Genomic DNA, 60948 nt, shown 5'->3' with positions numbered 1-60948 from the left:
TCCATACTAAAATTAATTCATCCTACTTATCAAAATTCCTAGTATAAGAGTGAAAATACTCAGATGCTTATAAATAGGTATTCGAAAGTTTCTCTTGGTCAACATTCTTTGGTGTTCATAAAACTGCATATATTATGATGTATCTATTTATCATATAGTCTTTTCAGACTATACATTCAGTTTAAATTGGAAATGAAAAAATATAGATATTACTATAGAAAGTAGTTATAGAGTAAGTATTGTGATTTCATAGTGCCCAAGGGTTTATGAACAAGATTTACTTACTAAACTTTAAAATAACCACCTAATTCTTTGATATTTCTTCTATATCTACATGTTCCAGAAATTAAAAAAAAAGAAAAAGTTACATCTATAGGCAGAAAATTAACTCTGAGTTGACAATTATTTATGACTCTCTCCACTGGCTGTTCCACAACATATGAAAAGATGAAAAGCCTAGCACTGCTTGGATACCAGCTTAATAAGCAACTTGGAATGCCAGATGCATAACAAGAAATGGAATATTCTACTTTAGAGGAAGAAGACAGAGTGAATAACATGAACACAACTTAGTCTAAGTTCTTTACCCTAATAAAGTAATTATGCATTTGCAAATATTACCAAAAGTAAAAAAATTTATTTTACAGAGTGGTTGGCTTTTGTAATACATCAAAAACTGTCATGTTATCCTTCACTATTCTCACTGCTGCCTCATATCAGTGGTTGAAGTTTCTCCCAAATAATTTAGTTTAAAGTGGCAATACAGGTTTTACTTAATGGATTTAGGTTATAATTAGAAACCAGTTTTATATACAGAAAATCCATAAATATAGAACTTTTATTCCTATTTTATCCTAGGGCTATGCAAAAAATTGACTAAAAATTTTTCATTTGGGTCTTTGTAATAAACATGTAAATACATTATTTACAATGGAGATGCTTTCTTACAGAAAGTAAACACACAGAAGTTATTTTGGTCTTCACTAGAATCCATCATTATATGTTCACTTTTGAAGATGATATGATACATCATGTTCACTTAAATTTTAAGTTTCCTGTTTTACACATAATTTAAACAATTATTTTACTTGTATAATTAACGCTTCATTCTGTATTTAAATTTCCTTTAAGAAAGATTCCTTGATCCAGCTGTAGGGAGCTTTAAAATTTTTTTCAAATACCACAAAATTTTTCTGTACAATTATGTGCAATTTTCTTCCTTCTGGCGATATTATAAATACCCGGTCATTTCATCTTCATTGTTCATACCCCAGGGGTAATTCCCAAGTTATCTCACATGATGTAAGTACCATCTTTGTAGTATTTCATGGACTCCATTTGTTTTGTCATAGCCAGAACATCATGAAATCCAGTACTTAGGCCAGACATATGTTGAAAGTATGCTTCTTTTTCCACTTGAATTGTTAAATTGTTTACTCCAGCATCTTTAAGTATTCCTGTAACCTGTTATAAAAAATCCAAACATTTAAAAGCATTTACATTAATGCATTTAGTGCACTTGGATTAAATAATAGATATCACATTTTTTTAAATAGCCACAGATAGTCAATGATAAGTCCTTAAAGTAATGTTTATTATTTAGCTGGTCAAATATTACATAGGATCTTTTAGAAGGCCAGTAAATCACTGACCTGACATTCAAAGTAGAAAAGGAAAAAGCTACTGTTTCCAATTCGGTAGGTCTAGAATAGGGATACAGGAACTGTTTTGATCCTTATCTCCAACCATGACACATACCTGCCAACTTTATTATTATTATTATTATTATTAACTTAGGACTATATTTATAATAACTTATTTCTGGACCATCTATTGGGAACCAAGGTGGATTACAAATGAATTTTTTTTTTACATTAACTTAAGCTTGTCCTCCACATACTAAAACTTGACTTTATTTTTTACCATTTTTGGATATAAAACAAATCTAGATGTAAAAAAATAACTTATCCTTGGACAGCTGTAAGAATGATATTTTTAAACAATTAAATGACTACTGAGCTGTATAACTTACAATGTGTGCAATTACCTCAACTGAAATTATTTTAAAAACTTAAGATTATTACCTGCTGTACTATTCTTTGTTCCAGCACATCAGATGTCACCTGTATATGAATTGTTCCTGCCACAATACTGGCAGAATGACGCCAAAAATGTGGGTCTCGGTATGATATTAATCCTTCAATTTTCTGTAGCTGTCAAATAAAAGGAGAGGTGATATAAATGGATTTGAAGGCTAATTTACTGAACACAAAGCAGTCTTTTTAGTCCAGAAACCATTATTAAGCCGATTAAAAAAAAAAGTAATAAGCAGACCCCAGAAATGAGAAAGGAATGGGAGGGACAACTAACTTCAAGTAAAGGTGTCTAAAATATTTTGACCTGGCACTGATGCCAGGGAAGGAAGTTTGGACTAGGAAGTGAACAGGGTTACACAGGTGCCTTTACACCCATTTTCACCGATATAAGATGTACTTTGTCTAGTCTAAACATTGGATACGTTCAATAAACCATGTTGTTTCCTTTATATTGATACAAACATTCCAGTATTGTTATATTTGAGATAACACATGAAAAAGATATCCTTCATGTTCAACAATGGAGGGCTAGTTAAATAAATTATAGACTATCCACACAATGTAACACTACCCTGTCATTAAAAATGTATTAGAATATTTATCAACATGACATAATTAAGTGGGGAAAAATTTACAAAGCAGTACAAAACATTTTTTTGGCCATTTTTATTTTAAAAATATTTTCATACAGAAAAATGACTCTTGAAAGTGTTTCTGGGCTTCCCTGGTGGGGCAGTGGTTAGGAATCCGCCTGCCAATGCAGGGGACATGGGTTCAAGCCCTGGTTCGGGAAGATCCCACATGCCATGGAGCAACTGGGCCTGTGCGCCACAACTACTGAGCCTGAGCTCTAGAGCCTGCAAGCCACAACTACTGAGGCCCACATGCCTAGAGCCCGTGCTCTGCAACAAGAGAAGCCACCGCAATGAGAAGCCCACGCACCGCAATGAGGAGTAGCCCCTGCTCACCACAACTAGAGAAAGCCCGTGCGCAGCAAATAAGACCCAATGCAGCCAAACAAACAAACAAAACAATAAATAAATAAATAGATAAATTAAAAAAAAAAAGTGTTTCTTTCCAGGTGGTGAAATTATATGTGATTATTATTTTTTTATTTTTTTCTACTTTGAAGCTTTCTGTAATGGATATGTATTATTTTTGAAATAAAAAACTTTCTTTTTTAGTAGGATGTATTAGTCGCCAATTATGAGAAAGTGAGAAAACTTTACTAATTTTATTTATGAAACCAGTGGGTTAAGATGCTATACCTTAAGTATTCAAGATGCCAACTGTTCATCAGCAGATCCTAATTATTTAATATGATATGTCAGGGACTTCCCTGATGGCGCAGTGGTTAAGAATACGCCTGCCAATGCAGGGGACAGAGGTTCGAGCCCTGGTCTGGGAAGATCCTACATGCTGTGGAGCAACTAAGTCTATGTGCCACAACTACTCAGCCCGCGTGCCACAACTACTGAAGCCCGTGTGCCTAGAGCCCGTGCTCTGCAACCAGAGAAGCCACCGTAATGAGAAGCCCGCGCACCGCAACGAAGAGTAGCCCCCACTCACCGCAACTAGAGAAAGCCCGCGCACAGCAACGAAGACCCAATGCAGCCAATAAATAAATAAACAAATAAACAAACAAAACAAATAAATAAATAAGATATGGCAAACCACAAGCTGAAATACATTCTATTTTGTGTTTGGTTTTTCTATGAATTGCCTGTTTATATTATCAGTCCATTTTTCTACAAGACTGTCATTTTCATTTCTTATTAGGTCAACTTATTTAATTTCAAATGCTATTTTAAAAGGAAGAAGACTAGTAAAGAAATTATACACAGTACCTTTTCTAAGGCAATATGTAGTTCTTTTTCATATTCTGGTGGCAGTCTCAGAAGGAGAACCTGACAGGCATCTTTAATCAGTGGGACAACACTGAGAAATATTAATATAGCGATAAAAAGAGAACAGAGGGGATCAGCAATGAACCATCCAAACTGCTCTATAAGAATGGTGGATACGATCACACCAATACTGCCAAGTGTGTCTGCCAAAACATGTAGAAATACACCTACAAGTAAGATATATAAAATATTAAAAATTAAAGCACATTTAATTTAGTTCTTTTATTCATTCTACAAATATTACGAGGTACCTATTATTCACCAGGTCCTCTGCTAGGGGCTGGTACTTCAAAATGACTAAACATGGTCACTTCCATCAAGGAATTCATGGCATAGTGGTGAAGTAAGGATGTGGGCAACTATTACCAGTGTGGTGAATTTTATGATGGTGTCTGAGAAAGCTTCCTAGAAATCATATACATGAGCCAAGTTTTGACATTACCTAAATTATTTCTACTGAAATATCAGAATAGGGAATTCTCTGGCGGTCCAGAGGTTAGGACTCCGCACTTTCACTGCTGAGGGTGAGGGTTCAATCCCTGGTTGGGGAACTAAGATCCCACAAGCCACGCGGCGCGGCCAAAAAAATAAATAAAAAAATAAAACATCAGAATAAATATCTCAACATAAATGATACTTCCCCATATTTTTTTTCAGTACAATAAAACTTCTCAGTTCTTTTATAGTGAAAGTGCGTAATGCACAGTTTCCCTTGCAACTAATATTTACTCAAGTGTCACTATGAAAAAGACTCTATAATTACAATAATTTATTTTAAAAAATTGACATTTATGAACAGTTGTGAGCATTTTCTGTAACAGATGACTTTAGATCTCTTTTTAGTTACAGGTTGGTTTTTTAAAATAAAATTGTACCAAGAACCCAATACTAAATACAAATAAACAATGACAATTCAGAACACAGTTGAAAGGTAGGACAGTATCTGGCAAGGACTCACCCCTCATGTTAGCATTCATGCCTCTGCCTGCAGATCCGTGGCTGTGACCGTGCCCATGGTCACTGTGTCCATGCACATGGTGTGAATGGCTGTGATCAGATGAGTGACAGCTTCCTTGAGAAGCTCCATGGGTATGGTTATGGGCATGGCTAAAGGCACAGATACCAATAAGGTTTACTATCAGCCCTCCAACTGAGACTGGCTAGCAAAAAAGAAAAAAGAAAACCTTTAAATTTGTAATTAAAAAAATAAACTTGTTATTTAAAAGTTATTATGTAGCTATATATGTTTTTTGGTTTACAGTTTTGAAAATATTCATAGTAAAACCTCATTAAATTCAATAAGAAAATTTTAAAAGTGTGAATTTTAGAATATTTTAGAAGAAGCATTTAACTTTCAAATACCAAAGTGTTGACAAGTAAAAGGATTTAGATTTGCTTTAACTAAATGATTAAGAATAAAAATGTACTTGATTCAGGGTTTATGAATAAATAAATGATGCTAAAGTTTTGTTTTGTTTATTTAAATAAAGAGTTTGAAAGTACTGCTTACTAGAGCAAGTATACACTGTACCTGAAATCTCATTTATATTACTAGGTAAATATCAATACTTTAAAAGGCAATGATAGTAATTTACTAATAAGTGGATTCCAAATAAACACACTCTTACTGTTTCTTAACTACAGTAAAATTTCCCAAAGTAAAAAAAGTACAGCGGAAAAGCATTTTTTAAAAAACAAAGTAAATGAGATTATCTTGATTTAATGGTGCCACAATAACACCCCAAAGGATCCTTACCCTTGATTATCCCCTCTTACAAAATGATTTTGAATAGTAGCTCTAGTTCAGGGCACTACTTAATTTACATACATCTACAATTTCTCCTTTAGAGAAATCCATTTGTTTTATTTTTAATTTTTTTTAATTAAAAAAAATTTTTAACATCTTTACTGGAGTATAATTGCTTTACAATGGTGTGTTTGTTTCTGTTTTATAACAAAGTGAATCAGCTATACGTATACATATATCCCCATATCTCCTCCCTCTTGCGTCTACCTCCCACCCTCCCTATCCCACCCCTCTAGGTGGTCACAAAGCACCAAGCTCATCTCCCTGTGGTCTGTGGCTGCTTCCCACTAGCTAGCTATTTTACATTTGGTAGTATATATGTGTCCATGCTACTCTCTCACTTCGTCCCAGCTTACCCTTCCCCCTCCCCACGTCCTCAAGTCCATTCTCTACGTCTGCGTCTTTATTCCTGTCCTGCCCCTAGGTTCATCGGAACCATTTTTTTTGTTTGTTTGTTTTTAAGATTCCATATATATGTGTTAGCATACGGTATTTGTTTTTCTCTTTCTGACTTACTTCACTCTGTATGACAGACTCTAGGTCCATCCACCTCACTACAAATAACTCAGTTTCGTTTCTTTTATGGCTGAGTAATATTCCACTGTATATATGTACCACATCTTTATCCATTCATCTGTTGATGGACACTTAGGTGGCTTCCATGTCCTGGCTATTGTAAATAGAGCTGCAATGAACATTGTGGTACATGAGTCTTTTTGAATTATGGTTTTCTCAGGGTATATGCCCAGTAGTGGGATTGCTGGGTCATATGGTAGTTCTATTTTTAGTTTTTTAAGGAACCTCCATACTGTTCTCCATAGTGGCTGTATCAATTTACATTCCCACCAACAGTGCAAGAGGGTTCCCTTTTCTCCACACCCACTCCAGCATTTATTGTTTGTAGATTTTTGGATGATGGCCATTCTGACCCGTGTGAGGTGATACCTCATTGCAGTTCTGATCTGCATTTCTCTAATGATTAGTGATGTTGAGCATCCTTTCATGTGTTTGTTGGCAATCTGTATGTCTTCTTTGGAGAAATGTCTATTTAGGTCTTCTGCCCATTTTTGGATCGGGTTGTTTGTGTTTTTGATATTGAGCGACACACATCTTAATTGTGGAAGAATGACAAACTAAACAACAGTTATAAGTCAATGTTGCTAAAAGAAGGTTGCACAAGATACAATGGGAATATTCAGAAAGGGAAATCTAACACACTTTAAGGTGGGAAGAGAGGGACTAAGGGAAAGTATCCCACCAAAGGCAACTTAAAAGCAAAGCCTAAAAGGGCAGAAGTGAGGGAAGGGCGTGAGAACTATAAGAAACATCACATGTAAAGATCTGGAGGTACAGGGAAAACATTTAAAGTTGCCATAGCAGTAATTTAACCTAGAGTAAAGCCTTTGAACATTTCCTCAGGTATTCAAAAACACATCTTCAAACAAAAACGCTTAATTAGGCAGAAAAAAAACTGTTCTAGAATGTTATCTAATATTTGACTAATAGCGTGTTAGAGAAAAGTGTATTAATTAATTTTGAAGAGTCAGCAGTGTACATGTAAATAGCAAGATAGGAAGTTATGTTGATTTAAATTAAAAAAAAATAAATAAAACCTTCCTAGGTCAATAACTACAAGTAGTTAAACTTTAGCAGGGAAAAAGCTGTATGAGTTTGAGTAGAAATTCAAATAGGAAAATGAAAAGACTTACTGTTAACATGTGTGTGTCTAATTCCGGAGGATCAATTAATCTAGCCACTGATTCCATAAACACAAAAAAAGCTATTACCACTAGAAAAAGCCCATTAATAAATCCAGAGAGAATTTCTATTCGGCCATACCTAAAAATGTAGAATATATTTTTAGAAAAGGGAAATGACAAATATTTTTAAAGTATAAACATTATTACGTTACAAATGAGGAAATGATTTTCAATGACAGATTTTCAATTACACAAATAGTAAGACTAGAAAATTACCAAGATTTTAAATATCATACTAATGCTGGAAGGTTCTTTCCATACATATATGTTTGTTGAAATTTTATATATTTATCAAAGTCCTTCTTCAACGTCCCTTCTTACACAAAGCCTGTCCTAATTTCTTAGCAAGAAGTTATTTCTCTCTCCTTTAAGCCTTTGGCGTTCTCTGTATCTCCGTCACAGCACATAGATTCGGCTTTGTATCAAAAGTTTTTGTAATTTTGGCTCATCCATCTTTCAAAATATAAACAGCTGAAAGTAAGAGCTGAATTTATTAACCTATTTACAATAGTTCTTATCAAAATATCTTGCACAAATCAGAGATTCTAATATTCGCTGAACTGAATGATGACTTGGTGAAAGGATACTGCATGCAGAGCCACTTCAAATTTTGAATTCTCTTTCTAACTGCAAAGATGTGAATGCCCATGAACATTCCATTACCTCAAAGAAACACTGTTGGCCAAATAGCTCACTATTTAACTGATTTTTTGCTATCTACCTATGAGAGGGATTTGTCAGGGAGTATATAGTCTTAAGCTTACTGCCATTCAGTATTTATCAAATGCTTGGTTTAGTTTCTCTTATCTACTTTAAATTAAAGAAAAATGAAGCTCTGAAAAATTAAATTTGTATTAAAAGTAGTAAAACTTTATTCTATAAGATGGAATTTGCTACAAGCCTTGACAGTTAGTGTACCTACCCATAGGAGAAAATCCGAGTTGCTTTCCACCTACTCATCAGGGCTGCAAAAAGTCCCATGACCAAAGCAGAGCAGTCAAAGAGCATGTGAAATCCATCTGAGATCAGACCCAGACTATTGGTCAACACGCCATAGAATAATTCCACAAAGGTAAAAAGCTAAAACACGTTTAAAAAAAAATAGGAGTATGTTGGGAAATACTGTTTCAAGAGAGATTTATCAGAATTTAATCATAAGGATTTTAACCCTTAGTTACCCAAACCTTACTTGAAGATATTATACACTTGTCTCTTTCGTTATTTAACTGGTTCTCATACAAGAAACCTCATTTCATATAAACTATAAGAAATCAAGCTAAATCAGATATGTCTATCTTATAAACTATTTAAAAGGAGATAGTTTTATTTATATGTCTGTAGAACTAAATAAACTAGACTATAAAATGTTAGCAATCTGGTGGGTAGTGAGATCTTATAAGGAGTAGATAAAAATCTTTTTTTCTTTTTGGCTGTGCCGTGTGGCTTGTGGGATCTTAGTTCCCCGACCAGGGATTGAACCTGGGCCCCTGGCAGCGAGAGCAAGAAGTTCTAACCACTGGACTGCCAGGGAATTCCTGATAAAAATCTTTATAAACTACTATATCTACTACTTTGAAATAGCACACTAAACCAACGTTTCTAAAATACTTCAAAAAATTGTTTAAGTAGTGTGAATATGATCCTGTAATCTTTCTAATACTTAGAGAAAATATAATTTTAGCCCATATCTAATTACTAAAATTATTTGGGAATTATAAAATTATACCAGAACTGTCAAAATTAAAAGATTAAGCTTTTAAGATATGCCACTAATATTTAAAACTCTTACCAGATTCAAGCACAAGAAGTAAAAGATCTGCCTAGAGTCATTCTCCTCAAGAATTTGTTTTAGTGATTCCTTAATAAACCTAGGGATTGACTGGGAGCTATGCTGAAAAGCGTCACCCATGAAGTTATAAAGAGGTGTTCCTTCAGGAGAATATCCAATTAGGGTACCTTTCTGTCCTCTCTTAGAAGGAGATGATAAGATGTTGGCAGCTAAAAATGGAAGGAAAAAAAAAAAGGAATATTACAAAAGTTAAAAAAATTTAAGCCAGCAAAACCTAGCACAGTATCTATCAGCATTAAATGTATGAAGCATTGAACAAATTCCCAAGTTCAGTAAATGACTGAACATCAGAATCCATAAGATGAAATTTGCCAAGGGGAAAAATGCTTACACAAAATGAAGAATATAGCGCTCACTACCACTCCTCCAGAAAGGACGTGTTCTGTGCTCTCCTGGTGTGCTGCTTTGTTCATGGCCCGAAGCTGGTCTGTTATTGGATGCGTCCAAAAATTTCCAAAAAGTAGAGCACTAATAAAAATGGGAAAGGATCCATATCGGGCACATTTGGAAACTTCCATTTTGACTGAACAAATGGAATCGACATAGAAATCCAGGATCATGACAAAAAAAATAACCGTTGTGAAAGGCATAATGAGAGAAAACCAAGACTCGACTTTACTCTAGAAATTAAAAAAAAAAATTTGTTAATACCGTATGGGTATAAAGTTCACATCTTATATTTCAGTTAATCGCTTTATGTATAAACAAATATTCCCATGATTCAATATGATTTGTAAAATGCCAAAATATAAGAGTTATAAGATATTGGCACATTTTCCTAGTACTCCCCAAAGTATTCAACAAAGAAGCATTATTGTTTAATAATTTTATAAATACTTGGCGATACACAATCCTTGGGTTTGTGGGTAGGTATTAAATTATTATTAATATTATTATTAGTATTTAACTGATTCCTATGGGCCACAGGAATGGGAGGGATATATAAATGTAATAGTACTTGATAATTTAAAGCCACTTGCAACATCAAATTGAAATAAAATACAATGTACTGAACTAAAATCTATAAATAACAGCAACTTATTTTACTTATTACCAGTAAATTCCTGCTCTTACCTCAGTTGTCACAGAAAGAACAATGACCCATGGGCATAAGAGAAGCACAGAAACAAGATGGGATAAAGCTTGAAGACGTTTGGTTCCACCAACATCTATAGAGAGTTTTCTGGAAGCTGTATGAAAACCAACTTTACAACACAAAGCCAGTACTAGCAATAATACTCCACCCTATGAGTAAAAGTAGATAAGTCTCATTAGAAACACACAGTTTAACACTCAAGCCTTAAATACATAATATTTAAAGAAACGGAGCTAGCATGTTTTTTCCATAACCCAAATTACTGAACTACTTAAATGGCTGGCAGTACTGTAAATTACTGATAACTTATTTTAAATGTACTTTTAAAGTTACAGTTGCTGTAACTTTTCAGAATCTCTTGATCACCTTAGGAACAAAGAAAAGAACATACCTTGTGATCTGCCACACCTAAGAAGGCAATGGCTGTGTAAAGCATGTGAGTTAGAGCACTGTCATGATGTCCTTCAGCTAAGTGAGTTGGAGTGAAGGAAAAAAAATTCCAAATATTAACTCTTTGAATCCTGAAGTCCTCCTGGAATTTTAGCTACATTATTTTGGGTTGACTATACACTAATCTGAGGGCAAACCTGACTATCCTCAACAATATGTTTCCCTTAAAAACAAAAGAAAATAATTAAAAATTTAATTTTGGGACATGATTTATAAATTAGAATGGCCTATATATATATTTCTTTTGTTGTCTCCAAAACAATTATAATAGTGCTTAAGGCACAGTTGTTAAATTTTAGTGCTTAACCTCCAAAAGACATATGCATGCATACTCTAAAGAGGACAAAGGGACAAGAGCAAGGAACCTCCTTAGATCACTCCTATCCAATGGAATTGGATATGACATGTAAAAATCAGTCCTAAATCTGTTTCTAAGCCATTGACCACATAAGCCTCAGCAAAGCAAGCAGCAAGCAAAAGAGGGTACAGTGGGCAACAACTGTCTAACAATCAACCTGGAGTTTTGCAAAGTCATGCTGTCCTCTTTCACTGTAACAAAGTAAACTGACATTAGTTAACTAATAGGTTTTACAGCAGTATCAGTAACCAGAAGAATCAAAACTGGTGTTCTGAGTCCTGCTAAATGGAGTGGGCAACGGTATGTAGATAGGAAAGAACAGTGCATGACTGCAGAGGAAAATGAGTAGATATATTTGATTGGAAAGTTGGGTTTATATAAGAGACGAGTGGGGGCTGAGTTGGAAATAATAATTTAGAGCAAGAGAGCGAATACCAGGTTAAGGAATTTGAACTTCTTCTTTCAGGCAAGATGCCAAAGGTTTTTCATTTAATCTCAAAAAAGTTTATATTTAATAATTGCCACTGACTTCTAAAAGGAGCATTTAAATTGTTAAATTACAAGAGAGCAAATAGATTGATTTTGTTGAGTGGTAAATCACCTATTTTTTTTTAATAGCATCAGGACATTCTAAAATATTCTTTCATTGTCCCTAAATTTCTGAAAACTTAGGGTGCTGTAAAAGATATTGAGATGCTATAAAATATTTAATTTAGAATGAATTTATTCGTTATTTGAATACTGATTTAGAATACCTACATCAATCTATGAAAGTTTCATTCATGATTGATCAGTATAATTCAGTCACTCCTTCATTTCCCATTGTGCCAGACTAAAAAACTCCGATCTTTTGCAAAAGGATACGGTGTTCAGCCATTTTAGCCATGAGATCATCATTGTCGAAAAGCAATAGGCAGATCACAGCAATAATGAAAAAAGCAGCCCCTCTTGTCTGAAAATGAAGAGAATAACAGCAAGAATAGCTTTCTCAAGTGTTGATTTTTAAGACCATGACTATACAAATGCTAAAGAAAATATTTTTCAGATAAATATTTAAAGAAAAAATAACATCTGACATTAAAGTCCTTATACTGTACAATATAAATTTACAGTATTAACAATGAGATACAAAAGTAAAGAGCTCCAACAAATTCTGTAGGATATTTTTAGGGCACTTGACAATTTGACAACTTCAATTGTCTCCTTGCTAGTACCGATAGGCATGTTACCATGCACAAACCATTAAATGTTCACAGAACTAATCTTCCTAAATGTTACTTTGCTTCTGTTTGAAAAGCCCAAGTAACTAAGAAATAATTAGTAGTGACCTAATTTATTCTACAACATGCAAGTAATAGAGAAGACAGCTGATTTACAATAATGTCAGTAACCTAGTTACCACTCTTCTAGGGAAAAAGAACTAAGAGGGCGTGTTAAGAAAATTAGCAAAGTCATCTCTAATAGGTAGGAAAGGTATTAAAAGCTGAATACACTTCTTATGTTCTCATTCCAGGGAAAGGATTTTGACAAGAGAAAACTGTAGAAAGGACATACTATCCAGGTTTATGCAAATACTTCAGAATTTTTGGTAAAGAAGCAATCTAAATAGCATTATTATACATTCTCTATTTACAAATTTACAGGTGTAATACCAGATACTTCGATAAAATAAAAATTTTAAATGAAAAATGAGGATCCTATTTTATTCATTATACGACTACCACTACATTTGATAAATTCTCTATTAGTGTGGTAGGTATTTTGACAAAAGTTAGTATACATAAACCACACAATTTAAAATTTCATAATTTTCATTGAATCAGAACGTGGTAACATTAACAATACCCAAATATGGAGAATATAACTTAATCTTTTCTTAGCAAAGAGGGCAACTGAGAATTTTGTTATGCTTCAGAGTCAGACTAAGAAAAAAAAATCACAGTCCTGGTGAGATACCCAGATTCATTATTGACACTAACGACAGGATATGTAAGATCCATACTCTCATTTCTGATTAGTGCAGTAAAATGTTTAATGTTTTAAAGTCATTTGTATTTCTTTTGTGAGTTGTCTTTTCCTCTCCTTTGCTCATTTCTATTGAGGATCTTCAGCATTTTTTAAAACTATTTGAGTGATTATATTTAAAAAAAAAAAAGTAAAACTTCTATCTGTGGCAATTTGTTATTGTTGTTAGTTTGTTGTTTGCACAATGATTTCTGTTACAACACAGATGCTTGTAATCGTTATGCAGTCAAACGTACTTGGTTTGCCCTTTGTGATTTTTTTCTACTGGTTTTATGCTCAGAAAGTTCTTCTCTGTCCATAGATTAATTATCCATCTATATTTTATTCTATGCTTTTACAAATATCTTTTTTTTTTAACCACAAAAATCTTCAATCCACTTGACATTTATTTTGGAGTACTCTGTGAGTGAGGGGAAAAGATTAAATAGTGGCATATACTTTAATACCCAAGGATCCAATTTGAAATCTACAGGCTGGGTAGACTCTGCTCTACTTGGCATGTTACTTTGTTCACTTTATTTTACTCATCTGCCTCCATTATTTAGCCTGAAAGCCAGAACAGAAACTATTAAACCTTATTTCCCTTTATTTCTCCTTTCCTCTGTAACGGGCACAATGCGTCATGCATAGGAAGCATTTAATTTGGTAAATAAAAGTATTGTAGCTGTAAGTTATAATTGCACATTGGTGATGTATTTACTAAAAAGAGATTAATACTTAAATTATGGAAGATGAATAGGGTCGCCTAATTGGCAAAACATTCATCAGACTTTAAATATAACAAGTTCTTAGGGACGTATTTTCCAAAAATGATGTATAGGAGTTAAGAATGAGATAGGGGAGGGATCAGGTATAGCATGAAGGAGATGTCTGTGGTGATCAATCAGTCCTGCATCTTGACTGTGGTGATGGTTACACAGATCTACACACACACACATATACACACGAGTGTATGTAAAACTGGTGAAATCTGAATAAGGTCTATGGATTGTACCAATGTCAATTTCCTGGTTTTGATAGTATAAGAGCTGGGTAAGAAGTTACTATTGAAACTGAGTGAAGGGCACAAGCACCTCTCTGTACTATATGTGCAGCTTCCTAGGAATATATAATGATTTCAAAATAAAAAGTAAAAAACAAAATGTTTGTGAGAAAAATTTATAATTAGCAGAAAAAGCCTCTGCATTCTTTTAAATGGTAAAGGATACTATTTTACTGCCTTAGATAGTATTTTACATGTACACTTTCAATTTTCAAGTAACGAATAATGGAAAATTCTACCTTTGCTGGTCCTCCTCCAGAACTAGTGAACAAAACACTGAGCAGTGAGATGACAACAATATCACTGTGCTCGAAAAGCAGCAAAGTCCTACAAAAATAAAACATTATCATTCATGAAATATATCTGATCTTTATCAGGAAGCATGAATTCCACTAGAGTAAGGGAGAAGAAAATAAATCTTTCCCCTTGATTTTCGTAAAACATTATGGGAAAAATAAATATGTACAGCTGTTTTGGAAAATATTCTGGCATTATCTGCCTTAGGAAGGTTGAAGCTACAAATATCTAATAATACCATTTGTAGGATTATATCATACAGGTTTCTTGTATATACGTACCAGGAAACACTTATAAGACACCAGCATTGTTTGCAATAGCCCCAAACTAGAAACAACCTAAATACCCACTGATGAGAGAATGGATAATACAATTTAGAGTATATCCATTCAAAGGACTATTATACAGTGGTAAAAATGAATGAAATTCTATGACTATATTAAGAAATACAGAATTGTATACTTTAAAAATGCTACAAACTGAATGTATGTGTCTCCTTCTCTCCCCCATTCATACGTTAAACTCAATCACCAACGTGTCGATATTAGGAGGTAAAGAACACCTTTGAGAGGTGCTTAGGTTATGAGGGTGAAACCCTCATGAATGGGATTATTGCCTTTATAAAAGAGACCACAGAGAGCTCCCTCGCCCTTCTGCTATGTGAGGTTACAGTGAAGAGACAAGACGGCTGTCTATGAACCAGGAAGCAGTCTCTCACCACACACTGAATCTGCTTTGCCTTGATCTTGGCCTTCCTAGCCTCCAGAACCATGAGAAACAAATTTGTATTTTTTAAAAGTCACCCAGCCCATGGTATTTTTATTATAGCAGTCCCAATGGACTAAGACAAAAAGAGTGAATTTTATGGTATGTGAATTACATTTCAAAAAACTAAAACAAAAGTGAATGAACTATATATATATGTGTGTGTATATATATATATATATATATATACACACACACACACTCACACACACACATACATACATACACACACATAGCTCTACATGCATCAAAATGGGCAAATCTCAAACATAACACTGAATGGAAAAAGTATGCTGCACAAAAATACATGCAATGTAATTCTATTCATATAAAGTAAAAAACTTGCAAAAAAGAAATGTGTACATATATGGTAAAACTATAAAGAAAACCAAGAGAATGAAAATCAAAATTTAAGATGCTGGTTACATCCAATGGTAGGGGGAGAGGGGGATACACAGGGCAACAAAGGAACTGGTAAGGTTTTATTTGGGAGATACATGAATGTTCATATTTATTTATGTTTATTCTTTTATATGTATGAATATTAAAAAAATTAAAAACATTATTGCCAGCTAAAGGGAGCTTATAGGATCTACATGGGAACAGATTTTCAGCTGCTCATTAGAAAAATTTTCATTTTTCCTCCTTATTCAAAAATCTGTAATGAGAACACAGCAAGTGATTATTTTAGTTCTGTTAATATTTGGGAGATTACAATTAAAAAAATATATATCAGCAGAATGATACTAACTTAAAATAAGACAGGCTATGAAACACCAAAGGAGTCTTTCTAATCAAGAAACTGAATGACAATTTTAGTAAAAGAATGAGAGGGGCAGTGTTGGCAGAGGAGCTGGTGGTAGTGAGTGGTTGTAAGGGCAGAAGTAGATGACTAAATAAGGAGCCAAGGAAGAATTTAACAACTTTCCCCCTTCCTTCCCTAGCCTAACACACAGGGACAGTGATTTAGTAACAAACAGACCAAAAGATCACTTCATGAATAAGAAATTACCACTCAATCATATTCAAGCATAAACTGAAAAGGTTTTCCCCAAGCTGAGAAATCCCAGCCAGCTTTCCCACCACGCCAGGAAGCTGCTGCTGTCACGGACAGGGATATGACACTGGAATTATATACACCCCTCCTTTGACAAAGCACAGGGTAAACAAGCCAAAGGGAGCCAAACCCAGAGCTATTCCATTGTCTGGGAGAGGAGAAAAGACTTTTCACAAAGCATTTCCCACTGATCACTTTCTACTGTCCACTCCATCATCCTCAGTGAGATTCTTCAGAACACCCTTCATCTTATTCCTTACTTCTTGTCCCATATTCCACACCCCCATCAATGGCAAGGCACTTTTGCTTATAATTTTGAGATAGAGAAATATTAAAGGAAGACTTATGCATGGTTGCACCTGTTATAATTCCTATTAAATTAAGTGGCCCTAAAGAATTCCGCCCCCCCCGAACCGACCAATTTACATAAAAAGATCTATAGAGACTTAAGGGAATATGAAATGAGAGTTAAACTTATCTTTAATGATTGGCACACTATTCCCAAGACATCTGTTTATAACCATATCTTTCAAGCATCTTCTGTGGGTAGTAGAGAACTTTCAGAGTTGGGGGGAGGGGGAAGCATTTTTTAAAGATTTTGCTTTCCTCCTTATTGGTTGATTTTATTTACCATTTCAGACTTTTCGTTTCTAAAACCAGCTGCTAAAAGGGATCACCAATGAATAAAAAGTCATGTATGCTAAAAGTTTTCTGAAACTGTTTGGACTCTAACTAGTAAAATATCTATGACAGATCATGAACAATACGTTAATGGCATCCACCAAAGAACGAGTCCACCAACTAAACAGGTCCTCAATATATATATACTCAGTGAGCTGTACCCAATGTTATAGAAGAAGTGAAAGAAGCATTTGTACATAACTGACAAACATCTGACATAAAACATAATGGCACAAAACTAATATTCAAAATGAAGAAACATAAACATTCAAAATATGCATTTCTATTTACCTTAGTGGTCCACAAAGAGTGAGGCCAAAAAACCACAAAAGTGAAATGATACACCCAGCAACTGCATGTTTAAATATTTTGACCCACTAAAAATGGAAACAAAAAATTAAAAATTTCAGTCATATGTTTTGCCAAATATCTCAAAATCTTAAAAACACATAGGGAAAGATAATGGTAACACAAATATTTTAAAGGCCAAATAGTTACATATTTTAAAATTAAATAGAAATTATTAAGATCCCTTGACTAAATCTAGATTTGCAAGATAGTATTCTGTTTTTCATTTTCCATATTCTTGTCTGTTGCTAGATCCTGAAATCTTTTTCTATAGCGTACAATTTTTTCTGTTTTTTACACTAGTTCTCACTAGTTTGCTGGGAACACTTAATGTTTTAGTTTTTAAATTCTTCTCCAGCAGGGATATTCAGCCCTTCAATTATTTGAAAAGAGAGGGAAAAAAGTTAAGATGGGGTTTAAAATATTAATCCTGTTTTAAAAAATGTTCTTGGTCTCTAAAACAGAGGTACTTAAATTCGTCTAATAAAAAATCATGGCACAGGTTTCTAAGTTGTGGCATAATGCAAATATGCAGTAGGGTGTAACTACTGTCCAAAGAGGTGATAATATGAGATGATGCAGAATGAAGGACATTTCTGGTATGCATCCTGAACCTCAGATGCTTAAAGGCAATAATAACGATGAAGAGGGTGACAGCTGATATGTACTGCATACTCACTATAGGCCACGCACTATTTTAAGAACTTCACATGTATTAATTCATTTATTCCTTATAGCTCCATTAGGAAGGCATTATTATCTCCATTTTACAGGTCAGAAAATGAAGGTAGAGAAATTAAGTAACTTGCTTAAAGTAAGGTTTGTAATTACAACAGCCATGAATTTGTCTGACTCCAGAGGCCTTGTTCGTAACCCCTATGCTTTATCTGCTTCCCAGTGACATTTATTCTAGGCTTCTGGGCATGTCTACATTGTCTGATTTGTAAATCTTTTCAGCATATGGATCCTGTATTAAAAAAATAATTATATGCATGCTTGAAACATTTTCTACCCTTGTCCACATTTTTAAACACTTCATTATCTTAGCACTTTAGCATTTACTCTTGAAGCCTCAGTTCTGAAATGATAAGTCAAGGGCAAGTTAACTCTGGAAATGTTCTGCTGAGCACTTAAAATCATTCAGTAAGTAACCCTGATCAAGGAAAGAACACTGCCTCCTGGTCCACTGCTAGGACAAAAGGATTCTGCAAAAGACTTACCTGGCGTTTGGTAATACTTTTCCCAGAAGAAAAAGGCTTTTGAAACAAAACCATAAAAAATGCAGTCCTGTGAATATTGAAACAGTAATATATTAGTATTAATTAATCTTATATACAAGGTGTGGTTTTAAGTAAAGACACTTAAACAAATATACTAGAATTTGAAGGGTATGTTAACCTCTAAAGAAAATATACTAGAGAACAATACTTATTTTAATAAGGCTTCCACTACAATATTTTGGGAACTCTTCTTTCTTCTGTATCTGCCTTCAGAACCAGTTTACAAGCCACCAAAGAAGTCTCAATATTTTTTTATACTTTACCAAAGAAAATAATTCCTATCTTCTCTAAAATTTAGTAATAACAAATCTTGAAATAGAAATGAAGAAAGTACTCATCATATATCCCTACCTTTCATATTCCCAAAATAGTTATATAAAAATATATTCAAGTGGTGCTAAAAATTTCCTAGTCAAGAATCACTTTCCATAATTACTAAAATTGCCAGGAGTCTAACAGATTCTTTTCTTTTTTTTTTTTGTCTGAGTTGGATCTTTGTTGCTGTGCGTGGGCTTTCTCTAGCTGCGGCGAGTGGGGGCTACTCTTCATTGCGGTGCACGGGTTCTCATTGCGGTGGCTTCTCTTGTTGCATCAAGTGGGCTTCAGCAGTTGTAGCGTGCAGGCTCTAGAGCGCAGGCTCAGTAGTTGTGGTGCACGGGCTTAGTTGCTCGCAGCATGTGGGATCTTCCATGGACCAGGGATCGAACCCGTGTCCCCTGCATTGGCAGGCGGATTCTTAACCACTGCGCCACCAGGGAAGTCCCTAACAGATACTTTAAACATTTAAACAAACGTTTAAAAAAATTATTTAAAAAATATTTATTTATTTTTATTTGGTTGCGCTGGGTCTTAGTTGTGGCTCATGGGCTCCTTAGTTGTGGCATGCATGTGAGATCTAGTTCCCTGACCAGGGATCAAACCCGGGCACCCTGCATTGGGAGCGCGGAGTCTTAACCACTGTACCACTGAGAAGTCCTGAGGTCAAACTATTTTTACAGAAGTATTAGGATATTATTTGCCCTTTTCACTCTTATTCTCAGGGGTGTATATTAGAGCTTTTCAGAGGCTAGTTCATGTGAGATACTGCAACAGACTGAATACTGACTCAGATATGGGGATCCAGCTGGATTCTATTAAGCCAGACATTAAATTTGCAAAAACCTCATTAACACAAGCTAAAGCAAAAGCTGATGTCTTGGCAAGCTAATAGAGTATGACAATCCTTTTTATTTTTAAATCCAGTCTCTTGGTACCTCTAACCTTAGGTATTCTATCTTTAAAAAACAATTATCAAGTACTTGTCAGGAGGAATAAAATGCACAAAATATTCTATGTAAAATATCCTAAAGATACTTAGTTAAAAAAGGATTTTCAAAGAAATTAAAACACATTAAGGAAAAAAAGAACCAGACACACTCACCCAAGTTTTAACATAAAAATAAACTGAACAATGTGAACCACTTTTAGGAGGTCATATGATTCAAAAAGCCCCACAGCCTTCAAAAATTTAGTGACACATAGTAATACGATATATTTCGTTAACCTGAAAAATAAAAACAGAAACAAGTTTCAGTATCATTGAAATCACAAGGAACTCTGTAATCCTTTTTTTTCTTATTATACAAGTAATAGGGGTCATTATGAAAACCATAAATATAAACAAAAAATGAAACAAACAAAAACTCAACTCACCCCTCCACGTGATAACTACTATTAACACTTTAGTATATATACTTTCAGATTTTTTGCAATATACGTGGACGTATTATGCATAGATACAGTCTATTAAAGAAAAAAAGGCCAAACTAAAAATAAAAATGTTCTTGATTGAGTTGCCTCAACTATTTTCTAATGTGCTTTTTAAACAATTACTCCAAACAAAGAGAATAAAAACAGAAACCAAACTATCTGTCATGAAACGAGACCATAATATAGGAAGGGAGGGGGGAATGGTGAATGCCTTAGGTTTACCTCTCCTCTGCTTTGCTAAGTGACTGCAGTTGAGTCATAGTTGAAGTGACCTGACCTACAGAGTCCTGAGAAGGCTCAGGACTCTGAAGCACCTCAGAAGGGGTGTGGAGAGCTGCAAAGAGGAGGATCATTAGGAAGTCTGCCAGGTAGTTAGGTCCCCAGAATCCCACCCAGCACAGCCAGGCAACCATCCCTCCTAAATCATGACAGGACAAGAGCTTAGCCTTTGGAGAGGTCTAGACATAAGGCAAAGGGGAAAGGAGGGATGAAGTGTTGGACTAAAATCATGGAGGTTAAAAGGAAGTTTCCCTTCTTAACCCCACCCCACCTGCCTTCCCTCATTTAACTCTAACATCCTAACTGCCAGGCTTCAATCTCCCAGCAGGAGAGCCCTTCTTTGGAGAAGCCCACCAGGGGACAAGGCCCATACAGGTCTTCTAACTAGCTTTTTAGGCCTCACTCAAATAAGAATGGCCAAATATGGATAATCAATCCTTTACTATAAGCCTATAATGAGAGACCAAACAAATTAAAACAGCAAAGAAATTTAAAAGATACAGAGATCATAGGGAATAGCAGAAAACACCAAAGAACTATAAATAATATTCTTGGATAAGAAACAAAAGTTCATACATGAAAAAATGAGCCTGCCATAAAAAGAAACGAAAAAGAAGCTCCTGAAAGAGCAATCAGAAAACAGTGAAGAAATTATCTCAGTTTTCTAGCTTAGTAGTCTTCTTTGGTCATATACCTCTAATAGTAAAAAAAATTTTGCACCTGAAACCGATTATTTGTACATTACAAACATGTACTACTCTCCTGATATTATGTTATAAAACATACACAAATTAGAAATGAAAAAGAATGAGATAAAAAGGTGAGAAAAAAAAAAAAAAAAGGTGAGAACTTCTAATATCCCCCCACAACAGATCATCTTTGCAAGTCATTCAGGAGACTACTTTCTAAGTTTATATCTAACAGCTGTTAATACATTAAAAAGGAGATATAAGGGATGTCCAAAGCCAGCACACCAGCAGGAATGAGAAGTCTCTATGGGAGAAAAATACAAAAAAGCAAACACAGAAGTTTAAGGGAAACCTAAGTCATTCAAATAGCAGAGTTAAAACAATTTGATATGCAATGATATCAATGTATGTACGATGGTATAAAAATCAATGAGTGTGAATCATTAAGTCCCATGGCACTGAATCAACAAACAGCAATCTGCTTAAGAAGGCATGAAAATATATATTTTTGGAAGATTTTGATGCAACTATGAAAATAAATTTCAGTCCTTGAAAGAATGAATCTCAGCAATTCCAACATCTTCACTGTCCGATGGCTCATTTTCTGTTTTAGTCCAAATAATATCATAGTATATTAAAGAAAATCAGATTTGGAACAAAGTGGTTTTTCTTTTCATGAACATAATCTGGGGGGCTTTTTAATAGTGCAATCTGGGAGTTTTAACAATGTGACAATTAATCACCAAGAAGCTAATAAAAATGTTATTGTGAAATAAAGTAAGTCAAATCCTAAAGCACAGAAGTTCCTACTTACTCTACCTGTAGAATAGTATAAACACTGAAACTTCTGTTTAAAAGATCAAGCAGATTTTCTGGGGTGATAAAAAGCATCCTATAGCTTGATTATGCTGAAAGTAACATGGGTATGCATTTGTGAAAAATGAAAACTGGTACCTTTAAAATCTATGCATTTTACGGTAGGTAATTTTTTTTTTTTTTTTAAAGAAATTCACGGTCTTTTATTTATTTATTTATTTATTTATGACTGTGTTGAGTCTTCGTTTCTGTGCGAGGGCTTTCTCTAGTTGTGGCAAGTGGGGACCACTCTTCATCGCGGTGCGTGGGCCTCTCACCATCGCGGACTCTCTTGTTGCGGAGCACAGGCTCCAGACACGCAGGCTCAGTAATTGTGGCTCACAGGCCCAGTTGCTCCGCGGCATGTGGGATCCTCCCAGACCAGGGCTCGAACCCGTGTCCCCTGCATTGGCAGGCAGATTCTCAACCACTGCGCCACCAGGGAAGCCATACGGTAGGTAATTTTATCTCAATGAAAAAAGGAGTATTGGAAAAAATAAATAAAATTAAAATTATGGCTATGATAAAAAAAAATCGAGTGTATTTTGTTTCTGGGTTGTTTGTAGACAGGCTGAAAACACACAGTACAACACGAAAAATCTACCAAATTTCTAGTAATTGTCTAGGTATTTACTAGAAAGTAAATGTATATATGCTAGAAGAAACAGAACACTAATATTTAAAAGCTGAAAAACACCTTAGAGGTTCCCTAGTCCAATTCCTCTCATGTCACAGATTGGGAAGTTGAAGTCCACAGAGTTAGCTAGGGTCAAGTCCACGTCTCTTAAGTATGCTCTTTTAATATGTCACACAGAAAACCAAAGTTCATCCAAAAGGCTTTGAGGATTCCCATCTTCTAAACTGTTCCCAATTATACATTCACAGTGGCCCACATATAGGGTAAAATCATCTTTAAATATGAAAAACAAAATGCATATTAAGACCTAAGATTAATGTCGATTTTGGCCCATTTAAGCTAGAGAAAAAAGTCAGATAAACTTAAGTAAATTAACTATATTAATGTTAATTAGATACTCCAGTCATGGTAGCAATTTATAATTAGCAAATAAAAATACTACTCTTGAGCTAGAAATCTTTTGTTTATTCAGTTCTTAACCCAGGGACTTGCATAATACGTGCTCAGCAAATGTTTACTAAATGAAAGAATGCGAATTCTACAATTACACTTGTGTGATACAGTAATATCTAGCACAATAATGTAGATAGTGCAGTAGTACAGTACATAACTGGCAGTCAAGCTTCTGGCAATTTAAACTATCATCAACCCAGTTATGAATTCAGAATGAAAGACATCAAGTAGAGAGAGGAAAGCTCAAAACCTCAAGTGCTTCACTCCTTAAGTTCTTACTAGGTGTAAAAATAAGGCAGCAGGATAGAAGCAAGGACACAAAAAACAACACTGTCAACAAGACAGAGAGGGAGAAAACAAAGACCAGGAAAAACTGACAAAGGGACATTAAAAATCACAGCAATCTGGGAATTCCTGAGGTCAGCAAAGAGCCTTGTATACCCTCATGGGGTTATTAAGCCATTCTTCAATATTCCCTGCTCACTTACTATGTGCCAGATGTCATCTGTGGCTAATGAGACCTGTCTGTCAGGGTGGTTTCAGGTACTACAGTCTTCTCTCTTCCTGATAAAAGGGCCTGATGCAGCTGGAACTAGTTCTGCGTTCTTTCTGACTTCAAAGGAGGACTTTTATCTAAAATGTATCTTAAAAATGTTATCAACATGTTAACATTCTCTAAAAAATGTCATCCATTTTATAATAAGCCTGAATATGAGAGCCACACTTGGGACGGCAGAGAGCAAAGACCAAGAATCTGGTCCCAGATGGTACTGCTGAGGGGCTGAACAAATACCAGCAAACTCTGGTTTCTTTTATGTGAGAAGAATATATCTGTATGTGCTTAAAGCTCTCTTACTTTGGTTGCTCACAACTAAATGCATTTCTAGGTGTTATCCAAGAAACTAAATGTGTATTAGAGGCCCTGCCCTCAAGGAGTTTGAGGTCTAAGGAAGACAGGCAAGAAACAACTATTTATGTGACCCAAGTAAGTAGCAGAGATCTAAAGGAATACATGTGGAAGTAACTAATTGTAACTAGGGAAGCAAAAGTCATCTTCAGAGTCTGAGATGTCTCAGTGTATATTAAAGACTAAGTAGAAAAAACAAACAACCCAATCAAAAAACGGGCAGAAGACCTAAATAGACATTTCTCCAAAGAAGACATACAGATGGCCAAGAGGCACATGTTATCGCTAATTATCAGAGAAAGGCAAATCAAAACTACATGAGGTATCACCTCACACCAGTCAGAATGGCCATCATCAAAAACTCTACAAATAATAAATGCTGGAGAGGGTATGGTGGGGATGTAAATTGGTGCAGCCACTACGGAGAACAGTAGGGAGGTTCCTTAAAAAACTAGAGTTGCTGGGGAATTCCCTGGTGGTCCATTGGTTAAGATTCCAGGCTTTCACTGCTGGGGGACCAGGTTCGATCCCTGGTCAGGGAACTAAGATCCTGCAGGCCACACGGTGTGGCCAAGTAAATAAATAAATTAAAATGTAAAAAACAAACAAAGTTGCCATACGATCCAGCAATCCCACTCCTGGGTATATATCCAGAAAAGATGAAAACTCTAATTGAAAAGATATGTGCACCCCAATGTCCACAGCAGCACTATTTACAATAGCCAAGACAAGGAAGCAAGCTGTGTCCATCGACAGATGAATGGATAAAGAAGATGTGGTACACACACACACACACACACACACACACACACACACACACACACACAATGGAATATTACTCAGCCATAAAAAAGAATGAAGTAATGCCATTTGCAGCAACATGGATGGACCTAGAGATTATCATACTAAGTGAAGTAAGTCAGACAAAGACAAATACCATATGATATCACCTATACATGGAATCTAAAAAAAGATACAAATGAACTTATTTACAAAGCAGAAACAGACTCACAGACATAGAAAACAAACTTATGGTTACCAAAGGGGAAAGGGGGGGTGGGAGGGATAAATTAGGAGTTTGGGATTAATAGATACACGCTACTATATACAAAATAGATAATCAACAGGGACCTACTGTATAGCACAGGGAACTGTATTCAATATCTTATAATAATCTATAATGGAAAAGAATCTGAAAAGAAAATATATATATATATATACACACACATATAACTGAATCACTTTGCTGTACACCTGAAACTAACACAACATTGTAAACCAACTATACTTCAATTTAAAAAAAAGAAAAGGACTAAATAGAATTACGAAGCAAGGAAAGGGAGGGGGAATTTCAAAGTACGGAGAGCAGCATACGCAGAACGCTAGTACTGGGAAGGACCTTTGAAGAAAAGCTCAGTTCACCAGATTACGCTCATAATGATCAGAAGTCATCAAGAAAAAGGTAAACTATATTTAATATACTTGTTTTAAAAAGATGGGGCAATATGTAAAATTATTTCTAAATAATTTTTGTTCAAAGTATTAACAAAACTTAAAAATTTGGCACTTTAATGGCAAGACTCAGTCATATGGAACATTAAGTATAATACTTCTTGACAATATTACTATTATGAAATTTCTGATACTTTATTCCCTTTTTAATTTTTAAAAAACAGATTATGAAAGTAATTCCTGAGTAGTTGGTTGTTATCAAAGTTTTAAAGAAAACCATTCCCAATTTCCTCCTCATAGGTGACCAACTGGGGACATCCTTCCACACCTTTTCCTTTGCATCTCCATGTATGGACAAGCACTTATTTTAGATACACTCACGTATTCACCATTGTACATATATATTTTGAAATTGTTATGTGACTTTTCATGTAATATATAGTGAAGATCTTTTATCATTATTCATTAGGAAAATTATTTTAACATTTAGCTAAAAGGTGAATACTTTGATTTTTAAAGTGTCAATTAATGAAGTCTTCCTGTTGGGCTAAAGACAAAACACTTGCTAAGGCCAAATAACCATATACTAATAAGTACACAATCCTAGTTCATGTTGTGGAGGAAAACATACTAAGGGGGAAAGCTCAGGTGTGAGGAAGGGAGGCTCTTAAATTGGGGCAGTGGCCCCTGAGCCACTCACTGACCGTTTGGGCAACTTAGCGGGATCCAATCCAACTCCCCTTAGTACCTGAGATGGCTTATATATCATTATCTGCCATTAACTAGTCTCATCAAAAGTATCACTTGTATTTTCTGTGAAGGGTTAGAAAAATCTCTGGTTCTTTAAATCTGAAATTACTGAAGTTTGAGTTTGGGTTCAAACCTGTTTCTTGGGCTTTGCCCACTGTAGCAGCTCACAGTTCTCCAGATAAAAAAAACAAATTCAGTGTATGTAATTCAAGCTTGATACATTCAATAAATATTTAAGTGTCCACTGTGTAGAAGGCGCTATAAATGAAGTTTGAGGTAACTGACTCCCAGATTAGTTACTAGGTGTGTGACCTTGGGAAAATTACTTTCCTATGTCCCAGTTACCTGATCTGAGACAAGGATGCAACTAATGAGTTTGTAGTGCTGTTGTAAGGATTAAGTGAGATGTTGCACGCAAAGTACCTGGAACATAGGAAGTACTTAATAAATGCTGGCTGTCACCCTCTGCCCTTTCCTGCAAAGAGGACTTATTGAAGCCAACATAGAAACATTTACAACAGTTCATATTTGTGAATTCAGTAATAAAAATATCCACAATTAAAGGATCTGTTAATCAGCTTTTGTTGCAGGTTATAACCATACTTTGATTTTTAGTCTACATAAAGGAAAACTCTTGCAACCTGGAATCTATTCAAAATTCAACCAGTCCTGAGTTGAATTTGACTCTGCAATGAACTACAATAGGAGCCCAGCTCTGCTAAGCAAATAATGAAAATAAGATGGCAAAGGACGGTTGACCACATCTAAGATAATGAGCTCGAGTAAATAAAAATTTTGTATTACTTATTTAAAAATAATTTCAAGTTACAGAAAAGGTGCAAGAATAGTACTCTTTACCTAGATTTTCTAATTGTTACATACTACCTTATTTGCCTTATTATCTCTCTCTAAATACAAACTTTTTTTTATCTGAACTATTAAAGAGTAAGTTACATACATCATGCTCCTTGACCCCTAACTACTTGTATTCCTAAGCCCATTTCCTTTTATGAAATCAGTAGAGTTATCAACTACAGGAAATTTAAAATGGATATACTTTTATCTAATCTATGGTCCACATACCAGTTTTGTCAACTGACCTAGTACTATCCTTTACAGCATTTTCCTCACTATTAAATCTACACCAGAATCACCTATTGCATTTAGTTGTCATGTCTCAGTAAATAATACCTGATAGGCATTGTTTTTTACAAAATGAGTTGCTCAAAATAGCCTAGAAAATTAAACTTGTAACTACAAAAAATGCAGCTGATTTAACTTCTGTTCCAGCATTTCACACAAAAATAGTTATGTTAGAAATGCTATTTCTACAGTTCCAAAGAATTTACCGAAACAACCATGTCTCAAAGGAGGTATCCAAGAACAAAAAACACTTAACTAATCTCATTAACCTTATTAAATATAAAGGCAATGAAAACCAGTTCCAACCAAACTGTTGGGCCGTATTTTATACATCTTGCGACACTACCTCAGAAATTAGGACAGGTCATGAAGGACACAATGGAAAGTGATCACTGTAGTTACTTACCTCTTGGGGGTTCGTGGGAACATTGCGGGGAGGGGGGTAATGGGGACTGTTTCCTTTTTATTCTACGAATTTCTGTACTGTTTGAATTTTTTGACAATGAGCACACATTTCTTACTTAATAATAAAACAAAATAAGCGAAGAAAGGAAAAGAAAAACTAGATGGCGGGCTGGATTCTTGTTTTGCGGGGTTAACCTGAACATCAAAGTTCATCTGTTTGTACTTTGGTTTCTTCGCCTGAAGAGATGATGGTGACCCTTCCTCTAACTTACGCAGGCAGACATCAGAAAGGTTAAGCATCACCAAACTACTATTTCAGGGAGAAAGAGCTAACAGATAATGCTTCTCATAGGTCAGAAAAACCTCTCACGTGAACTGGCCGGCAGTTCTAAGGTTAACGGTCTGCCCTGAAAACCAGAAACTCAAGCAGAACCTTCCCGGATCTTAGAGCATTCATTCCGCAGCGGGGAACGGCGGAGCCAATGAAAGCTGTAGCGGGAGGGAGTACGGAACCGAGGAGGGCGTTCCGGGCTGTCAGCCGGACGGGAGGGACGCCGGGCCCCGCGCGCACCCGGGAGGGTCCGGGCAGCGGCCGGGGAACGTGTGTCCGGAGCGGCCGGGCAGGCGTGGGGAGAGAGCGGCTCCGGAGGCGGGAGCCCGATCGGTCCCTTACCGAGCGCTGGGTACGTCCACTGGCCCGAGGCCGCCGCTGCCGCCGCCGGGGCCGGCTAGCACGTCCCCGCCGTATTTCTCCTCCATCCCGGGGATCAGGAGCCGCCGCCGCTGCCCCCGCGGCGGGGTCTCCTCATGTCTCGCCGCTGCCGCGGAACACCGGGCGCAGGCGCGTCACTCCCCCATGCCAGCGGTCCCGTCGGGTCCCCGAGACCGGCCCGCTGCCGCTGTCCCCAGCTCCGGCTCACAAGCACACGCGCGTCGGGACTAGGCCGCGGACAGTTCCGGCGCCACCGGGTTTCCCGGAGGCTCACCAGATCGGACGGGGCCAGGCCACGTCATCGGGCCCAGCAACCCTCACTCTCGTGGGAGTGCCCGACCCTGCGCCTGCGCACAGTGCAACACTCGCCGTCCCCTCCCCTTCCTAAGGCTCTTCCTACCGCTGGGCTACGGATGGAATCCTCGCCCGCTATCAGCTCCTCCCATTGATGACGCCTGAGCACATACCTGTCCCTGCAGCGCCACCTATGGGCTGTCAGGAATACAGCGGGTTCTTCTGGAGCGGAGGTAGGGGACATAGAAAATGCACAACTTGCGATTAAATAGAATAGAATTTCTTTTAAATTCTGGCTCCTAAACTGTGTTACTTAATCCTTGCACATCAGTAAACCTAGGCAGGTAGGACCAGGCTTTATTAGAGTTGTCTGTTGCTAAAAAGTTAAGAAGGTGGGCTCCTGTGTCTGTGTTGGTTTGAATCCCAAATCTGCCATTTACTAATTGTGTCACTTGGCCTTTCTGTACCTCAGTTTTCTTATCTGCAAAGTAAGAATAGTAATATCTATATCATAGGGTTGTTGGGAGGATTGTACGTGTTAATATGTGGAAAGTGTCTATAACAGTGAATGATACATAGTCATCAATAAATGTTAGCTATTATTATTATTTATAGGGAAATTTGAGGACTGGGATATGGAGATGAAAATGGGGTTTTGAACAGTGTAAATTATGATGAGTTTACAATACTCCACTTAATTCGAATGTACATAAAGACTCTTGGTAACATATAAGAGAATGAGGAGTCATAGTCTCTGCCTGCTGGGACTTCATAATCTACTGGAAAATATTCAGCAATTTGAGAGCAAGACCTAGTTGGCAACATTACACGTTAAAGGCACAAATGCTAAGGTTTCCCAAATAAGGTGTGATATGGGTATAACCAGAAAAGACTCACTGCTAGAAGCTGATCTGGAACTTGGATAAGGTTTTGGATATGGGAGAAAAGCATTGTGGGAAGATGTATCCTATGTGTAGAACACAGAGGAAGGCATGAACTTTAAAAGCTAAAGATATGTATTCTCCCGTTTGAGGCAAAGAAGAGAGCAAAGATACAATACTCCATCAGTATGTTGGGGTTTTAAATTCAGGTTGTTTGCTTATTGAATTTGTACAGAAATGTCCATATCTTTTGCCTGCATTCGGTGATAATCATTGACTTACAGTGGAGTAGATCAGATAAAGCCTAACAAAAAGTGACATTCTTGCTTCACTTTCTTGAAGTGACTTTTTTGTAGCATTTTTTTTTTTTGGTAGCAATTTCTTTGCAGAATTGCTATTTTCTAACCCAAATGGCAGTGGTAACAACTAACTATTATGTTTTTCTAGAGCTAATTCCATTCCTTTGGAGTTCAGAGAACTAGGTAAAATGACATGTATACATTGAGATTAATTTTTATCCCCAGTGGAGCTTGAATTCAGTTGATATTTGATTTGGTTAGAATTAGGACATTTTTCTTTTAGGCTAATATGTTTCCTGTTTTTCTGCAGTGGAAGGAAAAGTGTCTCTGATTTCTTTCTTCCTACTCACTTCTCAACCCAGTCCAACCTGGCTTCTACTTTCATCATTCTTCTGAAGCAGCTCTCCCGTGGATATTTTTGAGCTACATATTACATTTTCTCTCTATAGCTTTCAACATAGTTGATCTCTCCCTCCTTCTTGAAACATTCTCTTTCCTTGGTTTCCAGAACCCCACATTTGGTTGTCAGAGGAAGCTCAAGTTCTTTATGTCCAAAACTCATGATCTTTCCGCTAAACCTGATCCTCTTTTAATGTTTCTTACTTCATTGGATGACACCATTTATTCAGTTTAGCAAACCAAAACGCAGGTGTCAACCTTAACACCTCCCCTTCCTTATGGTCTATATCCAGTCCATCACCAAGTTGTGTCATTTTTTACCTTCTCAATATTTCTTGAATCAATCCAAAATTTTCCATCCTCATCTCCACTATCTAGTTTAGATGACCATCATGTTTTGTTTAGACAACTACAGTAACCTCCTTACTAGTCTTTCCAAGTTCTCTCTTTCCCTTCTCTACAATCCGTTTTCCACATTCTGCCACAGTAACAGTAGCCTATTCCAGTTGCCAATCTTATCGTGCACTGCCTGCCCCACCCCACTCTACTCTCCAGCCTTCCAGTGGCTTTCCATTACTCTTACAACAAACGCAAATCATTAACATGGCCAACAGCATCCTGTATGGGCTTGCCCTAACCTATCTTTTCAGCTTCATCTCATATCAAACTGCCTCCTGCTCTCTGGATTCCAGTCATCCTTTTCTCCCTTCAATTACGCTGTTTCTCTTCTAATACAAGACTTTTCTCAGGCTAGTTTTCATGTGTAGAATGCATACCATCTCAACCTTTGCTTGTTAAGATCCTACTCACTCTTTTTGTTTCAGGTTGAGTTCTCTAGGAAGCAGACTCTGAGATGGAGTGTAATGTGCAAGATATTTATCAAGGAGTGCTTTTGGGACTAACAACTGTAAAAGGGAGGGAAAGGAAACATAACTGGGCAGAAGGAGAAGTCGAGAAATGGTGCAGTCCAACAAAAGCCGCAGTAAACCTCATGGAGACATTGGGAGCTAAAATGATCCTCGAGGAATATCTTACATTTTTCTTCCCTAATACAATCTTTTATAGGTCCAGGATTCATCCAAGATCATGTATTGCTTTTAATTGCCATGTCTCATTAGTTTTCTTTTATCTGGAACAGCTCATGGTCTCTCCTTTTTTTCATGACCTTGATGTTTTTGAAGTGAATGGGACAATTACTTTGCAGAATGTCTGTCAGTTTGTGTTTGTCTGATGTTTCCTCATGATTGGATTCTAGGTATGCATTTTTGGCAAGAATAACACAGAAGTGATTCTATATTCCTCTCAGTGCATCATATCAGAAGGCACGTGATGCTGACTGCTCTCATTAACTGGTAAAGTGAACTTCTATCATTTGATAAGAAGACATCTGCCAGATTTTTCAATGTAATGTTAATGAATAAGTATTTTGTCTGGAGATACTTTGAGACCATGTCAAGATTCTGTTTCTGATCACACTTTCACTCATTTGTATTAGTATCCATTTTTGCTCCTTGACCAAAACAATTATTACTATAAAGTTTTTCAAATGCTAATAATCCCTTCCATCATCTCTTCTACATTTATTAGTTGACCCTCTACTGTCAGGTAAAACTTTCCTGTCCCCTCCCACCCTACCATTTATCTATCTATCTATCTATCATCTATCTATCTATCTATCTATCTATCTATCTATCTATCTATCTATCTATCTATCTTAGTATGAGCTCATGGGTTCCTATTTTATTAAACGGATTATAATCAACTGCTGTCACTCTTTTGATGCTAAAATTGTCCCAAATTTAGCCAGTGGGAACCATTTGGCTGGTTCCTGTGCCATTTTGACATATTCCTATCATTCTTTCAGAATTTCCATACTTTCTGGTATAAGATGTTCCAGGTTTATTATATACTGCCTTAGCTCTGGAATTAGCCATTTCTCCAAGGAGCTCTGGTTCCTTTTGAGGAGAATGGTATTTAGAAACCAAGGTCTATAGATGCAACTAGAGATTATCATACTAAGTGAAGTAAGTCAGAAAGAGAAAGACAAATGTCATATGATATCACTTATATGTGGAATCTAAAATATGATACAAATGAACTTCTCTATGAAATAGAAACAGAATCACAGACATAGAGAATAGACTGGTAGTTGCCAAGGGGGAGGGGGGAGGGAGAGGGATGGTTTGGGAGTTTAGGATTAGCAGATGCAAACTGGTATATACAGAATGGATAAACAACAAGGTCCTACTGTACAGCACAGGAAACTCTTATGGTGATAAACCATAATGGAAAAGAATATGAAAAAGAATGCATATATGTATACATGTATAACTGAGTCACTTTGCTGTACAGCAGTAATTAACACAACATTGTAAATTAACTATACTTAAATTAAACAAAAACAAAAACAAAAACCAAGATCTAGGTGTTGGATATCACATTGCTGCTGGTGTACTCATTGCTTCTTTGACTTCTCAGTGGACAGAGTTAGGAATTATATATGCTCAGCTGGGTGTGTGTGTGTGTCTGTGTGTGTGTACATAGGTATATCTTTCTATTTATTATCTATCAGAAACCAAAAGTTCATACTGATACCTTCAAGTACAGTCCAATCTTAGATGTTTTATCCTAGACTTTGCCCTTTCTATGTTTGTATCTCTCTTCCCTGGGGTGAAAAATCTGGCTCCCAAAAAGGGTTAGGTAAATTGTCCAAAATTATGTAATTTGTAAGGCAAGGCTCCCCACTAACTGGGCAAAGTGCACCTCAGTGTCAGCTGTTTTGCTCCTCTCTTCCTGATTGGGTGAGTGATGCCTGTTCCAATGATGTAAGAGAACCCGATGGGGAGGGCCTGTTTTGTAAGCCACCTCCAGGAATCTGGATCAGAGAATATGGTGGAAATTGTCATGAGTAGCAACTTAGTGCCTTCTTCCTTCCTTGTAATGAATACTTGTTGAGTGCTTACCATGAGCTAGGTCCAATTCTAGGTAATTGCTGGGTTTCCCAGAAGCAAACTCTGAGATGAGGATTTGTGTGAAAGTAAGTGTTCCCAGGAAAAACTGGTAGGAGTGTGGGAAAGTGGGACAGGAAAGAAAGGTGAGCAGCGATGTGATATCAGGTTCACTCCCACTGGGGAGCTTGGATTCTGTGGAAGTCCCACCTCAGAGGGTCCTGATCCGGGGTAAGGTGTCTTAGTTCATCTGGGCTGCTACAACAAAAATACTGTAAACTCAGTGGCTTATAAACAACAGATATTTATTTCTCACAGTTCTGGAGGCTGGGAAGTCCAAGGTCAAGTGCTGGCAGATTTGGTGTCTGGTGAGAGCCTACTTCCTAGTTTTTAGACAGTGCCTTTTCGCTGTGTCCTCACATGGTGGAAGGGGTGAATAGCTCTCTGGGGTCGTTTTTTTTAAGGGTATTAATCCAAATCATGACCTAATAATCTCCCTAAGGCCCACCTCTTAATACCAACACATTGGGGTTTAGGATTTCAACGTGTGAATTTTGAGGGAGTCACAAATATTCAGACCATAGTATAAGGCTATTTTGGGAGCAGTTCTTCAACAAAGAGATGAAAGTGCTGGCTGGCTGTTAGGAGTGCTCCTGGCATGTGTAAAAATGCGAAAAGGGTCAAGGGGATATGGGCAAAGGACTTACTGATGATAATGTCCACTACAAGACTACATATATTTTGATCATTTCCTACATTATATGTTCTACCTTCCCAAGGTTGAAACCAAAAAGCTCACATTCCCAGACTTCCTTGCAGCTGGGCATGCAGCCTGAGGCATGTGACCTGGGTTTCACTAGTCAGACATATCCAGGTGTGACATGACTTCAGCTGAGGAGCAGGAAGTTGGGGCATTGATTTTTCTACTCTGGAAAAGGATCCAGTACTTTGGAAATAGCAGTGGCAGAGCTTCTGTGGTCCATTTCTGGGGGTCATTGGTGATAAGTGGCACTGGCAGTGGTGTTTTGGGCAGAGTGGCCTTCATGGCATGGTTGGACCTTGTTTTTGGCTGCCTAGCTTCAGAGTCTGGCTCTATGCTTCTCTAAGAGATTCTTTGATGTACCCAATGCCCCTTAATAAATTCCTGCCTGAACTAGTCAGAGTGGAGGTTGCTGTTTGTAATTAAATCACTGAATGGTACAGGTGATATGGCAGCAAACCTTCAGTAGCAATAAGCAGCTAAAAGATTTTGTAATTGCATATTTTTTCAGACCGAGGGGCAGTATGATGCTCATGAAAATCAACTCTTAAAATGTTGCACCGTAGTGGAGAAAGCTACCCCAACCTCATCAGATGACTTCACTTGATGCCAAACATATTCTTATCCTCTGTTTGAAAGTAGAAAAAGAAAACGAGACAATGTTCAGTAACTCCTTATCCATCCTGACCAGGTAGGAAGCAAAATGGAGGTGTGTATACCCTGGAATTCTCAGGGAGATACTGGGCTTCACAATACAACTGCAAAGCTATAAAGGGAGATGAATAGTTTTAAAGGTTTGAGCTCTTAGCAGTTAGAGACTCTAATGAGTGTAATTTCTTTAGCAGACATTAAACGTGGGCAGTTAAAAATGCAAAACACTAATTATCTACAGGATGATCAGGAGAATGCAAATGAGGAGATGGAGGGAAATAATTGATAGACATTTTCAACTAGCAGATCAGAATTTTGCAGTGGATCTTGAAGTTTCATTATAATTGAGCCCCAAGTTTTTCAAGAATTTATCTTGCCATTCATCCATTCATATACCCAGTAATCAAAAAGGAAATATTCACTGAAAGCCTACTATGTGCCACTACCAATTATATCCCAGAGTGGAGGAAAACACGTTGTTACCCTTCTTCTCAAAGTGATTAGAAATTTAACTGATAGCAACACACTGTGGAAAACAAACTTAAAAAAAGAAACTTGTTGGAAGACAATTCTTTATGGGTCTCTTGTGTTTCTGCATGTCTTCTGAGCAGAAGCATTGATAGCTTTTGCTCTAGACTGTGTTTTCAAAGATGTTTGTACAGCAAACAGCCTTGGAAGATAGAGATAATACCTCCCTCTGGAACAGAGGGAAGATTTGTTTGCTGTTCAGGATAATAAAGATAATGCCTCCCTCTAGGACAAAGGTTGGGCAGGTTTGCTAGCAGCTTCTTTAAAAGATTGGGGTTTCCTAAACCCTCAGCTGCATGCTTAGTATCCACCTAGGCTGCCATGCCTCACCCCCATGGGATTTGGGGGTGGAAGAGGCAAGGCAAAGTGATGCAAACTTGAGGTTCATGCTGCCTGCATTTTTGCATACCCCCAAAGAAAAATAAAAGGACAGAGATTTCAGGCAACTTTATGAGTTAAAAATTATATATCATTGCTATTTAATTAATTTATTTTTAAAAAATATTTATTTATTTATTTGTTTAGTTGCACCGGGTCTTAGTTGCGGTAGGCGGACTCCTTAGCTGCAGCACGTGGGCTCCTTAGTTGTGGCATGTGAGCTCTTAGTTGTGGTGTGCATGTGGGATCTAGTTCCCTGACCAGGGATGGAACCCGGGCCCCCTGCGTTGGGAGCATGGAGTCTTATCCACTGTGCCATCAGGGAAGTCCCTCATTGCTATTTTAATTAAAACAAAAAAATTTTTTCACCATTGAGTTTGAACATCTGTTGACATATTTCTTGGCTTTTCTGCCTCATTTTCAAGAGCGTGGAAATTGTTTTTTGATCTTTCTAATTTTTCTCTTAAGGGAATTGTCTTTTGCTGATATTAAAAAATAAATTTATAAACAGGATATTAAGGAAATTACTTTGACTCTAATTCCAGCTTTGCGTTCCTTGCCTGGATCATGTTCAGGTATAGTTTCTACACTGTTCTCTGTATTCTCTGAACCACCACTTGTTGCCGCCCACGTTAGTCTTTCACCTTAACGTATTCATGATGGCTGGGTGGTTGGCCAGTGAAAACTAGACAGGGAAGAAGTCAGAAAGGCCAAAGTCCCACAAGATTGGCTGGAGAAGAGTCATCTGTTGTCAGGTAGGGCTGGATTGTTGTGCTGACATATTCTGGTAGAATCACTGTGATAGATTGCCATCTTGTCACACCATCCCCCTATTCAGGGGCCTTCAGTGACTCCCGTGTTCCCAGACTATGTAAAGTTTCGACCTCTCTCCTCTCTCCTTAATTTGGTTCTATCCTTCCCTTCCTATCCAGCCTCATTACTGTCTGTTCTGTAGCACTGCACCCGGGCTTAAAGGCACTTCAAGATGCCAAATCCTTCAGTGGCTCCTTATGTGGAGTCAGGGTTGCACATTAGATTGGAAATGTGTTAAAGCATGGTTAGATTTGTACTTTAATCCATTTTTAGGACTTCACTAAAAGTGAAAGAAATGCAAATTAAAACAGAAAATATGCTGTGGTGGGCACAGACGTGTGTGTCCCAGATCCCACTTCAAGGTGGGACTTGTCCAGCTGTCAGCTCACAATCCTCAGCTCTCAACTCCTCCTGGACGTGCCTCAGCTTCCTAGGGTGGCCTGTAATGGATGGCTGATTGAGGCGGGGTTACAGGGCCTGACTATTTTGTCTCAGTGCTCTACAACTCTGATAGATCATATATAATCCAGAGCACATCCTGGGGTTGAGGCTCTGTGGAGCCTGGATTGAAGTTCCACTTTTCTCTCTTCCTAGTCCTGCTTCCCTCCCACTCCCGTAGGTGTTGATTCCTCACAAGTATCTTGCATGCAAATTCCAAATCAGTGTCTGCACCTGGAGAACCCAACCTGCATAATCAGATCCTTTTTAAAATGTTCAAATCATTAAACATTAAAAAAATGGACAAATCTGATTTAGAAGGAGACACGCTGGAATGTTGACAATAATCTTTGGGCAGAAGGAATTTGGTTTTAATTTTTTTGTTTGAACTTTTAAACATTTTCTTAATTTTTCATAATGAATTGCATTTCATTCATTCAATATTAATTACTTTTATAACTTGAAAAGTAGTACTCTAAAATTATATTCATAACGGTATTATTCATAGTAAAGGAAAAACTAGGTACCACTCTTATCAAAGCACAAAGTGCACAGCAGGCAGGGGCTATTGAGTTCTTTTAGTCTCAGTACCTCAGTTAACATATGAGAAGATTGAGGACACGTGAGATAGGTAACCTGCCCAGACAGGGTCATATAAAGAGTAACTGGCAGAATAAAAATAACGCTATTTGCAGCAACATGGATGGACCTAGAGATTATCATACTAAGTGAAGTAAGCCAGACAGAGAAAGACAAAAATCATATGATATCGCTTATATGTGGAATTAAAAAAAAAAAAATATCAATGAACTTATATACAAAACAGAAATAGACCCACAGACACAGAAAACAAACTTATGGTTACCAAAGGGGAGAGTGGGGGAGGGATAAATTAGGAGTTTGGGATTAACATATACACACTACTGTATATAAAATAGATAACCAACAGGACCTACTGTATAGCACAGGGAACTATACTCAATATTTTGTAATAACCTATGAGGAAAAAGAATCTGAAAAAGAATATATATATGTATGTATGTATGTGTATGTATGTGTGTATATATATATATGTATGTATATATATATATATATATATATATAAAACTGAATCACTTTGCTGTACACCTGAAACTAACACAACATTGTAAATCAACTATACTTCAATAAAAAACTAAAATAAAATTCTATACACACACACAAAAAAGTAACCGGCAGAGATGGGAAGAGAAGGATTGGGATGACTGGCCTTCATTCTAGGGTCTTTTCCTATGGCCTCTTCTATCGTGAATGCCTATCATAAGGGAAGCGTTAAGTTGATTTTGGCATAGTAATTTTGGTGCATTATTACACAGTCATTTAAAAAGATAAATATGCAGACAGTGAAGAAATATGGACCAGTATGAAATAATGACAGGTTTTTTAAAGGTAGACTATGATGATACCAATCCTGACTACAATTGTCTTTTTAAAATATTTATCATAGGGACTTCCCTGGTGATGCAGTGGTTGAGAATCTGCTTGCCAATGTAGGGGACACGGGTTTGAGCCCTGGTCCGGGAAGATCCCACATGCCGCAGAGCAACTAAGCCTGTGCGCCACAACTATTGAGCCTGCGCTCTAGAGCCCGTGAACCACAACTACTGAGCCCACGTGCCACAACTTCTGAAGCCCGCGCACCTAGAGCCCAAGCTCTGCGACAAGAGAAGCCACCGCAATGAGAAGCCCGCGCACTGCAATGAAGAGTAGCCCCCGCTTGCTGCAACTAGAGAAAACCCTCGTGCGATAACTAAGACCCAACAACAAAGACCCAATGCAGCCAAAAATAAATTTATTTTTAAAAATTTACATAGATATACTTATTTCATGTGTTTATTATAATCAATGTTTATACCATAATGTTCTACTTTTAAAAAGTATTTAAAATTATTTTTGTCCTTTCCAACTTTTTATTATAAAAATTTACATACAGACAGCAAAGTTGAAAGAATTTTACAACGAATACCCACATGTCTGAGACCTAGGTTCTGCTATTAACTTACACTATGCTTGTTTTGTCACGTGTTTGTTCACCTACCCATTTGCTCTATTATATTTTTAGCTGCATTTCAAGGTCAATTGCAGACATCAACACACTTCTCCTAAATACTTCAGCATGTATATTATTAACTAAAGTTCAATATTTGCTTACCAATTTTGTCTTTTGATATAAAATTTATGAACAATGAAATGCACACGTATTAACGGTACATTTGCTAAGTTTTGACAAATACGTATGTGTTTGTAACCCAAACCGCTATCAAGATACGGCCTATTACCATCACCCCACAAAGTTCCTTCATGTCCCTTCTCAAACAGTCTGCACCGCCACCTAACAGAGGAAACAACTACTTTCTTTTTTTTTCCACCATAGAGTAGATTAGTAGTTCTATTCTAGAACATCACATAAATGGAATCCTGCAACGTGTTCTCTTTTGAGTAAGGCTTCTTCACTCAGCATAATGTTTTTAAGATTCATCATGGTTGCCGCATATATCGGTAGCCTATTATTTTTTCTTGTTGTGTGTTTTGATACTTTTCAGTGTATGAGTTAACAAAGTTTATTCATTCTCTTATTGATGGATATCTGGGTTGTTCCAGTATTGGGACATTATGAATAAAACTGCTTGGAACATTCTTGTACAAGTCTTTGTGTAGACAGGTGTCTTCTTTTTTCTCAGGAGTAGAATTGCTGAGCCACAGAGTAGGTGTATGTTCTGGTTTATTAAGAACATTCCACACTTTATTCCAAAGTAGCTGTATCGTTTTGCAGGCCTACCAGCAACGTATGAGTTCTGGTTGCTCCACATCCTCACCGTGTTTGGTGGTATTAATCATTCAATTTTAAGCCTTTCTGATAGGTGTATAGTGATATCCTATTTAATTTACATTTCCCTGAAGACTAATAAGAAGTTGAGCACTTTTTCATATGCTTATTGGCCATTTCTCTGTCTTCTTTTGAGAAGTGTCTATCTGAGTATTTCACCCAATTTTTGATTGGACAATTTGTATTTTTAAACTGAGTTGTAGGATTTGTTTTATTCTGTACATACCATTCCTTTGTCAACAAATGTTTTGCAGTATTTTCTTCCAGCGAAGAAGACTTAAAAAAAAAAACCCAATCTCAATACTAACACCTGGATGTTTGTAAATTATTATTATTATTATTATTTTAATTTTTATTTATTTTATTTATTATTTATGGCTGTGTTGGGTCTTTGTTTCTTTGCGAGGGCTTTCTCTAGTTGTGGCAAGCGGGGGCCACTCTTCATCACGGTGCGCGGGCCTCTCACCATCGCGGCCTCTCTTGTTGCGGAGCACAGGCTCCAGACGTGCAAGCTCAGTAATTGTGGCTCACGGGCCCAGCTGCTCCGCGGCATGTGGGATCTTCCCAGACCAGGGCTCGAACCCGTGTCTCCTGCATTGGCAGGCAGATTCTCAACCACTGTGCCACCAGGGAAGCCCTATAAATTATTTTGATAGAAAAACAAAAAAAAATAGCTGAGCTTTAAGTGGAGAGTCATTCAGAGGATCTCAGCTCTGATACCTCGTGTGATTGCTAATCCTAAGCAGGTTTCCCCACTATGAGATAAATTCAGGGCAGAGTCAATATCTTATCCATTTTTTTTTTTTTTCCATTGGTACCTGGTAAGGTAATTTAAAGCCAGAAATTTCTGAGTGAATATTTTTTCGTGGGTTGAAATCCAGTGGTGTTTTTGTTATCTGAAGAACAGGAATGGCATCTTTTGTCTTTAGTCACAGTTTCAATATAGCCGATGATATCAGCTCTTGGTCATTATTGGTTTGCTGTGGTTTGTTTGCTGTTGAGCCGTCTTCAATCAGGAGTGAAAGACAGGTGCCATACATTTAAAAAGAATTATTTCAGAAGAGGCTTGTCCTTTCTTGAACTCCTTAAACTCCCTTTCTCTCACTCTCTGTGTGTATTCTGCTTTCTCTCTACAGGGTAAGCAGTTTGAAAACAAGGGTGTATCTCATTTGCATCTCCAGCTCCTCCCCAAACTGACATCAGGGTGCCTTGCACATAGCAGAACAATAAACACCTACTGAATGGTGAATAGATACATAAAGAAAAAAGAAAAATCAAAACCAGACTTCCCTGATGACGCAGTGGTTAAGAATCCACCTGCCAATTCAGGGGACACCGGTTTGAGCCCTGGTCTGGGAAGATCCCACATGCCGCGGAGCAACTAAGCCCGTGAGCCACAACTACTGAGCCTGTGCTCTAGAGCTGCGTGCCACAACTACTGAAGCCTGCGTGCCTAGAGCCCGTGCTCTGCAACAAGAGAAGCCACCGCAACGAGAAGCCCGAGCACTACAATGAAGAGTAGTCCCCGCTCAGCAACAAAGACCCAACACGGCCATAAATAAATAAATAAATAAATATAAATAAATAAATAAATAAATAAATAGAAAAATCAAAACCCAAACACACAATATATCAAGCTGACACAAAAGAAAGATTAAGGAGGGACTTGCCTATGGTTTGCACATCACAAATTGCAATTCCTCTGCTATTTCCAAACAAATTCATTTTGCTGGGTAAAAAAAAAAAACAAACTATTAATGAGCTATAAACTTACATAGTTTCCTTATTCAGTGAGGTGTTATTCGAACACGACTGAGAGGTGAAGGCTCACTCCGAAGTGCCTTTTGGTCACAATATTCTGCAATAGAGACCAGCTTCAAACACTTGTTGTAGTTGTTCTTTTTTTTTTAAACTTTATTTATTTTTTATTTATGGCTGTGTTGGGTCTTCTCTGCTGCGCGTGGGCTTTCTCCAGTTGTGGCGAGCGGGGGCTACTCTTCTTTGAGGTGCTTGGGCTTCTCACTGCGGTGGCTTCTCTTGTTGCGGAGCACGGGCTCTAGGCACACAGGCTTCAGTAGCTGTGGCACACGGGCTTAGTTGCTCCGCGGCGTGTGGGATCTTCCCGGACCAGGGCTCAAACCCGTGTCCCCTGCATTGGCAGGCGGATTCTTAACCACTGCGCCACCAGGGAAGACCCTGTATTTGTTCTTATCAATAGAAAACTTGTAGTTATCATTTGTGGAATTTTTGCACTCTCAGGCTATTGTACTTCCCAAAGTTACATTGGATTTTCTTGAAACTGTACAAGAGGCAGTGGCAAACTGCACTGCATTATCTACTTTATTATTTATTTATTTTTTAAAAACATATTTTTATTGATTTTGGTTGTGCTGGGTCTTAGTTGCAGTAGGCAGGCTCCTTAGTTGTGGAATGTGAACTCTTAGTTGCGGCATGCATGTGAGATCTAGTTCCCTGACCAGGGATTAAACTCCGGCCCCCTGCATTGGGAGAGCTGTGCCTTAACCACTGCACCACCAGAAAAGTCCCTGTATCATCTATTTTAAAGGAAAGTCAGTGATGGCATAAGTAACCTGAGCCTGAAATACTTCTGCCTGGGAGAGTACTCATTCTCCCAGGGAAGCTGAGATAGGTCATCTTATCTGGTTGCAATTGTTTTGTAGGATCTCTGTCACTCATTTTAGTCCATTTAATAGACATTTGTTAAGCACTGTGTGTTTGTGTGGCCCTGTGATAAATACTACCCTTAAAAAAGGGAGATGAGAAATTTTTGAAACCGCTAGAGGACGATATAACACAACACAATCCACGGTTAATTTAGGCAGTGAGTGCTGCAAAAAAGCTAGAAAAAGGAAGGGAGGTCCCTGCAACCTGGAATGACTAGGGAAAGAGGTAGGTTTGTTGCCTGATCTTCTGGGGTTCTCCTGTCAAGGAAAAACAGTACAAACTATTCTTCACAGCACCCACTTTACAGGTTGGTTAAATGTGACCTTTTCTAAAACTTGTATATATCTGGCTTTTTCCTGCCTGTAGCAGATCTGTTGGACACCTCCTCCTCTTCAGATGTACTTACCTGACTCTGCCTGCAGCTGGGTTTTGAGAACACAGAGCCTAGTTTGTTTTTATCATAATATACTTTGGTTTTACTGTGAGTCATTTGTAACTAATTCTTTCAACTTAATTATTTTTTTGAATGTGCTTTTCTGCTTTTGCACCTTTTACTCTTTTGTTTCTATCACAGTATGATTGGAATGGAGACGCTGGAATTTCTGTAGTTTTCTTTTTTTTATTAATTTTTATTGGAGTATAGTCGATTTACAATGTTGTGTTAGTTTCAGGTGTACAGCAAAGTGAATCAGTTATACATTTACACATCTCCACTCTTTTTTAGATTCTTTTCCCATATAGGCCATTACAGAGTACCGAGTAGAGTTCTTTGCGCTATTGTAGTTTTCTTTTGATGTGTCTTTATATTCAAAAGGGAACCCAAACACTTATCTTGATTTTTACGTTATTAAAATGATTTAGCTGAGTCCTTGGTTATTATAAGTTAAAATGACCTGGTTTTGTATCTCCAGGGTAATACATTGAAGGTGTGGCACATAGGAGGCATTCAATGAATACAGTAGAACCTCACTTAGAAAAAGAATGGACCCTCCACCTGTGCGCCCTTTCCCAATAAAGTCTCTTGCTTTGTCAGAAAAAAAGAAAAAAAGAAAAAGGAGTGGACAGGGAAAATGTCAGAGAGTGTGCTTGCCTATCCACAGGCCATATTAAAAGTTTTCTGTCCAAAGTCTATTGCTGAGGAAACTGGCAGTGGTAAGGCCCTTATTTATAGGTGGCCATGTTCTAAATCATATCACTTATCTCCCTACCTACAGCTGAAGGGCATCTTTTTCCAGGACCATCAACCTATAGCTACAGCAGGGACTTTCAAAGTGTTATCTCTAGATCAGAAGCATCAGAATCACCTGGGAATCTGTTAGAAATGCAAATTATTGGATCCCACTAGAGATTTAGAGATCTACTGAATCAGAAAACTCTGGGGGTGGTGCTGAGCAATCTGTGTTTTAATAAACCTTCTTGGTGATTTCATACCCACATTTGAGAACCACTGGGCTAGAGACCTATAAGGTGGCCTATAGTTGTTAGCTAAACCAAGCAAGTTTTGTCTCTCAAGAATCTGTGCTGGCAATAAAGGGAAAGAGACAAGCAATTGGTAACAGAAGCAGACCTGGGTTCCCCCCAGCCATGGAGGGCAGTACATAGATGCCAAGAGGACGTAGAACCGTGAACTAGCAGAAGCCATGAGTAATGTAAGCCACGAGGTAGAGAAAAGATATTCAGAGTGAGGTGGTTGGATGACAGCAGTTAAGCTGGACAAACGGAGAAAGAGAGTTGCTGAGTCACCATAAGGTTGGAGAGTCAGTGAACACAGCTGCCCAGGAGTCAGCCTGGCAACCTGGGGCCCTCGTCACTGCTGCTGCATTGGTGCCTTTTAGTTCTGAGAACTGCCTCCCATGCCCTGTAGCACCTGCTGTCCTGCTCGACTGGGCCCCACGATGCCTGGCCATTGTAGCGCAGATTCCTGTTTTTCTTAATCCCGTGTGTAACATGCAGTAAATCCCCTAGCACTCGAAGTTGCTTTGACACCAAAAAACCTAACACACACAGGCATTCTGGCACTCTTTGTATGTTTTAACTTTATGCACAATTCATAAGTCAAATCCTTCTTTTTTTTTTTTTTAATAAATTTATTTATTTATTTTTCGCTGTGTTGGGTCTTTGTTGCTGCGCGGGGGCTTCCTCTAGTTGCAGCGAGAGGGGGCTACTCTTCTTTGCGGTGCAGGCTTCTCACTGCGGTGGCTTCTCTCGTTGTGGAGCATGGGCTCTAGGTGCGTGGGCTTCAGTAGTTGCGGCACGTGGGCTCAGTAGTTGTGGCTCACGAGCTGTAGAGCACAGGCTCAGTAGTTGTGGCGCATGGGCTTAGTTGCTCTGCGGCATGTGGGATCCTCCCAGACCAGGGATCGAACCCGTGTCCCCTGCATTGGCAGGCGGATTCTCAACCACTGGGCCACCAGAGAAGCCCAGTCAAATCCTTCCTGTGATGGGTGTGAACATGGAAATGTTTCTGTAAATGGAAGTGAAGCAAGCTGAAGCTTGGCTTCTCATAGAAACAAAAGTAAAATAGGGAGGTGATACTCTTACTTTGGGGCTTGATTTCTTTTTAGAGAAGTGACCCAAAGAAATGTATTTGTACAGTATTAAGCTTTCCAAATTGTTTATAAATTGACCAAGGAGGCCAACACAATAAAATACTATATAAAATTACACTTCACATGATATAATCTCATAGAACCCTAGTCAAAGTTCTTATATTCATACTTCTAGCCTTATTTTTACTATAAACCTCAGAGGCAAACACCAGAACAGTCACGAGTTGGGGAAATCTTTGTAGGCCTTTTTGAGTAGACTTTTAGAGAGACCTAACAACCCTCCATGTGCCCTAATGAAAAACTAATTCTGGAGCATCTGTTAAGCTGTTGTTTGTTTTAATTTTCACTGCAGATTTTCTTGAAGCAAGTATAGGCTCAAGTTGTTGATTTTTTTTTTTTTTTTTGCCTTTGAAACTGAGACATTTTATGTTTCCTTGAGCAGCTCTTTCATCAGCTTTAGAAGCTTCTCCCTCATCCTGGTGTGACGCAAGCCACAGCTATATTTATTTATTTATTTATTTAACCAACAAAATGGATTTATTCAGAAGCAGAAAAGAATTGCAATTCAGGACACACAGCTATGGTGAACCACGTGCAAGTCCCCTAAAGCAAAGGAGAGGGAACTCTCTTATAGAGGAGAGGGAAAGTTGGGAGGGGCTGTTATAAACAAAAAGCCCAAACTGGGAGTTTGAAGTATAGTGGCTTTTCCTTGGCTGAGTTGTGACAGACTCTCATTGGCTCAGCACCACAGCTATATTTAAAATGCATGAATTACGCAAGGAGACGCTGGTTTGTTTCATCCTTAGGGTCTCCCAGCACACAGTTTTAACACAGCATTAATGAATTTGGCTCAAATGGGGGCTCGAAGGCTGAATTTGAATCTGAATCCACAAAGTTTAAATTCTTCGCTTTTCAACACACTCTGTAATTTGCCTCATAGCAGTAGATTACAAGGATCACTAGAGCACTCCTCTTTTGTATGCCACTTAAGGGTTTAAGTATGTACTATGAACATAGTAAGAAATTTAAAACAAACGTGTATGCCCCAATGCATAGTACTCCTTTGAAAGTTTTCCATTTTGTGATATGGAGGTGGAATGGGTACTCACTTGCACAAATGATGTTGGCAACGCTAAGAATATTTTTGAAACCATAGAAATGATTTAGTTGGAGGACTAACTAGCCAGGTGCTACCCTTCCTTTTGTGAGACAAGCAATTCAACGATGTTTCTGTAAGTGCTTACTAATTGCTCTAAATAGGAAATAAATTATTTCTGTTCTCTCTAGAGAAGGAGAGAAAGATCAAGTCTAAAAAGTTGGTATAAGAATTGGGACACTTGGAAAATGTTGTGAGCTACTACATCATATTCTTTGGTTCAGATCAAATTAGTAGAAAGGACACTTGAGGAAACAAACAAAACAACCGAAGTCAATCAGATATTGAGGGCCTGAGCCTATAAAGGACCAAGGCAGTTAGGACATATACTTGGAATAAGGGGCAAGCATGCCATTACCGTTGAAAATTTAGTCACTAAAAGAATGAGTATGTGTTTTTTTTTTTTTTTTTTTTGCATTTGGTGATCACATATCTTTTTTATTAATTGAAATATATTTGGTGTACAATATTATATAATTTACAGGTATACAATATAGTGATTATTTTTAAAGGTTATACTACATTTATAGTTATTATAAAATATTGGGTATATTTCTTGTGTTGTAGCTTATTTTATACTTAATAGTTTGTACCTCTTAATCCCCTACCCCATCCCTTATATGTGGAATCTAAAAAATACAACAAACTAGTGAAGATAACAAAAAATAGGTATGGATTTTTTTTTTTTTTCCACTCAACTCACAATTTTTTATCAGCTAGTCTAGACCCAACATTAAAAAAGGCAGTTTGGGTTTTTGGTTGGACTAACGGCATTTAACCTTCCCCCTCCCCCCATCAGTGGATTGGAAGAGGCCAGTTATGCCAGAAGTTAGTGGACGTGACAGTTTTATAGATTCCAAATGTTAAGTTTTCCTGGAATTGAGATGTGAATGTAGGAGCAGAGTTTTCTGAATCTATGGAGTTGATGGAGATATTCCTTGGTGAGGAGCAGAAATTCCCCATGGACTTTATAAATCTGAAGCAGATAAAAGAAATAAAGAAACCAAACTTTATAGTTTTGATGAGTGACAAAATTTGTCAGGAAGAGCTAGATGTTAAGTAATTAGCTTTTAAGAAGCAGAGCATAAATCTTTAGCTGTGGAAATGGGAAGAGGATCAGAGACAATCATATCTGAGATACTGGCCTAAACTTGTACTGAAAAAATAAGGTTTTTGTTTTGTTTTTCTTATTTTTTAAATCAAGGGAGATAAAGCTTGTGGAGTCCCACACTCCCAGGATCCCTGAGGTAAAGGGTACACATAATGAGGCAGGACACTTGGGATGAGAAGGAGCAGTTGCTTTGGCGTATGACTTGTTTTGCTGTCCTAGAATGACGAATATGGTGAAGAGAAGTGTCACAGCTGAGATATGAATAAGGCAGAAGGCCGGAGCTGTGAAGGGTGACAAACTAATGCACACAAAGGCTCATGCGTCACTAGAACTATTGTACCTAGGTGTTCTGAACCTATGAGTTCAGGTTTCTGATTTTTTAAAATTCAGAAACATTCTAGTTATTACTTGTTACCATAGACAATAGTATAAGCCCAGGAGAATCGGGTAGTAGCCATTGCTGAGTCTCATCTTATGCCACAGTGCCACCTCTAGGACTCTTATGCGAACTACATGCAGAAGTTACCAAAATCTGTTGGAATCCTGTCTACACAGGATTAGAATCACAGGATTTCAGAGGTGATGGGACTTAAAGGTCATTGGAGGCAAGTTCTACCCAAAGCTTGAATCAAAAAAAAAAAGAAAAAAAAGAAAGAATATATATATTTTTTGGCCACACAGTGCAGCTTGGGGGATCTTAGTTCCCCAACCAGGGATTGAACCCAGGCCCTTGACAGTGAGAGCGCAGGGTCCTAACCACTGGACTGCCAGGGAGTTCCCACTTTTACAATATATTTGATTAGCAGTTGTCTAAATTCTGCTTGAACCTCTTCAGAGATGGAAACACACTCTCATGAAGCAGCTCATTCTATTCATGTGTTCACATACTTCTACTTCCCACTCCGGGCTCCACCACTCCCTTCTGCAGTACTGGGCCTCCTGGTCCTAGGCCTTTCCAGGGTTCTTAGAGCTGAACTGGCTTCATTCTCATTGGCATCCCTCTTTGCAAGCACTTTGGTGGTGGGTTTTGCCAAATCAGTTACTATTGGCTTTCCATCTTTCAAATTATTGCTTACATCTCCTCTTCTCTATTTCTCCTCTCTAATTCTCTTTGTTTTTGTGATTTTTAATTTTATTATAAATTATCTGTTGTCATTTTGGTAGCTCCTGGAAGAGAGAAGAAATAAAAGCAAGAAGTAAAACCCACTGTGTTTAATTGGAAGCCTAGTCATGTTTTTCTGATTCTGTTCTTATGCATCAAAAAATGTAAGTGTAGGGTTTTGCATTTATTCCAATTAGGATTTTTATTGTTAAATTTGATTTGTTATAGGCTTTGGGTCCACGCTCTTCCATTCAAGATATTTGGCTACCTCTCCAGCTGTCGAAGAAGAAGAAAAGCAAGTCAGCTGTACACTCAGCTATTACTCAATGAGCAGGTAAAGGCTGAAGACAGAATTCCGTGGCACCACAGACTCTGGGCTGATACTGATTCATAATTAGCATCTGTCTTTGTGATCTCTGGGCCACATTCCTCCATCTTGTTCACAAGGTGAGGGTCTCTGTCAAATGCTGAGCTCAAATGATGAAGCAGAGTGTCGACAGCTTTCTCTGATTTACTAATCTGGCAGAGTATGGATAAGAAAGGAAGTGCTGTGAACTTATTAAATCTTGACTTGTCCTTCCCGACTCCTAGGCATGTTTAAGTGCTCTCCGTTCCTCTCTCTGTGTTCAGAATTGTGTTTGATAACTTGTCTGAGAATTGTGTCATCCATCCCTGACCCAGTTTCTAAGATTCTTTTGAGATAACAAACAGTAGCTCATTTTATCGCCAAGTTCTTCCAGTAGTAGGCTGGGATGTAGTTTGTCAGGACCAGAAGGTTTACACTGAGGCAGTGAATCCAGGTGCTGTCTTAGAATCTCTCTACCAGTTTGGATTTTTAGGTCTCTCATCTGAATGCTTGTTCTACTATTTTTTGTCCAATAATCTTTCTCCTTGTCAGAGATGGAAGATGGAAAATAGAAGAAATGTTCCATGAACTATGTATCTGCCCCTATTTTCATTCCTTTACTTGCCTTGTTCTTACAACTCCTGTATGATCTCAAAAGGTCATCTGTAACATTTGAAAGTTTATAGTAGGGCACTGGGGTTTACAAAGAACTGAGTTATTCAACATTTCTGATCTTCATTAAATGGCTTTTTATTGGGTTGGCATTATTGTAATCTATGCTTTGTAGGGTTTAGAGTGGAGATTTTAGCTTAGCAACTCATGATTTAAACTCACATTCAGGAAGAAAGAAAAATGTTTCAAAATTCCTTATAGCTTTTTCTTAAATTATTTGCCTTTCCTACACATGGGATAGAATCTGAAGTTGTTTGGCTGGGCAAAGGGGGGTTGAATTTCTTCATTGTGCCCCTTTAGATCTATTTTCCACCTTTCTCCATACTGGTCCCTGCCCTGTGAGGTTGTCCTGCATGGATTACATCAAAGACTATGTTTTCTGGCTTTCTTCAGGAGATGGGAGGGAGGGAGAGAGGTACATGGGGTCAGGGCATTCATTTCCTTCCCGTGAGGTTGCCAGAGGCCACTGTGTCTCTCAGCAGAATGTCATTGCTCTTGTCTAGGTGGCCTGCTCTGTACAATTCTCTCTCTTTCTGAAATGGAGCAGGACCCTGTGGGGCCCTCCTGGGTACAAATCCTTTCCAAGTCCTCCTGTTTCTTCTTTGTAGGAAATAGGCTTCATTCACCTTTCTTGACCTTCCTTGAGTTCCAAAGGGCGGATTCAAACTTGCTTATCAGGGAAAGGAATGCAGAAACAAAGAAGGAACAATCAAAGAAGATACATAAACAATACCTTTGAGGTCTGCAGGAACTAAGGCCGCGCAACTCAGGTGGAGGATGGCAACTTCACACTGAGCACAAGATTCCTGGAACACCGCCCTATTACCTCACCACCAACCAATCAGAAGAAAGTCTGCACACAGTGGAAGACTCTGACCCCTCCCCAAATGATTGACTTCCCTTTCTCCCTTTACAAAATTTCTTGGTCAAGCAGAATCTTCTGAGTTGGTTTTTGGACATGAATCCACCTTCTCTGCAGGTTGCTGGCCTCCTGAATAAAGTGACCTTTCCTTTTCTTTCCAACCAACACTTGGCTTTCAAGTGTTGAGCAGCTGAACCTGAGTTTGGTAACATTTCTAGCTTCAGGCAAGCTCTCCTTCCCGATATCCCTTTGGGGATTGTGGCAGCTCTACTGCTACTGTCTCTTATGGCTCCCCTATGAGACAGGAAAGAAGAGGGCAGGGCATAACCATTAAAAGAATGACACAGCTGTTGAGGATATTATAAAAACTGGTTAGAACCAACTAGGCCCAAGAGAGTGGAAGATTCCACTTCCCATAGACCTTGAGCCTCATTATACGCTCATTGTAATACATCAGCTAAATGACAAATCCACAGCCACCTGTTCTCCTTGCTTGGCCTTTGCAACAAACCTTTCTCTGCTCCAAACTCTGATTTCTTTTCTCTTTTCCATCCTATTTCTTTCTTCCTTTCTTTTTTTTTGAACTCCATGAAAATTATTTAAAGTACTTGTAAATATAATTGGTTCACCAGAAATAAATAGTTCTCATTTACGTGATATCATTACCTACAAATGAACAGAAACTAATGTATGGTCATTGTGAAAAACACAGATAATCCATAAGTAGAAAAAATCTCCCATAGTTTCACTCCCTGTTACTAATACATTGATATATTTCTACCTAGTACATTTTCTGAGCATAGGTATATATCTATCTTCTTCTTTCCTTCCATCCTTCCCTCCCACCCTTGCTTCTCTCTTTTTAATTTAATTTAATTTATTTATTTTTGGCTCCGCTGGGTCTCCATTGCTGTGCTTGGGCTTTCTCTAGTTGCGGCAAGCAGGGGCTACTCTTCGTTGCGGTGCGTGGGCTTTTCATTGCGGTGGCTTCCCTTGTTGCGGAGCACGGACTCTAGGCGCACGGGCTTCAGTAGTTGCAGCACGCAGGCTCAGTAGTTGTGGCTCGTGGGCTCTAGACCGCAGGCTCAGTAGTTGTGGCGCATGGGCTTAGTTGCTCCGCAGCATGTGGGATCTTCCTGGACCAGGGCTCGAACCTGTGTCCCTGCACTGGCAGGAGGATTCTTAACCACTGCGCCACCAGGGAAGCCCCCCTTCCTCCTCCCTTGCTGATCTCTTTTAAAAAATTTTTTTAGAAAATTATTTAATTATTTTTTATTGAAGTATAGTTTTTTGTTTTTTTTTTTAATTTGGTCGTGCAGTGTAGCTTGTGGGATCCCGACCAGGGATTGAACTTGGGCCGCAGCAGTAAGAGTGCTGAGTCCTAACCACTGGACCACCAGGGAATTCTCAGAAGTATAGTTGATTTACAATATTGTGTTAATATCTGCTGTACACCAAAGTGACTCAGTTATACACACATATACATTCTTTTATATATTTTTTTCCATTATGGTTTATCCCAGGATATTGAATATAGTTCCCTGTGCTATACAGTAGGACCTTGCTGTTTATCCATTCTGTATGTAAGAGTTTTTGCATCTACTAACCTAAACTCCCAGTCCATCCCTCCCCCACCCCCTCCCCCTTGGCAACCACAAGTCCATTCTCTATGTCTGTGAGTCTGTTTCTGTTTCATAAATAGGTTCATTTGTTCCATCCTATTTCTGCTTGTCCCATAGTCCACCAAAATTTTTTAGCAAACCCTTATGTCCTGCATCATTTAGATAATAACTATTTCCTCCCACCTCTCATAGAGAAAGTGTAATACTTTAATTCACATTTGAAATCCCACCCTCTTTTTCCTCTGCAGCTTTAAGGCCCACATCCCTTCTCTCTTGTCTCAGCCCATCATTTTTGGATGTGTATCCCCACCGTGCTCTCTGCATGTCCAGGGAGAGTCTGTGATTTGTTAAAATGTCTTAGATTGGATTGGCTACCTTCGTTCTAAGATTGAGAGGACAAACATGGTTTATTCAAGAGTAAAACGTTCTTTGAAGCCAGAGACATGAAGACCCTTTGCAACATTCTTTTTAGAGTGGCTGGGTGGTTATCCCAAGCCCACGGAAATGAAGAAGGAAAGGAAAAGAGTCTTCCACCAGCTGAGATGGTGTTGGGAGCTCTGCTCCTTATCACATCAGCACACTCGTCCAGCTGAACTTTTCTGAAGACGGATTTCACAACATTTGCCACCTTATAACTCAACACGTGTGTTACTTCCTGTCAGTTTAACTTCTCCAAACTTTTGTTTAACAATAACCAGAAATTCTCAGAAATAGGAGGATACTGCAATGCTGCTCTTCCTTATCACCACCCTGTCATCTCCCTGGAGTTCCTGAAACAATACAAATGATAGCTCTTAGCAAAGGCCAGAAGTCAGGATGGGGCAGGGGGCCCTCCCTGCATGGCCCCTCCATTTCTTTGTCAGCCCTCATGAGTCTATTATTTGACATTGTTAATGTATCCATCCCTCTTTGTGAGTGACATTTCCTAATTTTTTTTTTTTTCCAAGAGAGCTTGTTCTGTACCCAGTGGCAGCTAAAAAAAAAAAAAAAAAAAAAATGAAGTTGCCTGGCTGACAACTGCTGGGTTAGCTGGGCCAAGGAAAGAAGAGGTGGTATCCTTGGAAGAAGGCAGCCCTTTCCCACCTCCTGGCTCTCTAAGTGTAAACATATATCTTATTTTCTTTTTGGACTTGGAGGTCACTCTCTTGAGATAAGCAAAAAGAGATCCTCATTTGTTTGCCAAGCTCATGACTCTGCCTGAATTCTTGTAAATGACAACTTTGTTTATTAACAGAATAATGTATTTGAGAGTTAAAGTCTCATTTCATCCAACTTTCTGATTTTGTAGATTAGGAAAGAGACCCAGAGACATTAATAGATTTCCCCAATAACAATAACATTATTTTATATCACATAGCTCAAAAGTACTATTGCCTCCATTGTACCGAAGAGGAAAGGGATGATCAGAGAGATGAGGTGACTGGTCCAGGGCAGCACAGAGGGTTGGTAACAGAGGCTGGACTTGAAGCCGAGTCTCCTGATTCCCTCTGTGATGCTCTTTGATGGACACCATGCAGCCTCTGGGCACGGGAGGGGACTTTGGAAATAGCTAGGTCTGCTGTCCAGAGCCCTGCTTTATTTTCCTGTTTATACTTGGTGATCCAGAACACTACTAAAAAAGTATATGCATTAAAAAACGTTAAATTGCATTTATTTGTTCTTTATTGGTAAAGCACATGGTATAAAATTCAAGGGGCACAAAAGGGCATACGGTGAGAAAAGGTCTCCCTCATGCTCCTGTCCCCCAGCCATCTAGTTTCCCTCCCCAATCTCATTTGTGTCCATCAGATATGTGCTATGCCTGAATAAGCAAATATATATATGTGTAAATATTAATTATATATATAATTTTTACAAAAAATGGAATTATATTCTACCCTGCTCTCCACCTTGCATTTTAAAAAATTTGAAGGGGAAGGGCAACATGGGGGTAGGGGACTAAGAGGTACAAACTATTAGGTATAAAATAAGTGACAAGGATATATTGTACATCATGGGGAATATAGCCAATATTTTATAATAACTATAAATGGAGTATAACCTTTAAAAATTGTGAATCACTATATTGTACACCTGTGACTTGTATAATATTGTACAGCAACTATATTTCAATTAAAAAAAAAGAATAAGCAGATTCTGGGATTAAAGATATTCAACATGGTGTTATCCAATAAACCCAATGCAAAGAATTGTAAAAAAAAATTTTGTTTTAATTTATTAAAAAATCTGATAAATTTTGGATATTAATCCTTATCAGTGCACATAGAGCTGCCTCCTTCTTTTTAGTGGCTGCAAGTATTCTGTTGAATGGCTGTGCTATAATTTACTTATCTAGTCCTCTCTTGATGGACATCAAGGTGGTTTCCATTCTTAGGCTATTGTTATGAAGAATACAGTATAGATGTTTTTTTAAAAAAAATTAATTAATTAATTAATTTATTTTTGGCTGTGTTGGGTCTTTGTTTCTGTGCGAGGGCTTTCTCTAGTTGCAGCAAGCGGGGGCCACTCTTCATCGGGGTGCGCGGGCCTCTCACTGTCGTGGCCTCTCTTGTTGCGGAGCACGGGCTCCAGATGCGCAGGCTCAGTAGTTGTGGCTCATGGGCCCAGTTGCTCCTCGGCATGTGGGATCTTCCCAGACCAGGGCTCGAACCCACGTCCCCTGCATTGGCAGGCAGATTCTCAACCACTGCGCCACCAGGGAAGCCCCAGTATATATGTTTTTGTTTTTTGTTCAAGGGTACCTAGAAGGGCTTGGCAATCTATAACCTGCGGGCCAAATTCAACGTGCAATTTGTTTTTTTAAATAAAGTTTTATTGCAACACAGCCATGCCCACTTGTTTACATAATGTCTGTTGGCTGCTTTCAAACTACAGTAGCAGAGCTGAGTAATTGCAGCAGTGATACCTGGCCTGGAGGCCTAAACTACTTACTACTTGTTCCTTTAAAGAAAAAGTTTGCTTGCCTCTATTAGATAAATTCCTGTTGGTGACATTGCTGGGTCAAGGGTTTTGCATTCACACTTGATAGCTCATAGCCCAGTTCTCTTTGTAAAGGTTGTACTGGTTTATTCTCCCACTGGCAGCACGTTTTCCCATGTTCACACCAAGGTATCGATAGGTCATTGAACTTTTTCATCTTTGTCAATCTGGTAGGTAGAAAACAATATTTCCCTTGATTTGTTTTGCATTTCTCTGATTTTGAGTGAAACCAAGCATCTTTTCACGGTTGGAGGTGAGGGGAGCCTCTGAGGGAAAGAAAAACAAACGTGAATTAAATTATCAGTCTTAATTCTTAGATGTGAGCAACAGAACTTACCCCATTGAACGAACCCAGCAGAGACCCTACTGCCACTGCCCACCTGGGGATCTTCAGGGCTCTCTTCCATTCTGATCAGAACTAGCATTTTGAGCAGCGCCTGCTTCCTTGCGTTGCTCTATTCTGGGTTTATCATCCTGCACACTATGAGCAGCTGCTGGGCGGGAAGAGTGCGTTCTGGTTTCTGTCCTGGGGAAGGGGAATTTACACTGGGGGAAATTCCTACGCCTGGGAAGGCTGTTTGAAAGGTGAGGGTCAGCCTCAAATAAACGCCCCCAAGTGCTACCCTGGGAAGGGGGAGGGGAGCCACCTTTCAATGGGAGGGGCAGAGAGGAACCGCTTCTCTTCCCCCTGGGGGATTAGGCTGTGCTGTCTTTGGGAACAGGTTCCTTGGTGGGGTGGTGTGTGAGAGCACGTGGATCCAGCAGTTTCTTACCAGATTCCAGAGAAGCATCTACTCCCCTTGCTGGTGGGGAGGTTAAGCACTGAGGTCCAAAGATTCGAGGGTCCAATTGACGCATTTGCGGGGCCTGTTTTTTCTCCTGTTTAGAACGGAGAGTGTTCCTTGATCTGGTGCTAGAGGCTGGTGCTGTGGCGGGGCGGGGGGGTTGAGAGATGCAAGGGTTAGGAGCTAACGGAGTCTCTACAGTTTGTCAAATTGAAATATAAATTGCTTTGAGAATAAAGCTTTCTTCCAAAAAGACAGCAAGGTTCTAAAGTTTTGTGGCTAATGAAGTCGAAGAAAGACTCCTCAGCAACTAATCAGACACGGATCTTCCTCAACTTACAGTGGGGTTATGTTGAAAATATCGTTTGTTGAAAATGCATTTTCAACAGCACAGCTTAGCCTAGCCTACCTCAAAGGTGCTCAGAACACTTAACATTAGCCTGTAGTCGGGCAAAATCTTCTAATCTCATAATAAAGTGTTAAATAAGGGCTTCCCTGGTGGTGCAGTGATTAAGAATCTGCCTGCAAATGCAGAGGACACGGGTTCCAGCCCTGGTCCGGGAAGATCCCACACGCCGCGGAGCAGCTAAGCCCACGCGCCACAACTACTGCGCCTGTGCTCTAGAGCCCGCAAACCACAACTATTGAAGCCCGTAAAGTGTTAAATATCTCATGTAATTTATTGAATACTGCACTGAAAGTGAAAAACAGAATGGGTTTATGGGTACAGCATGGTTGTAAGTGTACTGATTGTGATCAGGGGCTGACTGGGCACTGAGCTTGCTTCCACTGCCCAGTATCACTAGAGAGTATCGGGCCGTATATCTCTAGCCCCGGAAAAGATCAAAATTCAAAACTCCCAATACAGTTTCTACTGAATGGTGTATCTCTTGCTCACCATCATAAAGTTGAAAAATCCTAAGTCGTGGACCGTTTGTGCTTAAAATGTGGTAAGTCAGTATAACTACATTTAAACATGTAAAAATTAGATTTTTAAGTTCTCAGAGAGGAACTATTGGAAATGACTGTGCTGGAAATATGCTAAATTAATTATGGTAAATCCATTGAATGGATTAGTATGTGGCTGTTAAAAGAATCCATGTATACAGATCCATGTATACAGATATGGAATGTCTTTCAAAAAAATCGATATGGGAAAAAAAATCCATATGAGACTTCCCTGGTGGTCCAGTGGTTAAGACTCCATGCTCCCAATGCAGGGGGCCCTGGTTTGATCCCTGGTCAGGGAACTAGATCCCACACACTGCAACGAAGATCCCGAGTGCGCAGCCAAATAAACAAACAAACAAATAAATACATATATATTAAAAAAAAAAGCAAAAAATCGATAAATAGAAAAGTCAAGGTAAGGGATGGTGAGTGAATGTCTTGAGTCAGGATTTCTGAAAGCAGAGACTGAGACAGGGATTCCCGGGCTTTTAGGGGGGATTGCTCCCAGGGGCACGAGGGGTGGGGTAGTGCAGGGGAAAAAGCTAAGGGGATGGTCTTTTTAAAAAACAAACAAACAAATTTATTTTTGGCTGCATTGGGTCTTTGTTGCTGCGCATGGGTTTTCTCTAGTTGCTACTCTTCGTTGCAGTGCGCAGGCTTCTCATTGTGGTGGCTTCTCCTGTTGCGGAGCACGGGCTCTAGGCTAGCGGGCTTCAGTAGTTGTGGCACATGGGCTTCGTTGCTCCGCGGCACGTGGAATCTTCCTGGACCAGGGCTCGAACCCGTGTCTCCTGCCTTGGCAGGCGGATTCTTAACCACTTCGCCACCAGGGAAGCCCTAAGGGGATGGTCTTAATGGATATCATCTTTAGCCTGATCCCACGTGGAGCTCTGGAGCTTGGATTGCACTAGGAGTCAGCCAACCATTGGTACCCCGGTGTTGGCTGGGCATGCCACAGTGTGGGTGTGGGGAGGACGATTCCCTGTAGAAGGGGGCAGCTGTGAGCCATTAACCGCCAACACAGCAGCCGGAAGATGGGCGCACTGGCTGTACAGGGGATCTGGGCAGAGCTCCAGCAGCACCCACTGCAGAAGGCCTGATGCCATTTGTGGGAAAGGATAGATACGGACATGTACATGATTGCACATGCACAAGAACCGTAAGAGCAGAGGCTCTTATCCTAGAGCCCAGGGATCCCCAAGGCCTTCCTGGGTAGAATCATATTTCAATGTAATTGGTTTCCTTTGTAATCCTCTGTACTTCATTTTACCTACTTTCAAGCATTATTCTGAGAAGGGCATCCATAGTCTTCAGCAGAGAGCTAAGGGGTCCATGGTACACACACAAATAAAGAGATTCAGGAAGGGGGTAACAGTATTTGCCTTCTTGAGGTGACAGAGAGGCAGATACTAGGGAGCTGGGGTCAGGAATGGGAGAGAGATTTCCCATTCCCTGTATCCCTTTTTGTATCGATACTATTGGAATTTTTGCTGTGTGTGTGTATTATATTTTAATAAGATAAGAGGAAACAGAAAATGTATTTTAAAAAGTTACCTACCACTCCAAAGAATTGGGGAAGAAAAGAGGAAGAGCAGATATGGGGGAAAGTATTCCTCAAATGAACCCAATTTATTCTGGGTTCTCTTTTTACTCTCATTTCCTGGGTTGTTTTTTCTGTTTTATACCATTTCTCTGATTGCTTGCTTTCCTCTTCAAAAAGTCCTTCCTTTATCTCTAATGCCTGCATTTGATCTTGAGCTGTTTTTGTGCACTTGATGGAACCTTGCATAGTTATCCTTGACTAATTTTTGCCCAACTCCTAATCAAATGACAACTAAAATGTAAAATCATTTCTTAGCATCTACGCATATATTTACAAGAGACTAGTCTGCACAATATTTTCATGGGTCAAAAGCATGCTTTTAGATGAAAATATTTCTGTAAGGAGAAAAAATTGGGGGATTGTTTCAAACTCAAGATTCTTTGAGGTTTTCAGTCAGGACAGATCTAAGGCCATTAGATGTCTCCTTTTCACAATACATTTCCCAAATCTCAAGATTTACTAAATTCTACCTCTCAGGATTTTAAAATGAATGTGCACTCTCCACCACTTTTGTTGCTGAGGGAGCTCACATCTGCCCTGGAAAACCTTGCCGTGGAGCATGTTGGCAGAGATAAATGACTGAGAGTATAAGGGATTCTGTAATAATAGTGCAATTTGGCTAAAGGGTGACATCATCTTTTTACTGTCATATCTGCCATTCTAAGTAGCAGTAAGTTCAGCCTAGCAAGAGAATGAATTACAAGGAGAGAACACTGGCAAAGTGGGATAAAACATAAAAAATGGAAAATAAAATTAAAAAGAAGGTAGCTTTGAATATATCCAGTCCATAGATATTTTCTTCTTATGTAAGGTTTTGATTTAATTACTACATCATAATTTGCCATCATTTTGGATTATGTGGAAAGATGCAAAGCTTCTTTCCTAATGGCTGGTTTGCTGTGTATACATGGGTACCACCAGAGTATAAAGAGGGACACTGGAATTGATTTTAGTCTTTAAAGGGCACATTTAAATCCTGGTAGATAAAATGCCTTTATCAGTTCAATCCGCTCACTGTGAGTCCACATGCCTCACTGGTAACACTTGAAGGAGGGTTTGCTGGGTTTTATTTGGATACCGAGAGAAGAATGTCACCATCCTTCATGCTGGTGAACCCCAGACACAGTTTTCTTCTGGGGAGAAGCAGTATGTGATTGTGTATTGGTTCTTTGGGGGACAGGGTCAGTATTAACTCATTGCTTTTTTTTTTTCCTCTTTAATAAACAGCTTTATTGAGATAGAATTCACATACCAAAGTATTGTTTCTATTTGCTAATTTTTAAAATCTCCCTGTCATCTAATATCTCCTTGTCTTCTAATATCTCTCTGTCTTCTAATGTTCACAGGCATCAGATGAATTTCTGCAAAGGCATTGATGATGGCTTTGAGGAATAAATATTGCAGATGGATCAAATCAAAGAATCAAATTTCAAAGCTGGATTAAGAGTCATGGAAAAAAAGGAGAAGCAGAAATGAGGGAAAAAGAGAAGTACAAAAGTAAAATGAGCAGTTGATTATTGAAAAGAAAATCTTCTGCTGTTTGAATAAAGACCAAAGGGCTTTCATTGTCAGTTTCCCACATGGCTGTGTCTTTTTTGAGCAGCACGTCCCAAGATCAAGAAACCAGAAAGAACTTAGACTTTAACTAATTAGCAGTAGTGAAAATTTACTAAACATCAGCAACAAATTTACTAGGCAATTTCATTTCCAAAGCGTGTTGGCATATATCACAGGTAAAATGTTTTCAGAAACATCATTTTTAACATAGGATCTTATATGCAGACGCTATTTTCATGGCCTAGGGAACAAACGGTTCATTGAAACAGAACTTTGCTGATCTGGTTTCAAAGAATTCTATGATATGAAAAATTCTGTGGAACAGATGGGATCAGAAGTCCCTGAACAGAGAATAGGCATATTTGGTAATGAAAATGTTCTTTTGGTATAGCATTATGTTTTATGTTCAAAAGTATTAGTATGCGAGGAACTTAGGCAGGAGCAGAAAAGAGGAATTAGGAATAATACTTTATAGGTGAATAGGCTTTATGCTTCCCAAAATACTCGGACTCCACCAAAGCCCAGTAGCAGGTACTATCCTCCTTTTATTGGTGAAAAACATGCTTCTAAGAAAGATGTATTAGGGACTTCCCTGGTGGTGCAGTGGTTAAGAATCTGCCTGCCAATGCAGGGGACATGGGTTTGAGCCCTGGTCCAGGAAGATCCCACATGCCACGGAGCAACTAAGCCCGTGAGCCACAATTACTGAGCCTGCATGCCACAACTACTGAAGACCACGCTCCTAGAGCCCGTGCTCTGCAACAAGAGAAGCCACCGCAATGAGAAGCCCACACACTGCAACAAAGAGTAGCCCCTGCTTGCCACAACTAGAGAAAGCCCATGTGCAGCAATGAAGACCCATTG

The 60948-nt window shown here is 38.3% G+C and overlaps 1 protein-coding gene across 1 annotated transcript; it reads right to left on the bottom strand.

The window, feature by feature from the left end:
* Positions 1-617: 617 nt before the first annotated feature.
* Positions 618-29136, bottom strand: SLC30A5 (solute carrier family 30 member 5). The gene is made up of 16 exons (XM_068535448.1): positions 28811-29136; positions 20239-20361; positions 18759-18825; positions 17482-17567; positions 14630-14717; positions 12188-12275; positions 10907-10983; positions 10494-10664; positions 9751-10039; positions 9360-9568; positions 8493-8650; positions 7520-7649; positions 4962-5163; positions 3944-4170; positions 2085-2213; positions 618-1464 (listed from the first exon to the last, which is right to left on the bottom strand). Exons 1-16 carry the CDS (start codon positions 28894-28896, stop codon positions 1294-1296), a joined length of 2301 nt encoding a protein of 766 aa, XP_068391549.1. The 5' UTR covers positions 28897-29136; the 3' UTR covers positions 618-1293.
* Positions 29137-60948: the final 31812 nt, after the last annotated feature.

Source organism: Eschrichtius robustus, chromosome 2, assembly GCF_028021215.1.
Source record: "Eschrichtius robustus isolate mEscRob2 chromosome 2, mEscRob2.pri, whole genome shotgun sequence".
Lineage (NCBI taxonomy): Eukaryota > Metazoa > Chordata > Mammalia > Artiodactyla > Eschrichtiidae > Eschrichtius > Eschrichtius robustus.
This window is presented reverse-complemented; position numbering and strand designations above follow the sequence as displayed.

Coding starts and splice junctions, on each gene's coding strand:
- SLC30A5 (XM_068535448.1), bottom strand. CDS start 28,896: ATGGAGGAGAAATACGGCGGGGACGTGCTAGCCGGCCCCGGCGGCGGC. Junction 2,214..3,943: donor TACATATTGCCTTAGAAAAG/GTACTGTGTATA, acceptor TTTATTTGACAG/CTACAGAAAATTGAAGGATT. Junction 1,465..2,084: donor AACAAAGAATAGTACAGCAG/GTAATAATCTTA, acceptor TTTTTATAACAG/GTTACAGGAATACTTAAAGA.